The sequence below is a fragment of the Populus trichocarpa genome, chromosome 1 (assembly GCF_000002775.5).
Source record: "Populus trichocarpa isolate Nisqually-1 chromosome 1, P.trichocarpa_v4.1, whole genome shotgun sequence".
Lineage (NCBI taxonomy): Eukaryota > Viridiplantae > Streptophyta > Magnoliopsida > Malpighiales > Salicaceae > Populus > Populus trichocarpa.
Window position 1 is genome coordinate 16,535,271 of NC_037285.2, and position 72,089 is coordinate 16,607,359.

At 31.0% G+C, this 72,089-nt stretch overlaps 1 protein-coding gene across 2 annotated transcripts; it reads right to left on the reverse strand.

Annotated features, from left to right (window-relative positions):
- Positions 1 to 17,594: 17,594 nt before the first annotated feature.
- Positions 17,595 to 23,350, reverse strand: LOC7475082 (peroxisome biogenesis protein 2). 2 transcript variants are annotated; one of them, XM_024600627.2, is made up of 8 exons: positions 22,936 to 23,350; positions 22,449 to 22,562; positions 22,185 to 22,338; positions 20,826 to 20,962; positions 20,628 to 20,740; positions 20,199 to 20,316; positions 18,324 to 18,490; positions 17,595 to 17,941 (listed from the first exon to the last, which is right to left on the reverse strand). In XM_024600627.2, exons 1-8 carry the CDS (start codon positions 23,038 to 23,040, stop codon positions 17,812 to 17,814), a joined length of 1,038 nt encoding a protein of 345 aa, XP_024456395.1. In that variant the 5' UTR covers positions 23,041 to 23,350; the 3' UTR covers positions 17,595 to 17,811. The 2 variants fall into 2 exon arrangements, with proteins under 2 accessions (XP_024456395.1, XP_002299722.1); XM_002299686.4 differs by having other exon boundaries at positions 20,628 to 20,728; positions 22,936 to 23,343.
- Positions 23,351 to 72,089: the final 48,739 nt, after the last annotated feature.

Sequence of the window (72,089 nt, forward strand, 5' to 3'; positions counted from 1 at the left end):
GATGTTTGGGGAAAAAAAAGAAGAGGAAAGCTTGTCTGGCTAGAGGAGAAAAATTGTTGGCAGTGTTCCTGGTGGTGCAGGGAAGACCAGCGTGTGGTTGGTGGTGGCAACGACGGCTGAGGCTGTGGCAAAAGAGGTGGCCTAGTAGGGAGGAAACAAACTGGGGAAAAGAGCTGATTTTTTCCTAACTTGGGCCTCAGATTTCTTAATGCTCAATACCTGGAATCCACCCCTATTTATAGAGGGTGAAAGAGGGGCATGCTATATTTATTGTTGTCAAATCTTAACCCTTGATTCGAACCGGAAGGATCCTAACCGTTGGTTCAAGTTACTATCATGAATTGTTAAATTTGGCAGCTAAAGGTTGCCTGAGATGGCCACTTTGGGGTGGCACCGAGGCCCCTGTGGTGCCAATCGGCCAATAAAAACCATATCGTGGTATGATCAAGAGTTAAGCCATCATGTTGGTGCATGGTTTGTCGAGTTTGGTTGAGAGATTAAGCATTAAATGCTCATGAAAGTAGCCACCCGAACAACTTTTTCAGGTGAAAAGAAAGAAGAAGATGAATAGTAGACCACACAACAAGTCGTCTGGTCTTTTTTTTTTTTACTGTTTGGGTAAAAAACGACGTTATTTTGGTCAAAACACGTCATTTCATTTAAATGAAACAACATCATTTTTTTGGTTTTAAGTTTTTAATTTAGGGATTTGGCCAAATTTTAATTTGGTCATCCGACTTTTAATTTCATTTAATTGCACCCCTAATTTACCCTAAACTTTTAATTTTATCCAATTTTGTCCCTGAAAAACTTCAACATCAACCCTGAATTTTAATGCCTTTTTCAATGTAGTCTTTGGTTCTAGATTTATGCAAGTTGACCCTCAATTAACCATTTAATTTTAAAATTTCTTCAATTTCACCCATGATTTCAATCAATTGGGTCTCTAAAGTTCAACGCCTTTTTTAAAATAGTCATTGGCTACGAATTTCTTTAATTTGACACCTAATTTGCCCTAAAATTTTGATTTCAACCAATTGAGTTGGTAAAAAATAAATTTGGTCTCCTATAATTCTAATTTTCTCAATTAAGCCCAAATTAAGCTCCTAAACTTAATTTTTCGCCAATTAAGTTCCTAATAAAATTAATTTGACCCATTTAAAGTATAATGAAGTCCTTAGACCTAATTAAATCTTTCAATTGAACCCAAATTAATTCTTAAATATAATTAAACTTTAATTGGGCCCATGATTAAATTAAATTGGCCTATTAAAATTCTAATTATATCCTTAGGCTTAATTTTTATGCAGGTTTTTCCAATAATAATTTGATTTGACCTTGAATCTGCTTTGTCTCTTGAGCCTTTGGTGCAACGAGGTATAATTATGCTCCAAATTTGTTCATAATTTCATCCTGATTTTTCTATATGTACCTGGGATCTTCTTCGAACAGTTTTATCACATCGCCAGTCCTTTTACTATTATTATTTATTATTTTTTTATTTTGGAAAGAAAAAAAGAATAGATTTGGGGAATAACCCAGAAATGGGTTATGACATTAATAATACAAGGATATTTAGCAATTTTATTTTTGGAGTTTTCTATATTCTACAATGAAACTAAGGGGTATGAGCTATTATAAATATTTTCATGCTTATTTAGGAGAGTTAAAGTTGGTTTTGGGCGATTTTTTCCTATTGCACAATTTTACGCTAACAAGAATAATTTTCAATCCAACCATTGGATTAGACTAAAATTTTATCAAATGTTTCTAAAGGTCTTTTTTTATATTAGGTTAAAATTAAAAATCAATTAGACATCGAAAAGGCATTTAAATAAGGTCCAGAAGCTACTATGCAAGATTTGTATTAGTTTCCTAGTTGATTTTGGATTTTTTTTCTATTTTATTTAGAACTCTTTTATTATTTTTTCAAATTATTTAGGGTTTTTTTACCTAGTATAAATAAGTTTATTTAGCTTGTACTTAAGTTGTTTTTCAACTACGATGTTTTGAATTAACTTGTATTTTGAATGATACAACATTTTTCTCTTTACTGAGATAAAGAAAAAAATTTGATTTATCAAAGTATAACTAACTTTGTGGTGTCTTTACATACTTCGGGTTCTTGATTCTCTATAATCAATAGGTGCAAGTTTAATTTCCAATACCTTTGGTTCTTAGATACAATGTTATCTCTAGGTCAAGGTTTATCTATCACAAACTTGATTTTTAGCTTTTCAGGGTTGTGTCAATCTTACTTGTGGGTTTCTAGATCTTTTTATTCGCGGGTTTTATATCAATTTTTCAATGGAGAATTAGATGAAGAGATCTATATGGATCAACCAATTTATTTTATAGGAGAAGGACAAGAGCGTAAAGTATTTCGCATTAATCGTTCTATCTATGGCCTGAAATAATCGTCTAGGCAATGGTATCATTTGTCTCACTAAGACATTATTTTGATTAGTTTTGTCATGGTAGAGGAAGATCGTGTATCTAAAAAGGTTGAGAAAAGGTTTTTATCCTTTCTTTAAATGTGGATGATATTTTACTAGTTGGAAATGACTTGAAGTTAATAGTTACCACTCAGAATTGGTTGTCCTCTATATTTAAGATAAATGATATGAGTCAAGCAGATTATGTATTTGGAATTAAGATCCAAAGAGATCGATCTAAGAGGCTTTTAAGTTTTTCTCAAGAGACTTACATTGAAAGAATTTTGGAATGCTTTTGTATGTATAATTCCAAAACCATTGATACTCTAATTAAAAAGGGTCACATTTTCAATACTAAACATTATTCTAAGATAGAGGAAAAGAATAAAAAAATGACAAATGTTCCTTATTCATTTGTAATTGGTAGTTTGATGTAGGCAACAATGTGTACTCGATTATATATATGCTTTGTAATTGGCATGGTTAGTAGATATCAAAGTAACCTTAATATTGCGTATTGTAAAGTAGTTAAAAGGATTATATATATATAAAAAGAACAATAAATCTTTCCTTATACTACCATAGTGGTGATCTCAGATTAATTAGATACAGTGATGTTGATGGATCTACTCATAGAGATGAGAGGAAACTCACCTTAAAATATGCTTTTATTTTAAGAGGTTTGGCCATTTTATGTTGAAGTAAAAGTAGTCTTGTGTCTTTTTTTTCATGATGGATTCAGGATATATGCTTGCAGAGTTGCAGTCCAGGATGTAATCTAGCTAAGGTTATTCTTATAAAGCTTAAATGTTACAGTACATGCATATGAAGCTATCATTATTTATTACGATAACACTTCTGAAATTGCTTATGTAAGGGACTATAAATACCATGGCAGATCAAAGCTTATTAATACCAGATACCATTGTATTCAAGACATCATTGCACATAGTCAGATTATCTTTAATCAGATCTCCAATTATGATATTATTGCTAATCCATTTACTAAACCTCTTTCTAGAGACATGTTTCTTAGACATGTCAAAGATTTAGGTTTATATAGGATTTGATATGCTTACTTTCTTGTATGATTGGACATCTTTGACCTTTTTTTGCATTAATGAATTATTGAGTATTTTCTTTGCATAATTATATTAATTTTAATTAACATATAATATCTTGTTATATGTGAATGTCACAATGCAAAGATTGGCCCTCTCATACTGGCAATCATCTTATCGCTGAGATAGTAAATAAGTGAGACAAATTCCTATCATTAGATGCATCAATTAGAATGCTCATGATATGCTTGAGCTAGGAAGGAATCGTTTATATTATTTATACCGCCTTAGTTAAATCTAAGATGAGACTTATTAGTCAAAAGTGGAGTGATCCACATCTCTATAATATATGTAATATAGTCGAACGTGAGAAATTTAGAAAGATACTAGAAAAGTGATTATCTTAAGATACTCAAGTTAGGAGATTTTTATAGCTTTTAAACCAAGGTTCGTATAGTATATGAGCGTGACATGCCTTATAGTGAGAGCTCCACTTTTACATGCAATCATATTATATATGCTTGAACGTTTGTAAAAAAGAAGTGATGGAATATATCATTTTTTTCATCACTATGTGATTCCTATGGATTTGATGAATCCATCCCTTTGATACATAAAACTATGTCATGATGTGAAAACTTGATTTCATTACTTTAGCATGTTATGCGAAGGTCACGAATCATGCGGTCCAGCATAGCATGTCTAGGAAAGCAACTAAGCTAAAATTAACTGACATGAGGGGCTAAGGGAAAACTATTTTGAGTCACACTAATGATTTGTCACTAATTGTTCAGGCAATAATGTTAAATAAAAGTATTTGACATAATTATAAGTACAAATATACATAGTTAGAGATCATGCATGGCTCTTGATATTATATAGAGGGATAAGATATGCTTAAGCTTGTGGGATTAATTAGTTTGGGGTATAAATAAAATATCGAGTTATAGTAGTTTGATGGTGGCTTAATATAACATTCCTCACCTATACCTTTCTTATTTGGTTGCATGTACCATTTTCCATATGAATAACGGAATAAGAGAGATACCTTATCATAAGGATGAGGTTGTGGCTTTGAATGCCTAATATGTACAAGTGGAAAATGTTGATAAATGTCCAAATAGGCATTAGTTAAAGTGATTGAGCCAAAACTTAATAAGATTAAGTTAGAAGAGCCAATTTAATCTAAGACTTTTATTTGATAGAGTTATAATACACATATGACTCTTTTATACATAAATACCATATAATTGATATGAGAGATTACATTCTACTAATTTTTCTTACGTGAAAAATAAATTGATGTTTACTCTATTTGGCACTATTAAAGCCCTAGGAATTTGTAACATGTGTTAATTGGATAACTTTAGCAGCCATTTAAGGAATGGATTTGGTCTCGTTCTAAGTTCATGCATACACATAGGAGCTTCTACTTGAAATTAATAAGGAGATCCTAATAAAATCATAACTAATATGTGTTCTTAGAAAACCTTTTTATTTTCTTTATATTTTATACCAAAAATATGAAGAAGGAATTACTTGAATGAAATACTTTCCAGGATGAGAACTTAAAAGCTCTTGTATATGCATGGTTTCAGTCTTTCAGATATATCATTCCTTTTTTTCTTCTTTTTATTTCATGAATTCAAATAAATCATTTTAACGTGTTATTTCAAAGAAACATGGCTGCAATTCCAAATGTATTATCCCTTGTAATTAAGTGTGATTTTTACTAAGACTTAATATTTGTTAGTGAGTTAATGTAAAATTATTTTAAGAACTTATTTAATATCTTAAATTATAGATTAAGGTGGTTCTTTGGCATGATATTATAACTTTATTGATCAAAGAATATAAAATAGTGATGAGACATAGAGAGATTTTAATAAAAAGATGTGCTAGTAAGCTAATATAAAATTAGTTTTTGAACATCTATAGCCAATAGTGGTAGTTGAATGGATATAAAATGGTATAGATTTGACCAGATTCTTGATCAGCGCTACGCATCAGATCAAGTTATTATTATTATTATTATATTTTTTTTTCTTTTATGGGGGTAATCCTATTCTCATGAATCTGGTCGCAGGTTTACCCGGTTTTACTTGAGCCATTTTTTTCTTTTTTAAAATTGAATATTTTTTTTTATTTTCATCCTTTATAATTCTTGCTTATTAAGAATTTGGTTTTCTAATTTATTTTGCTTTACTTTTTTATAGGGTTATCATGATCTCATGACCTAAATTACTCATTTTGCAAGTTAGCTAGGGTTAGTCTTTGTTGATCTGACATGTCATCATAATGATGTTGTCTAATATTCACCATCCAAGTATTTTAAAAAAGTATTATCGAATATGCATCAGAGTTTGAGTTAATGGTTGATTTCTTCATGATAAAAAACACTTTAGCAATATATATAACCATTAACTCAAACTCTGATGCATATTGGACAACACTTTTTTAAAATACTTAGGTGTCGTTTGGTAATGCGGCTGCACCCGAGGTTATAGCCAGCAGCAGTTTTTTATGTTTGGTTATATTTCAAACCCACTTTTATTTTGGTGGGACCCATCAATTCTAGTGGCCAAACCTGTGGTTTAACAAAAGTTGGAAAAGACAGCTGCCAAGCAACAATGTTGCTTATTTTCCTCTCTTCTGCCGTGGAGAATCTCCACTGTTCAAGTGAAAAGTGGAGACACTCTCTACTGTTCAAGTGAAAAGTGGAGACACTCTCTACTGTTCACGTGAACAGTAGAGAGTGTCTCCACTGTTCCGGCCAGACTGGGTTGGGTCTGGTCCAAAATTAAATGCATTGAACCGGGTCTGATCTAGTAAAATAAAAAAAAATTATTTTTTATTTTTGTAATTGTGTTTTATTTGAAAAACTAGTGTTTAACATTACGGTCCAGAGCTAAATGTACTGAACCGGGTCTGACCCAGTAAAATAAAAAAATAATTTTTTTTAATTGTGTTTTATTCGAAAAACTAGTGTTTAAAAAAATTAAATTTTATTTTTTATTTTTAATTGTGTTTTCTTCAAAAACTAGAAGGAGATCGTTTGATGACGTAGCATTTGCAGAATTTGATTGCACTCCCAATTTTGTTCTTAATGATATTTTTACCTGATGTTGTTGCGCACTTAAGACCCCATGAAAAATGTAGTCCTTGTTGGATGGATTTCGTACGTGATGAAATTGCACATAGTTTAATGGAATAATAAAACATATTTAATATCAATATTATTTATTTCATGATGTAATAACAATAGTTAAATCTACAATATTTAAATTAAAAACCATCAATATATATATATATATATATATTATTTTATAACCTCAATTTGAAAAGCATTTTTTTAACCAAACATATTAAACTACTTTTTGTTCAACCTCAATTTCAACCACAGTTTTAACCAAACATATATTTTTCCAAACCAACCTCAACTAAAAGTACTTTTTATAAAAACAACTTTTTTCAAATCATAACCACAACAGTTAGATGGTGAATATTAGACAACATCATTATGATGACATGTCAGATCAACAAAGACTAACCCTAGCTAACTTGCAAAATGAGTAATCTAAATTATGAGACCATGATAACCCTATAAAAAAGCAAAGCAAAATAAATTAGAAAACCAAATTCTTAATAAGCAAGAATTATAAAGGATGAAAATTAAAAAAAATATATATATATATATTCAATTTTAAAAAAGAAAAAAAAAATGGCTCGAGTAAAACCGGGTAAACCTATTAAACCTGCGACCAGATTCATGAGAATAGGATTACCCCCATAAAAGAAATATATATATATATATATATCCTATTATAAACCAACTCATTGTTGAAGGACAAATTGAAAATGAAGTAATTTTTTTTATTTTAAAAAAACAATTAGAGTTAACTCGGGTTAACCCAACAAACCTATATTTTAAGTCATGAAACTAGAATAACTTAATAGAAAACGAATACAAAAAAAATCACAAAGCTTAATTTTCAACAAACTAAACTTGCAAGCCAAGTTATGAAAATGAGATTACCCTATAAAAAGTAAATTGAAAAACAAAATTATGCAACCCATTTATTAACCAACTCATCATTGAAGGTTACAATTATAAAATAAATAATTAAAAAAAATTAAGTGAACCTAGCAAACTCGCAACTCAGGTCTTCATACCGATATAACTTAATAGAAAGAAATTGACAAAATCACGAAGCTCAATTCTAAACCAACTAAACTTAGGAGTCAATCATGAGAATAAGATTATCCCATCGAAAGCAAATTGAAAAAGAAATTATGAAGCCCTACTCTCAACCAACTAATTGTTAAAGAAATAAAAACGAAACAATTTAAAAAAAACGAGTCAAACCAAATTAGCCCGGAAAACCCGAGACCCATGTCATGAGATTTGAATAACTTAATAGAAAGCAAGTAAACAAAATCTCAAAACCCAATTTCTAATCAACTAAATATTGGAGGCCAAAATTCAAAATAAAATGAATTTAAAAAAATAGCGAAAGAAATTACCAGAGTCAACTTGAGCTCACTCTTCAAACTCATGACTTAGGTCGTATGACTAGGATAACTCTATAAAAAGAAATTTGAAATTAACTATGAATCTTACATTCCAAACCAACTTAATGTTAAAGGGTGAAACTAAAAAAAGAAATTCAATTTAAGAAAAAGAAGATGAAAAAAACACGAGCAGCTTGCCAAACTTATAGACCAAATCATATAACTAAGATAACCCCATACAAAAAAAATAAAAAAATTATGAATCTCAATCCCCAACCAGCTAAATATTAAAAGATTAAATTGAAAAAAAAATAATATGAAATTGAAAAAAAAACATTTAAAAATGTACATAAAAAAATAAATAATGATCAAATGAATGAGGAACAAATTTGACATAAAATTAAAATGACAATACCCCTTGTTATTTTTTAGAAATAAAAGAGATGGGAGAAGGAAAAAACAAAACAAAATAGATCCTCAACACACCTCTATAAAAAAACAAGTTGCACCACCAAGATGACCTCCTTCAGATTTTTCCATTGCCACCAAAGAAGGTGGTGTTACAACACCGGAGGAAGACATTTGCAACACCAGTTCGCGTTGGCTTCCTTCACATGTTGGTGCATGCAATGCATATACTAGCCTTTTTCCCACTGCCTGTTGACCCCAATCCCTATAGTTGTTTTCAATTTTAGATTTGGTCCCTCAAGTTTTAATTGTTTTAAATCAATAAAATTGAACTTTATTTTTCAAAATCGAATTTTAATCATGTCAATTGACATCGCGGGATCCCTATATTTAGGCAACAAAAAAACAATGTTAAGTTCAATACCAAATAAAGTCAATGTGAAAAGATCAAATTGAAAAAAAAAAATTGAGTGACAAAAAAAAAGAGTGATCTTTACCTTGACAGTGAAAAATCATTCCCTAATTCTTTCAAGAAAAAGCAATTGACTATTTGTCTATTGGTCAAATGCAACTATATTGAATGGACCAATTAAGGAAAACTCATGAGAACCTAAAGAAAAACAAATCATCAACAAAAAGGAGAAAACGATGGAGCTTAGTTAAAACCCAACCCAATAAAGAATATCAAATTGGAAGAAGAAAAAAGAAAAAGACGACCCAAATAAACTTGACCAAGCATGCAAAATCTGCATCCTGTTTCATTAGACTAGAATAAGCCTAGAGAAAGCAAATAAGAAAAATGATGAGGCCCAATTCCTAAAATATTTGATGCAGATGCATGAAATTAAAAGAAATTTGATTTTAAAAAATAACTAAAAAAAGAAGCACAAGCAAACCGAGCAACCCTATCAAACCCTATGACCTGGATTATGCAAATGAGATAACCCAATAGAAGACAAACTAGGAAAAATAACGATTTTCATTTCTAAAACAACTCAATGTTGAAGAACAAAATTGAAAAATTATTAAATTAAAAAAGCAACAACCTAGAAAAAGAACTAAAGTCAATGTGACTAACCTAACAAACTTGTGATCCTAGTGATGAGATCGAGATAGCCGAATAGAAAGGAAATCAAAGAAAATCATGGAACTTGATTTAAAAAAAACTTGGAAGGATGAAAATGAGTTGAAAAATAGTTTTAAAAAATAAACCCTAATAAAAAAAATAATGATTTTAATTCAGGTAAAGTTTTTAAATCTACGATTTGGGTCATGAAATAGAGATCACCTGTAATATCTCACATCGACGGGTGAGGACTTGGGGGAGGGCCTTATATGAGCATGCTCACCTTGACTAGTAAGATGTGTTTTGGGGTCATGCGTGGCTGCCAAGAACAAATCTGTGAGGCCCGTGGGCCAAAGCGGACAATATCTTGCTAGTGGGGTGGGGTGTTACATTTGGTATCAGAGCCGACCTCACTGATTGTCCGATGGTGCCGACGGGGACATCGGGCTCCTTAAGAAGGGTGGATTGTAATATCCCACATCGGCGGATGAAGAGTTGGTTGCTGGACTTATTAGTAGTGCTGGTGCTAACTTGTCGTACGTGTTTTGGGGCGTTAGGCTCATATGTGGGCTCGTGTCACTAGGAACAAAACTGTGATGGCGGTAAAGCCCAAAGCGGACAATATATGGTAGGTTGGGCCGAGCTGTTACATCATCCAATTAAGAAAAAACATAAAGTCCAATTCTCAACCAACCCTATACCGAAAGATGAAATTAAAAAAAAATCAATTTTAAAAGGACCTAAAAATTTATAGTAAAAGGAATGAAAACTGGATTAGAAAGGGATAATTATAACAAAAAAAAGAGCCTTTTATAGTGTAATCATGTGTTCACTTTCCCTCTATACTTTGAGAGATTATACTTTATATCTTGGAGTTTACGTATTAAATAAAAGTTTGCATCTTCAACCTTTTAAACCTAAAAAAAAAAAAAATTAATTATTTACAAGTTTGTTATTATATTTATTTTAATGACTAAAGAGCCTTTAAAATATTAATATTATAACTTTTCATCAAAATAATATTATAACTTTGTTAAAAATTAAAAACAACTAAAACTTTGTATTTCATCAAACACTTCATGTACAATATAAGCATGATGATCCTTTTTTTAAACTCTAATATTTTGTGTATAAAAAAAGAGGGGGTAATACTTGACTTTCCAGAGCCAACCCACGAAAGGATCCTAGGGTTCCTAGGAAACAACAAATTGTGATCTAATTTACTAATAGGGTATTTGCGAGTGTGGTTGTGGTTGCTTTTTCATGTGTTTTTTGTTCGGAAATACATCAAAATAATATTTTTTATTTTTTTAAAATCATTTTTGACATCAGCAAATCAAAATGATCTGGAAACACTAAAAAAATATTAATTTTAAGTAAATAAAAAAATTAATTTTTTTTCAAAAGCACTTTTGAAACGCAAAAACAAACAGGCACTAATAAAGGTATACCTGGAGTAAATATTGCTGCTGGAGATAGGTTTCCTACAAAAGTGTTCTTCAATGGGGAAGAGTGCACAAGCAACAATAATGGAAAGGGATCGACCATGATATTATCAATTCTCCTAGCAATTGTGGTGGTCTTGTTGAATTTGCAATTGTCGTCAGATGTGACATTGCTTGATTTTGTAGAGGCTTTGATAATAAATAATTATAGAAAACACTAAAAAATATGAGAAAACACTAAAACATTTGGTATTTAATTGTGGACTTACTATTGAAAAGTTTTCTAATTTTTTATTTTGGTCCTTAAACTTTTTATTAGGTGATTGCATCCTTTTCTGGCCAAGTTAAAGGACAATTAATTCAAATTTATTGACCAAGGTCAAGATTGAAAGAATGGGGATCAATATGGAAAAGACACCAAAAATGGGTTATGGGTTCAAAGTTCTTGCAAAAAACTCAATTTGGTCATTCATCTTTTCAAATTATACCCTTTTATTTCCTAGGTTTTTGTGCAATTCAATTTTGGTAAAAAAATTATTTTTATAATTTTTTAGTCCTTGATTAAATAAAAGAGAGACAAATATGTTCAGATTCCAGTGTTGAGAGGAAAAGTCATTGTTCATGCAAACTCTAACTACCAAAATGGTTGGTCTTGGTGTCCATAAGTTCCATGAGATGAATGAAGTTTGAAGATCGTTGTTTGGAGCCTTAATGTTGCCTAAAGCAACATATCTAAGTCGAGAAAGACAAATATAACTCAATTTGATTTCAAGTTTTTAGACCATTTTTTGGGTTAATGAAATGTTTTATAGATGTTCTAAAGGTCTTAATAAGGTAGTTTTGGGTTAAAATGGCTTAAAAATTGGTTTTAAAGAAAAAAACTCACTGCCCTAATTTTTCGGTCACCACGGTAATGGTCAGAATTTGAGCTAGCAAGCAACATGTGGTCTGCCTTAGCATGGGTTGTGGTGTTTGCTTCTTATTCTTTTTTTCTCAAAATTTCATTCACCCCTTTAAAATTAAAACCAAGCCCAAGCACGCGAGCTTGGGCTTGGAGGCCCAGACATTTGGGCTTTTCCTTTCAAATATCCAAGCATGTTAGGCTATAGACCCACATGTTTGGGCTTTTTTTTTTTTTTTTGCTTTTTTTGTGCTTTTCTTAAATGTTTTCTATTTTATATTTAGATTAAATATAAATTCAAGAAAAAAATTTATTGAACTTTGTTAAGTTTATAATCTGGATCGTATGTTTGACAGGTTAAGTCACATCATCTGGCTATTTTTTTCTTTTCCGTTGTTCAATGCTTTTTTTTATCTCAATTTAAAAAAATACAATTTCACCATTTGTTATCAATTATCTATTTTTTATTTAACTTAAAACTAAAAAAAATACAATTTCATCATTTTTTTTATCAATAATCTACTTTTGTTTATCTCAGTCTCACGTGTTTGTTCTAGTTTTTATTTCCTTTTAAAAAAATACTTAATACAAAAAAACTCTTATGCGTTTTATTGTCGTATAATTAAATGAGAAATAATTTTTTGGATACAAAATTTTATTAAATCTGATAATTTATATGATTTATGTCATGAGTTTGGTTAGTTGACTTGATTTCACTTGGTTTTCTTTTAATTAAGTGTTGCTTTGTACCAATTTTATCATTCAACTTTGAGTTAATTGAAAATTAAGTTTTTCAATTTGTTTTTTTGCAAGATTATCCCTATGGGTTTCGCATGTTAATCTAGTTAAATTCAACATATTTCCATCTTAATATTAAATAAAAATATCGCCCGGTATGCAATTGATTTTGAATTCATGGCTAAAATCTATTTTTTTTTTAAGAAAACATGTTAAAGATGCCTAGATATTTTTTTGTGTTAAAAAAAATTTGTTTGACATGTGGCGTAGCATGGACCAATTCTATTATTGTTTGATTAAATAAAGAATTTATTCTAAAAAGAAAGTTATTAGACGCTTGGCTCCTGCAAGATCAAATATCTTAATCTACATTTGTCTTTTTATTTTTCTAGTATAGTATTTAGTTATCATTAATGACTTTTTTTTATGTTTTATTGGCACGAATAATTAATGTTTGATTAAATAAAAAATTATTCTAAAAAAAGAAGTTACCAAACACAATTATTTATATAACCTGTGTTATGAAATCAAATATCTTAATCTATATCTATCTCTTGATTTTTCAAGTTTAGTCTTTACTTATCATTAACATCTTTATATATATATATAAAAGCTTTTGATTTTTTATCAGTAGTTTTTTCATAGAACACCTTGGAAATGCATGCATATTTTTTAAGTTGGGACAAAGAGGTAGTTATTCCTACTAGATAGAATATCCCAAGGATATAGGAATTCCTACGTCAGTTTCACTTTCAGGCTCCATACAATGGTTGTTGGGAATGCTTCTGTGGGCAAATGATATTTGATTAAAGTGATTTTCCTTTTGGTTGTCCTTTTCATGTCTATCAAACGACGCATAAACAAACCAGAAAAGAGGTATAGTCAGTTCATTACCTGCCGGCAAAATAAACAGTGTAACAGAAACTATTTGGTGTGAGAAAAGTATTGTACCCTTAGTTTTGTTTTCTATGAATTATAATAGTAAATTAATATTTTTTCTCTTCACTAAAAAAAACCAAAGAGCTACTCTTGAAGGGTAAAAGAATCTTTTCATAGGGTTCATTTTTCTTTCTAGAATTATTTCGGATATTTCAGTCTTTCCATAATTTTTAAACAGTTAGATTAAAAATTTTGACTTAGAGCTTTTTCGATAATTTCTTTTACCATGCATGGAGTGATTACTCTTTACCCTTGAAAGAAGAAATTCTTAGGCTTGACTTTAGGGCATATTAGTTATTTCACATTGGGTTTTTTTTACAATAATTATGTGGTCCTAAGGGTGATTCAATAATTTAATTAAAAAAAAAAGTACAGTTGTTGACGCATTCATGGAACGAATGTGCCAGCAAGGGAGTCACCTTGTCATCTTTGAACAACTCATGTGGTGGATCATGTAGGTGGAAAACAAGTTTTTTTTGTGTTATCTAATTCCACACGATGGTTAAAACCTTTATGAAAGGTACGTGTTACTATATGACATATGATATGACGGCAATTGGCTTTCTCTTTTTTTCTTTCTTTTTCTTTCTCTTCCTTGGATTTCATGCCTAGCCTTGCAACATTTAACATCATCCTTTTAGTTTGTTTGGTCCTTAGGATTTAATCCATGTTCTTTTAATTGTTATTTTTGTTTACTTCAATCAATTTATAGAATTGAATTTGTTTTTCAATTTTTTCCTCCATTATTTTTTTAATTTTAAATTTGGTTTCAATTCTTTTGATCTCTATTTATTTTATTTAAGATGATTTTTAAAATTGATTTTTTTATGATTTCATCCTCATGTATTATATTAACATATCAAATTTTATCCTCATTTTTTTTATTGCTATTTGTTTTGTCTTGCCAGGTTTTTTTTAATTAATTTTTTTTAATTTCATCTTTCAATATTAATTGAGTTTCTTGATTGATCCCGGGTCTAGGATTTAAGAAGTTGTGAATTTGAAAGTTTAACTCATTTATAGGAGATTCACCCTAGTTTATTTATTTATTTATTTTAAAACTCATATTTTTCAGTTTCTTCATTAAGCATTTGATTTGATTGGATATTGGATTCTATAATTTATTTATTTATTTATTTTTCCTTATATAGGATTTCTCATTGATTTTAAAAATTACCTGGGTTATCATAATTCTTTTTATTTGTTGTTATTTGTTAGATTTATCTTCGTTTTAAATATTTTTTCTTGAATTAAATTAAATTGATTGTTCAATATTAAAAAACAATAGTGTCCAATATGTCACCATCTTCATTTTTTCAAGATTAAACAAAAATATCTAGCCCGCGGCATAGCATAAGGCAAAAATTCATTTTTTTTCTTTTTTTTCTTTTTTTAAGCTCATGTTTTTTTTCAATTTCATCCTTCAATATTTGATTTATTTGAAGATTGAGATCCATAAATGTTTTTTGGCTTTCTGTAGGATTTTTTACTAATTTTAAAAATAACTCGGGTTATCTCGAGTCTTTTTATTTCTCATTCTTTGCTATTTTTTTAATTATATTATTGAATTAACTCAACTTAATTGATCTAGTCAGGTCAATGACTCGAGTCTCAAATTTTCTTTTCTTTTTTGAATATACTGACATCACCTGAGCATCCTTTTTTTATGTTAGAACCAATTCAATCCAGGTCACTGTATAGCACGGGCTTCTAATCTAGGTTTGCTTGATTATTTTTTTGGGTTTTTTATTTAATTGAACTTTTTTTTTTATTTTAGGCCTTAAATATTTGGTTAATTAGAATTGAATTTCCTAATTTATTTTGATTTTGATTCTATGGAGTTATCATGAGCTCATATCCTAAATTACAGATTAGATAAGCGTGGGTCAATCCAGGCTGTCGACATCTTAATATTTTTTTAAAAAATATGTTATCTAGTATGCTACCGCCGCAATATTTTAAAAGGTTTCGTCAATTATACATCAAATTATTTTCATTCTAACATTTTTATGTTTTTTTAAGGTTATAAAAAAATAATACAAACGTAGCGCAGGAAAAACAAAAAAACTAGTTAATTCTAAAACTTGCCTATGTCTATGGACAAAAATTATATAATTTGACGAACTTGCTAGTCAGGAATAACAGTTGTGGACCAGGTGTGTGATGCAAAACAGACATTGATTTCTTCTCAAGAACTGTAGCTTCTTGGGAACCTTGTTGACTGGAAAGTAAGGCCATGGGGCGCATGAAAGCTTCGGGTATTGAGATGGTAAATCAAAATACATTCCCAGCTTCAGAAATACATAAGTTCTAAAGCATAGACTTAATATAAACAAAAACTCATACTCTGTAGACTGGTCATTTATCTGTCAGAAATATTCTAGTAATGCTACTAATGTGATGATAGTTTTTTTAAAAGAGTACGAAAAATTTATGGGATTCTGTTACGAAATTCATTCGAATAATTTCAATAAATTTGATTGTTAATTTAATAATATAATTATAAAAAAAAAACAAAAATGACTAATAAAATAAATGAAGATTTATCAATATTATCAAAAGATATGCTTTAAATATTTTTACAAAATCTAATAATTTTATCTGATAATAAAGCAAAAAATAAATAACAATGGGATAACTTCATAAAACGAGGGAAAAATTCCGTAACTTAATCACCAACAAATTAAACACAAGTATGAATTAAAAAAAACAAAAAAAAAACACTTGAATATAATTAGCATGTCAAAGTTGTTGTCGGTTACAAGTTCAGAATAACTCCGTATAGCAAAAATTAAATAAAATAATAGAGCTCAACTCTCAAGCAAATAAAATAATGAAAAGAAAAACTAAAAACAATCAATTAAGAAAAACATTGGAAAAAAACCTCGAGACAACTCGGGTTAACTTAACTTACACATGACTTCAGATATAAGATTGAGATAACCTTATAGAAAGAAAAACAATAAAATTCACAAGGCTGAAGCTGAATCGTCTAATGTTGAAAAATAATTTTTTTAAAAAAATCAATTTGAGAAAGAAAAAAAACCTAAAAAAAGACAAAACCCAAATTAGGCTAATTTTTTAAACTCATAACTCGGGGCATAAGACCAGATAACCTTATAGAAGACAGATCCGAAAAAATCACAAAGTAAAATTCTCAATCATTGTAAACTAAAAAAACAAAAAAAAATAGCAATTAAAATAATAGGGATCAAATCTAATATAAAAAAATAAATGAAATAAAATAATGAGTGATGAAATTAGAAAATAAAATAAATTTTGAAGATAATAATAATAATAATTACCAAAGCACCTCTTACTAAACTTGATAGATAAAAAAAATGTTGAAAAGACAAAAATGTCCATGTATGCTAGCTAAAGGAATTTGTACTTTGAGGGTATTTTAGTAACTTTATTGCGCTGGAAAAAGAAAAAATACAAAAACACTCTTACACCTACAGTGAATTCTAAGAATAATTGAACAATTACATCGTGCTAAAATAATATAAAAATCAAAATACCCCCAATCAAATCTGACCAATAAATTCTTAAAAAAAATAATAAATTATATCCTCAAGAGCCAGTGCAATGGTTTTTTATATAACTCTAGCAATCATAGTGTATGAATGTACCTCTATTTTTTTATTTTTTTTAATTTGAGGCCAGCCCACCCACTATTTTTTGCATCTCCCCAAACTTGTCTTTGCCTTGGATAAGGTACAGATAGCATGACATTGTGCAGACGCTTCCACTCATAAACCATGAATTGGAGACAGACCTATTTATTTTTATATTTTTTTTAAAAATTATTTTTAATTAATATTTTTAAATTATTTTGATATGTTTATGTTAAAAAAAATTAAAAATAAATAAAAAATATTATTTTGATGCATTTCCAAACAAAAAACACTTTAAAAAATAACAACAACCAAACTCCCGATCAACCTAACCCCTTGGACCACAAATTGCTGACATCATATGGTGTTTGCAGCCATTCATATAGACTCATTTGTTTTAAAACGAAAAGAAGCAGCATTACGGAACTCCGAGGACCCAAGAGAACCAAAAAGAGAACACTTGAACCAGTAATCAGGAAAGAAATCGTAATCCTGGTTTTTGAAGAATTGACCTCTCGTTGAAAAGAATATTCGTGGTCACATAAAGATGACAAAGAATGATTCCCCAACTTGATTAGGAGAATAAATACTTCTACAGAGAAATCTCGATTACTTGATTATATTGTATGCCTATTTCTAGGCATATTTTATACAGTAATCTACAATTCCTTCCTACTACCCTACAGTAATCACTGATTGGGATTTGTATTACTGGCTAAACTGCTATGGCGCTGCATAGCAACCACTGCCTCGCCGCATCTGGGACAGCGAAAAGATGTAGCTGCAGCACATCGTGTACTAAGGCAGTAGTAGCAGTACCTATCAGCAAGAAAAATTCAGTCTCTTAAGGCAAAAAAGAATAAAGAAGGTCACCACAGAAATTCAGCCAAACTGGAAATTAGCACGAGTATTCTATCCAAACATCTGATTGAGGTGGCGTGTGTTAGGGAGAGAAATAAGGCAGAAAGTAGACGGCCTGTGGTAGAACAAAATTTGAGCCAGGCATGCCCAAAGGCGGTATAACTGCCAAAGCCAGTACGATTACAAGGATGGAGAAATTGCAATTAAGCCCTAGGCTTTCGTCATGCAGTGTGAAAAAAAAGTTGGTAAAAAAATGTGATCTACATTGTTTAGGCCCTACCCTAAAAGTGGTTGCCTAAAAGTTGATGTAATCAAAGCAAAGGGGAAAAGAGTTGTATACCTGTGCTGACAGGGAAGAGCAAGAAATGGAATAGTGGGAATTGCCTGGCAAATGGGGCAAGTATCATCATCTACTTTGGAGCTTGAAGATTTATCCTTTGAAAATGGGCTAAGAAATTTTTTAATGGACGACGAGTTAAGAAGAGGTAGTAGCAGCAGCAACATCTCCTGCACATAAGCCAAAGAAATACATAACAAATTACCAGGGCAGATGGTGTTATGGCTGGTACATAAACTTTGGCAAATCAAGCAGCAGCCAAACGACAAAACTTCAATCATGTCTAGCAAGAACGTTATGCTTTTTTAATATGGGTGGTTCTGCTTCAGAAACACAAACTTTTTGGGAATGGAACTGCATTATCACTAACTGTTAATTCACATAACCATGTGGAGTTCGCACAAATACCACTGAGAATTGTGAATCTATTGTCCAAAAAGTTCATCGCAAGCTATAGCACTCCAAATAAACAGCATAACATTGTTAATTCAGAGAAACTAAGAAAAGTACACTAGGAGTAAAACGCAGATAATGGATACAGCTTGAAGTTGGTCAATCACACAGAAAGAGGATTCATTGATCAGACACGTCCACTCCAGTTCACTCCAGTTCAGACACGTCCACTCCAGTTCAGCCTCTATAGATCAAAATTTCCCACTGTTTACTCTATAGTTCCCCAAAAGTTCTAATTTGGGCCCTAGCTGTTATATAGCTAGCAGCATCTCATGGAATGCTCACTTTTTTCAGTTTTGTGTAGTCATATTTTCTTATTTCTCTTAAATTTTACTCCCATAACCTCAAACATGAGTTAGTATTCCACAAAACCCTTAAAAGTCCAAAAATACTCAACAAAAGAATTCAAAAGGTGGTCCTGCCATTAATTTCCATTAGTTATTTGATGCCAAAGGGCCACATTGAAACTTTTTTGAAACTCTAAGGTCAACATTGGAAATTTTTTACTATAGGGTTGAAGTAGAGCATTGCAGAATCTACAAGGGTTAGAATATAGTTTACCCAATATACTTTCTACATTGTCTTCAAGAACATACAACAAGAAGTGTTCAGCCAATTTATCATGGGTGGTTCATTGATTCCAAAAGCCATGACCAGACAGCCTTGGCTTCGATTAATTGTGAGCCTACAATTCCAAGGTTAGTGTTTGTTTTCTTTCTATAAGACATAACCCCCAAGAATGGTTATCCTTTTTCTGTTAGGGATATAGAATTATCATGTTTAATTTGGCCGAGCACAATCCAAAAATAATAATGGAGCAAGAGTTTCTATGTAATACACCATCTTTTCAGGAACTCCAAAATAGAGTTTTATAATAAACTTTAGTCATTTATTCTTTTCACCTTTACTTTCTCCTCCTCAACCCATACAAACAAACCTCATTCTGGTCACCATTGTGAGCTCACATAGTTTGACTTCGGTCACAATAATATCCAGTTGAAAAGAAATTTACTAAAACTTGGCTCAAAATATTAATAACTTTGCACACAAAATTCCATCATCACATTGTTCTTAACTTTATATCTAAGGGCTATAATTTCACCATGAACAGCCAGGTGCATATGAGAGGGTTCAACTTCATTGAAAAAAGCCCAAATGTGAGCTACTTGAGGACAAAACTGAAATTGCAGTACAGACTAAACAAGCACTTGAGAAGTGCATGACAAGAAACTTCAGATAACGCTTGAAAAACCCACACTATTTCCTTGCCCTTTGTGTTATTGGATATTAATAATTAAAGAATTCAACCACAAATGGAAAGGGAAACAAGACATATCATAGCAACAACAAGACATCATCAAAAGTGGGAGAAAGATACTGATCCAAAAACCTGAGATGCTAAATTTGACAAGAAAAATAAGTTACCGAAAATTCATTCCACACTAATTGGCGATTCATATACTCAAAGCTAACTGCTCGGTTCATATTAGGGCTTCCATAGACAAGCCTTGCTTGCAAGACTCTTTCAATGAGGTTTCTAAATCTGCATTAAAAAAAGACAAAAAAATTGAAGAATCATTAAATCCAATGGCGTGATTAAGTGAATAATCTTAATGGGTACTCCCATCATGATATCTCATGCAAAAGTAATCAATCCATTTGATCATTAAATTAGGCTGATATAAAAATAGCAGATATTGATATTAAACAATCAAATAATGACTGAATATGCCTTTCCCCAAGTAGTTGTGTGTTTGTTTCCTCTCATACAAAGAGAATTTACATGCACAGCTTCACTTCATACTAACAATTCTTGTGGAAATAACATTCAAGAAACCATCCTATACAACATACCGTCCTGTATAAAGAAATATTAGTAGGTTTCCAAATGAAGCAGCTTTATAAAGTCCTTCAATACGTTGTATCAAAATCCATGCACGCCTTGCCAGTGGCCTCTGAAAAATACACTAAGAAATCAATACTTTTCTCCCCACCAGCTCCAGTGAATTGTTCTTTAGACGATAAAAAAAAGCACACTGATGATAGTACTACCTGTTCAGAATCACCCCATCTACGAAAGGCAGAGAATGACTGTAAACGAGCCCAGGTGTACTGACCACCAACAGTGGCAATGCAATACCAAATTTTCTGTGCAATGGTCAGTCCAGGTCCTTCCAAACCTGTTCTAACTGTAAGCAAAATAATACATCAAGTGGAAATTAAACAAAGATGGCCAAGCAATGCTGATATGAAGAATTATCAGGGAACTTCATATGTGCCTTCTTCAGCTAGAATTTGAAGCATTTCACTCCTTTGCATATCAGTTATGAAAGTTTAGTATAAGAATATATAAAGACCATGATTTGTTTGTGAAAATGTATGGAATATCATTTCAAAGGGGCAAACGGATCACAAACTTTTGCAATTCCAGCATGAGCCCCAGAAAAGGAGACCATGGTTAATACAGAACATGCAAAAGTATGTTAAAATTTATTTAACAGCTATAACAGAGAAAAATAGACATGGCAGTCATTTCCATCCATTCAATTTTCCAGAAGAGCATTTATAAACCCAACAGTACTCAACATGAAAGTTAGCAATCAAAGTAGACACACATTTTAAAATGCATTCTAGTTCAACAAGAAAGGAGAGCCATCAAAACACACACACAGAGACATATATATATAGCTTTTGTTATCACATAAATTAAGTACAAATTATAATGAGTGAGTGGAAATAGTGATATGCAAGCGGCAAGCCGCATCTTTGATTTACTAATCAACTAGAAGTGCATCACAGAGTTTAGAAAATTTATGCCATCATCACTTACAATTTGTTTCAGAGAGAGGTGAATGGAACATTATGGAAGGGACAGGATGAGATATAATGATTAATGATTAACCTTGTTTAAAGAAATTATTTTAGTAAGAGGATAAGGGGAACAAGGGCTAAGAATTTACTACCCATTCTCATTAAACTGTCCCTCCCCAACTTCTTTATTCAATGGAAATGAATAGAATTGCTTTCTTAACTCCCTTCTTTAACCTCATTACTTCATAAAAAACCAATCTCGCCCTTCCACCCTCTAAGAGATACACATAATCTTGTAATTAATGCATTCCCCTTCAATCCAATAAACAAGCAAGAGAGAATAAGCTTCCATACCCTCTTCAGAATCCAGACAAAAGAAGGGTAATTAATTTCCCTTCCCCTCCCTTCCATCCCTCCTAAATTCTTTAAACATGCTATCAAGATATGTAATCAAAATTTGTGAAGTAGGCCTATATTTCATTTCTAAATCTGCACAAGTGACATAACCATAGAGGCCAATCTATCAGTCAAACAATCACCTAACACCGAGCTACTTTCACAAAGCAATGCCATAAGCATGGAATGTGCAGACCTGCCTACCTTTTCCTATCGAATCCATTGCACGTTCATCTCTGTACCTCAGATTCATGAGAGCATTTCCTGGAGTGGGCTTATCTACCCAAATAGAGAACCTCCAAATGAGAAACTCAAGGAAAGCATCAAGTTCTGGCTCATATTGAAATAACATTCCTGGCTAACCCCAAAACATAGTAGAAACAAATTAAAGATTGACACCAGCAGCATCAGATCAATATATTCGCTGGAATCATGTCCCGAAATCAAAAGGTAAACCAAAAAAGATACCTTCATCAGAGAGAAGACCTTAACCAATTGTTCCTTTAACATAGCTGACATTTCAATATCCAATCTTGCAGCATCAAATTGATTAACTCTAGATATTGAAATTGGTATCATCGACTGCCACAGAAATTAAGATAATCAGAAATATATATATATATATATATATATATATATATATATATATATATATATATATATATATATATATAAAGATCCAAACGGCAATCATTCGTGCACTGAAGTGGCACAAAATCTTTACTAATGTAATTTTGAACAAAATTGAGAAATGTAATTTTGATTCAGCTATAGCAAACTAGCATCTTGACAACTTTAGAACCCAAATAGCAAAACAAATAAATTAAATTCTTAATATTCTTGCAACAAAATTAAATTATCAGGTAGATTAATGAAACTAGAATCCAAGATGGAGCTTCAGGTAACACCAAAAATTAATGAATTAAAATGACATGTGTTACTAAAAGGAGGGTACCTGGTGAGAAAGGGCAGGAGGCTGCCATTCAGGAAGCAATTTTAGGTAAGTGCGAATCCATTCATCCTCTGGTGGTGGTTGTTGTGAAAGATTAGAACTACTCATTATATATATGATGATGAGTAGCTATGGTATCTCTTCTTCTTGATTGCTTCAAAAAATGAAGCTTTGAGATTTAAAGAGAGTATTGATGATGAATTGTATCATGCTCAGCACCTTCACAAACAGTCAGGAACTAAGGAGGTGGGCAGGCTGCTCCTGCTACACCAACTACAGTATTATTACCTCTGTTTTTCAGCAGAGGGGCGATGTAGGAGGGCCGTGACGGTTATTAATTACGGATTAGAAGGGTACTTCTGTCTTATTGTTGGTTTGTTAAACTTAAAACAGGTGCATATGTCTTCTTCCTTGATCTTTCGAATCTCAAGTTTTTCTGAGATTCTAAACTTACGTCAGCGGCAGGGAACGGCCTTTCTAGCCATTAGATTTTCTTTTCTTGAATTTAATGGTCCTAAAATCTTTTTTTTCAATTTTCAAAACTTAATTTTTATCATCGTTGGTCTATTTGCGGTTTTTTCTCTTCTTCCTCTCTCAAAATCTAGTTATATTTTGATATTTTTGGTGAAGAGTATATCAAATAAAAACCTATATTTTGACTTCCATCATTTCACTAAGGCTTTGTTTGTTTTTTAAAATTTAGTTTTTGGAAAACTACTTTTCAAATTTTCTTGTATTTATTTGCCATTAAAAAAATTGGTCAACAAAAAATATTTTCCAGTCAAAGGAAAATTTAGCTTAGTTTCCAGGAAAGTGTTTTCCTGAAAAATTTGGACGGAAAACACTTTCTGGAAGTTGTGAAAAATTTAGAAATGTCATATTATTTGCTGATTATATCAAATTTGATCCTCAAACTTTTGATTGCTATATATATTTTTGTTTTGAATATTTATTTTTCAATTTCATCTCTTAAAATTTAATTTTTATACTAACTTTGGTCCTTATTTTTATAATTGTTATTTGCTTTTTCCTTATTATTTTTTTATTGAAATTTTTTATGTATCAAATTTGGTCCTCATTCTTTTGATTTTTACTTATTTTATTTGAAATAATTTATGAAATGTTAATTATTATTATTTTAATTTTTTCATCTTTCATTTTTTTTTTAGATTTGATCTCTATTATTTTGATTATTATTTATTTTATTTGAGATAATTTATGAAATTATATTTTTTTTTCAATTTCATTCTCATTCAACTTTTTAATTTGTAAAATTTATTCCTTATTATTTTAATAAACTTGAGAAAAATAAAACATTAATAAATTATTTTTCAGCTCATTTTCCATGACATAACAAAACACTGGAAAGTGTTTTCCAACTTATTTTTCATTACACTACCAAATATCAGAAAATAATTCACTTTCCCAGAATTCACTTTCCAAAAGGAAACTACTTTCCAGCAAACAAACGGGGCCTAAAACCTTTTTCTATTATAAATTAGTAATTATTAGATTAGAAAGATATTAAAATGCATGGTGGTTTTACAATAACAATTCATAATAATTTTTTATAATTTAGTCCGTAAACTTTTTTTATTCAATTGCATCCTTTTATGCAAGATCCATTACCAATTTCTCGAGAATTGTCAAGGAGGGATAAAATTGCAAAAGAATGGACCAAAGTGTAAAACATGGAGAAAAAGGGTGGCAGATTTAAAAATAGGGGGAAAATTCATTTTGGTCCACTTGCTTTTTAAATTATAACATTTTGATCCTTTAATAATTCAATCGTGGTACAAAACTTTATTTTTCTTATTTTTCAATATATATTTGAGATAAGAGGGAGAATTGGCCCACTTACTTTTTAAATTATAACATTTTGGTCCTTTAATAATTCAATCGTGGTACAAAACTTTTTTTTTATTTTTCAATTCATATTTGAGATAAGAGAGAAAAAGTGATCGGATTTCAATTATAAAGAGAGAAAATCATGGTTGACTTCAATTTTATCCATGAAAAAAGTTAATTTGGTGTCAACAAGTTCCTTTCGATGAGGAGAGTCTCACCTAAGTGTTCTTTAGCGCTACCATCACCTGATACGATAGATCTGAGCTTGGAATATCTTTAGTTTTGATTTAATTTTGGATTTTTAGAGTGTTTTTTTAGTTATTTGAGATTATATACGAGTTCATTAAGGTATATGGAGTATTTTATAGGTGTTTTAAGTCAAAAATAAGTTTTTAGGTAAACAAATCCACCACTCCTGATTTTTCAGCCACCTAAGTGGTCGGGAATTGGGGTGAAGCAGGCATTGCGTCGTCTACTTATCTTTTTAAAAAGATATTAGGAGAAGACTACAAGTCGTACACCTTAAAAAAAAAAAAGTCAACCAAAGTGCATAGGCCTAGGCTTTTTTAAGCCTAGACACGTTAGGCCACCTAGGCTAGACCTACATGCTTGAGTTTTGTTTTTTCTATTTTTTATTTTTTTCTATAAATTTCATCCGTAGATGTTCTGTTTTTATTGACTCTTTTTTTTATTTAATTTTAACACATTTCTAACAAATGTTTATGATGTGTTTTTTAATGTGATACAATTTAATTTTTACATAGTTTACAAATAAGATTTTAGCATTTTTTCAAATGATATTATGAGACATTATTTCTAAGTAGCCCTACTTAAGTTTCTTTCTTTATATTTTTTTCAATCACTTTCTTCGGCGTGTCTTTTTTAATTATTATTTTGTTAAATAAAAATTTATTTCAAGAAATAAATTTATTAAATACAACTAGGTATATGAGCCATATTACAAAATCAAATTTCTTGAACCATATCTATTTCTTGATTTTTCTAGTTTAGTTTTTAATTAGACTTTTTTATGTTTTATATTTATTAATATAAATAATTCTCGATTTATTTAATTAAATTCATTTATAAACATTTTAATTTATAGTTATAATTTTTTTATATAAAAAAAATCTTACATATTTATTTTTATATTAAAAAAAATTATCTAACTAACAGCAAATCACAAGTCACAGGTTCGAAAGCTAGTAAACCACTACACAGTGCGACTATAAAACTTCACGAAGTGTGTTTTATAGATAAAAGTAAAGATTGTCTCCATCATAACCCAAACTCAAAATTACTACTAAATAAAATCCACTAAAGGTGATATTGCAAAATTATTCATTATCAGACAAGAACTACTTTTCCTTTCCAAAAATCGTGTGATACTTAAAATAATGGCCTGTGATTTTTATTTATTTTTATCTAGTGAATATTGGATGTGACTTGTGGTTTGTCTTGTTAATTTGCTACAAATTTAATTGAAAACTTAAGTCTTTATTTTCTTAGAGAGAAATCTTGATTTGGATTTTCATTAAAAAAAAAACATTTTGAATCAGGTAAATAACTTAATTCTAAGTAGGAAAAAAATATAAAGAAAACTAGTATAAATACAAATATAGAATAAATGAAATATCTATATATATATATATATATATATATATAAAAAGAAAATAAAATTAAAAAGTTTTTTATTGTTGCGAACTAAAAAAAGACAAGAAAGAGTGGATGTTGAAAAAACATTTAATGGTTGGAAATTAATGCATGTTCGATATGCAAATGTGTTTTTTCTAGTCACTCTCTTCCAATAAAAAGTTTGGTGATAATTTAACTCGATGGGTATTTACTTGATAGATGGATTTTTTATTTGGATAGTCAATATTTCGGGCTGGGTTTAGAGATTTGAAATTATTACTTGATGAGTAATGAATATATATAAATATTATGAAATCCAAATATTACTATATATATATTATATTAAAATTATATAGATATACAAGAATAATATTTATAATTTCACCACACACACATATATTTTTTTATGTTGAATAATAAAAATAATTAGTACTCAAGTTATCCAAAACTTAATAAATCAGGTATAATTATTTAAATTTTTTATTCGATAAATATTAGATAGGATATGAATATTTGTTTTGAATATGGATTTGAATATACTTAAAACATGATACATGCATATCTATTGTGATGTAGTTAGATTGTAGAAACTGAAGGTTCTAAGTATTCGAATAAGAATCTGACACAACTGGATGGTGATTTGACTAAAAAAAACTATAAGGATGGCTTAGTAAATGCTTTTATGAACCAATAAGACAAATCTAAGCTGAAAAAAAAGGTCAGGTTGCGTCAAACCTGGTTAATAGCTTAAAATTCTGATAACAAAAGATTGATCGTTGGATCGTACTCAAATGTTTTATAGATGGTTCTATAAGAAGTTTTCCAATTGGATTATGTTTTAATTTCCTTTATATTTTGGACTTTAAGTTGTTTTCTATTAGAAATAGAGTTTTCTAGCCTATTTAAAGGTCTTGTATACCTCTTAAAGGGGCAGCCACCATATACTTATTCTTCATAGAATAAAACTGTGAATTTAGGGTTGACATCTGTAACCCTTTTCGCTCATTGAAACTTTTGTGTTTTTGTGTTATTATAGTCTTATTAGCGTCCGTATATATTAAATTGTTATCCCTTATGTTAAACATTAAAGAAAGAAGAAAAAGAAAAATATGAATTAGGAATACATTTGATTAGCTGAATCAACTATTTTTTTATATTAACAACAATTTACCTTTCTTTTAAGAGTAATGATATTTCACAAAATAAACTATGAGAAAAATTGAATGCCCTTCGATTATGTGGTCAATTATTAAAAAGTTATCTTTACTTAAAAAATTAAACTATTAAATGAGATTAATGTAATGATTTTTATATTGATTCTTTAACATAAGAATGTGATAATATAATTTAAACTTGTGACTACTTGGTTATTAAGACTTTAATGTTAAGTTAAAAAATCATCTTAATCCAAAAACTTAAATTTTTTAGAATTTTTATTGTATTCCACATTAAAGGGTATCTTTAGACTACTATTATCATTAAAAACAAACAATAATGTAATTTACTTTAAATAGAATATATAGGGTGATGATCACCTTTCCTATTTTATAACCAACTCTTTATCTAGAACCTCTGAAAAACTAAATAACAACTCCCTTTTTTCTTTACCCTTTTCCTAATAGCATAGTTTTGAAACCCGGCCCGGCCCGACGGGTCGACCCGGGACCCGGGGCTAGAACCGAGTCGGGTTGAAGAAAAAATAGGAAAAGTCATGACCCGGTGTGACCCAACCGACCCGGCGGGTTGACCCGGCAAAACCCGGTCAAAAACCCGATTGCAACCCGTTGAATTTTGTTTTTTTTACTTAAATGATGCCGTTTTGAATTTTTTTTAAAATAGGGATTGACCCGGCCGACCCAGTGACCCAGTCAAAACTCGGTGACCCGGTTAAAACCCGGAACTCGAGCCTTGGACCGGGTCGGGTTCAAAAACTATGCCTAATAGCATAGTTTTGAAACCCGGTCCGACCCGGTGGGTCGGCCCGGGACCCGGCCGACCTGGGCCTAGGACCGGGCCGGGTCTAAGTAAAAAACAGCTAGGGATTTGGTCCGATGAAACCCGGTCGACCCAGCGGGTCAACCCGGAACTCGGTCGACCCAGGTAAACCCGGCTGAGACTCGGCCTTATTTTTTTTTTTTTGCAACTGTCTTGCTCTTCACCTCTCCTTCAAGCAAGCAAGCGGCACTAAAAGCAGGATGAAAGCAAGCAAGGAGTATAAGCCACTTGCCCGATAGGGTAAGGAGAGGGAGCTGGGAATGAGATTGGTTAGATGGGACCAAGAAGGATAGAGTTGAAAGAGAGGATTTGATTAGCGTGCCTTCTGCCTGTCCTTTCCTGACTCTGTCGATGGTATGCTTGATGATTGGATGGCTGAAAGCAGCTTGTCCGTAGTCCAAAGGTGGGCCTCTTCTTCAAACCCTTCTCCTTCCCCTCAATCTTCTTTGCCTTCTTCTTCTGTACAATCTCAGCCATCCACTTTGCCTCAATCAACGGCGGCGGGTAATCTAGAGCTCCTAGGAATGGCATCTGATGGGTCCCAAGGCTTTAAAGAGATAGGTGCTAAGGTTTTTTGAGAGAGTAATTCTCTTCCTCTGATGCTAAAAAAGGTTGAAACTTTTCAAGGTTTTCACATGTACAGCCTGTAAGGGTGCTGTACTTTTTTGTTGTTTATGGTGGTGGGATTCATGAAAAATTTATGGAAATGTGTTTTCGTTGTTTTGCTGGGTTTTTGAAATTGCATTTGGATTTTTTTTATTGAGTTTTTTTGTTGGGTTTTTAATTAGGGTCATTTTTTAGGAATTGGTGAAATGTTTTTGTTTTTTGTTTTTGTTGACAACCCATCTGACCCGTGACCCGATCATTAGACCGGGTCGACCACCGGGTTGGGTTTAAAAACTATGCCTAATAGTTCACATCGATGTTCCTGGCGACAAACTTTATATGATGCGTAAATAATTGTAGTCTTTTACCTCAAATAGTAAGAAAACTAGTTATGGACTCGCATTATGCTATGTGGCTGAATTTCCATTTTTTATTTGGTAAAAAATAATATTCAAGTACAAAAAACACATTTTAAAATAAGAAATAAAAATATGTGACTCGGGTCATAGACCCGACTACATTGAATAAGTTTGTTTTTTTTTAATTAGATGATAATAAAAAATAGACAATGAAACAAATTTTTTTTTAAAAAAAAACAGAGATCATAATAACCTATGAAAAAAATATTTTTCTAAAACAGGACAAATTATGTAGTTCAATTCCAGGCCCATTAAATACGAGAGGTTGAAATTAGGTAAAAACAATGACCTAAAAAATAGCCTGAGTCAATCCTAGTTTTCATGAAAAACTTGTAACCTCAGTAATTAAGGTTGAGTCAACCTGTATTATCTCGTCAAACTCGTGGCTCAGACATGAGATCGGGATAACCCGATAGAAAAGAAAATAATAAAAAATCACCAAGCCTATTTTTTTCAAAAAAAAAATTGAATGATGAAAGCTGGAAAAAACAAGTAAAAAAAAACAATGTCAACCTGTGTTAACTTTTCAAATCTGTGATCAGACTCATTAGACCGAAGCACCCTATCAGAAAAAATCACTAAGTTAAATTCTCAATCAATCAAATGTTAAATGATAAAATTAAAAAAATAATTTTAATTATACAAAAGGACCCAAAACAAAACAAAAATAGCAATTAAAAGAATGAGGATCAAAATGAAAATAAAAATAAATAAATTTTATTTTTGATGAAAGGGTGAAATTAAAAAGAATAATAAATTTAAAAAAAAAGAATGAGGACCATATTGTAAAAATAATATATAACAAATTGAGATTAAAGGATGAAAATGAAAACAAATCAAATTTTACAAAAGGCTCAGGAACAAAAATTAGAAATAAAAAAAGGACCAAAGTTTAAGTCATTTTAAATAAGATGACAACTCTCAATTTTTCATGTCCAACATAAATTTTGAAGGGAAAGAAAGAGAAAAGAGGGAAGAAAAAAAAACATCGTCAACAACAAACCATACCACCATCAACCACACGCATCTCCCTAAGAGGAAGAGGACGTCGTGAAGATTCCAACATGGTGGAAAGACATTTTAGCTACAAATAAGCGATGTGTGTGAGCGTGCTAGCATGTAGTTTGCATGCGCCAACTAATTTTTGTTTTTTTAATTATATTTTATATTTATTAAAATAAAAATTTCCCCTTATCTAATCTGATTATCACATAAAAAAATAAGTATGAAAAGATGAAAGTACCCGTGGATGCCAACTTTAAAATATTTGCTTTCAAGGGTATTTTAGTTGTTTTACTATGCATCATAAATGTGAAAAGACTTATTTACTCCTATACAATCTGATAATGACTAATGGGTCTTGTGCAAAAACTATACTACCCTCAAATAACTAGTTTAAGTATTTCAAATGGAAAGAGCAAAATCATCATTGCATTGTTCTAACGAACAATGCTCTTGAGTCTGGGTGAAAAATGTTTTACGAAGGGATTTTAGCTTCTGTTAATGTGTTGAGCTGATTAGTTATTCTTCAACTTTGAATCAAGGTAGTGGTCTTAATGAAAGCTGTTTTGAATCAAGATGCAATGAAACACTTAAGATAAGAGATGAACTAGTTTAATGACCATAATATCACTGCGGCTTGGATAAAAAAAATTAAATGTAAAAAAATAATATTTAGATTACCAGAAATATTTTTTCATTGTTATTAAACTTGGTATAACAATTCAAACTTGAAAAAGCCTAACCCATTTCTTTGTTTAGCCCATGTTTTAAATTCAATCGTGTGGAAGTTGTTCAGACGTGACTTTGTTAACCATGTAGGTTTAAAAAGCAAAAACAAATAGACTAGGTTCACTCTAGTCAAACCGAAAAACCTATAACTCGGATTATTTTTTTTACTTTATTATATAATAAAAAATACAAAAACCAATTCATAATAAACTCAATACTAAATAATAAAATTTAATAAAAACTCAATATTAAAGGATGAGACTTGAAAACAAATTATGAAAAAAAGCCAAAAAACAAAAACCAAAAGGCCATTTTAAAAAATTCATAGGCATGACATTAAAAGAAAAAATAAAAAATTTCTAAAAACCCAAAGGAAATAAAAAACCATATCAAATGTTAGAATTGAAAGAAGAAGAAAAAAAGATAAAAAATGGAAGGCAACCTTATGGCTTGTTACAACAAAGCACGGGCACATGGGAGGCCTGCGAGTTTGGGCCAATATTTGTTTTTTTTATATATATATAAAAGGTGGAATATTGTTCAAACACGCGACCTTAGCGCCTCACACCGATGTGTTTCAACCAATTCACATAAAGCCATGACCCTTTTCAACAATTATAATTTTATTATTAAACCAAAAATCTCTTATCAACATTCTTATAAAATAGATCTATCGTTAGACATCGTATACGTCACGATAGTGGTTGCGGGGATGATGTTAAAGGGTTATGATAAAATTATGATAAAATGATGGCTACATTGATAATAAGATGATAGATGTCATGACATTGACAATGGTGATTGGCAATGAAATGGCGAGGATAATTGGGGTAGTAGTGGTTGTCGAAGTGATTAAGTTATAATATTAATTGATATTGGACTTGGTAGTAAAAAAACAAAAATAAAATATTTTCCTTCCTTGAGATTAAAATGATGACTTGGTAGTAGAGAAATATTGTCATAATATTGTTCAAGTGATTAAAAATATGTTTCAATTTCTTTTCATTAAAAATATGAAAAAATATTTTCATGAAGAAAGACCCTAACTGATATTAATATGCAACCCTCTCCCACCCTCTCTTTCTTTTCTTTTTCTTTTTACGTAGCATTACACATAAAAAAAACATTAGCTAACAAATTTGCACTATATTTCCCTTAAAAAAACAAAAACAAGCATGCTAAAAAGGGCTTATACAGTAACTAGAGAAGAATATAATGAAAAAAATATTATGAAAGTTAATGAAATGAATATAATTTTTGTTTTTCAATGAGAAAAGAAAAACTAGAGAAGAGAAGAAAACTAAAAATAAAAAGGGGAAATTCTTTTATGTTATTGAAAAACACCTTAGTGTTTGTTTTAGTGTCATGGCCTATTTTTCAAAGCACTTTTTAAATTGCTTTGCACCTAAAAAAAAAATGATGTTTTTTAGATATTTTAAATAATTTTAATATGCTAATATTAAAAATAAAAAAATATATAATTTTTTTATTTTAATTAATAAAAAATTTTAAAAAACACCCTACATTCCAATTCTAAACACACATTTACAAACCCTTCCAAATTCTCTTTCGCAACACCTTGACCACATACTTATCATCCTTCCTCCCAGCCTCTACCAGACTACCACCCTTTTCAAAGTGCTTTTCATCTAAAAATGTATTAAAATAATATATTTTTTTTATTTTTTTAAAAATCATTTTTGACATCAGCACATCAAAACCATATAAAAATATATATAAAAAAGTAAATTTAAACCCAAAAAAATTGAATTTTTGTGGAAAACGGTCTCTTAATCATCCTCAACAACCCCTTTATCACCCCCCCACTTTACCCACCCTTCCCCTTCCTCCAAATCATCAATTAGATGGTTAATATCATCAAACAATTTATTATTGGATGGAGAGAAGATGATGTCAGCATATACATTAAGGTCACCTTGGTAGGGGTATTTTGATTTGAGGGTTGAGAGGACTTGAAGAGCGAGGGAGCATAAGTCTTGAAGTAGAAGCTCGTGTATGATAGAGGGGATATAATGTGAGCTAGAGTTGGGAGATTATTAGTGGGGTTTGGTTTACCATTTCAGGCATATTTAAGGGATTAGATACTTCAGTGCTTAAGAAACGACCTTGACAAGAGGTCCATGATTAGAGCCTAGGCCTCAAAGTATACGAATGAAAATGGAGGGTTTTGAGAGGGTTAGAGTTTTTGGGTTTGAGGGATTGAATTGCTTTAGTGCTTAATTGTGACCTCTGACAAGATGTCCACAGTTGGAGTGTGGGCCGCAAGATTAGAGTTTTAGGTTTTTGAGAGAGTAAAAAGGAGAGAGGTCACCTATTCATTCACTATAATAAAAGCTTAGAATCTTCAAGTCACCTATTCATTCACTGCCACTTCTCTTGGAGTTTATGGATGAAACTGCTTTCTAATCGGGGCTTTTGCAGTGTTTTTTCAAAATTTGTTGATGATATGTTCTACCAATGATCTTCCATGGTTAAAGGCAAGCAACAGAATCTCTCATGACAGCTTCTTTTCTCATGTGTTGTTTGGAATCTTTGACTTTACCGAAATGACATCATTTGTAATAACGTTGCCCCTAACCTTCAAATATGTTTCTCCATGGTGTGCCAAAGTATTGCTTTATGGCTGAGGCTTGATTCCACCTCTTTAGAGCTTCATATAGAGAATGTTCAATATGGAGGAGTTGGTTTCTTATGATTTTTTTGTTCCCCCATTTGTTGCGCTCCCCTATTTCATGCAACAACTTTTGTGCTTTCCTTTCCTCTGCTTGTTCATCTAATGTAAGTTAGGTTATTATCTTTGTAGCCTTTTTTTAATAAAACTTTCGATTATTAAAAAAAAAAAGAGGAGAGAGGTGAAGAAGTTTGAGTGAATCGAGGAGGAAGGGAGACGATGGGGATCAGGTGAGGGAGGGAAGGATACATTTTTAAGGTTTTTTTTATTGTATCAAAAGATAATTCTAGTATTATAAGATGTAGCTAAAAAAAGATGGGGGAAATTAAAGGATAAACAACCTCTAACAAGAGCATTTGAACCTGTACAGACAAATCATAATAGATTTAGAGTTTGTCTCCATAATCACTCGAACATATTGAATTATCTATTCTTTAGAATGACAATTAAATTAAAGATGTGTTTTTGCATGTTTGAATTCTTTTGTTCTTCATTTGTAATTTGCAAAACATTTTAGTAGAAATTTCCTTCTAAGTATGATTTTTTTATTTCTTGTTTTATGTTAAAGGAGGCCAAATGAGATTTTGTTAACACAATTAATACATTTGCCCTAAATAAATCATGGTACTTTACTTTTTCCCTTCTTTTGATTAACCATGTAAGTTGGATTGATATAGAAAAGTTTTAAGTATTTTTTAAAATTTACCTTGGTTAGTAAATGAGTTTACTTATGTTATTAGTTTGTGAATATAACTTAATTGATAATTTACTTATGAAGTACTTAGATCAGTGGCGACCTAGCCTATGCTATGCTACGACTCAAAGCAAAATTTTATGAACGCAAAAATTAAATTATTTAAATATTGTTAACGTATTTTTTTAATAAGCAAAAAACATCTAATCTCAAATTCAAAATCTAATGCTTATGTTTAACATTAAAAAAAAAATTAAGGGTTATATGTGCAAATAAATACTAAAAAAAAGAATCTAATGCTATCCAAATATTAAGTCATGAAGTTAAAATACATGCATAGATAAAGATAATCCAAAGGAGAGATGACCAAGGAGAGATGACTTGGCTTGATTAAAAAAATATTTCAAGATTTTGTTTTTTAATATTAAGATGACATAATCTCGAAGCAAGTCAGGACGTCATTCTTGTTATACTATCAAACTCACAATTTAGGTCATGGGTTCGATTGAGTTTAATAAATTTTTTAAGACAATATTTTATTTAATAATATGATATATAAAATTAAAGCTCACAGGAAAGAAACCATCTAGACAAAAAAAATGATTATGTTGAGGTGTACAAAACAAACATTTTCTAATTAAAAAACAAATCTATGATTTTAAGAACATAAAAATTAGACAATTACAAATAAAAACAATCTAAATATATTTCTAATTACTTTAAGAATTTAATAAAATAATATAGAAAATATTTTTTTAATTAATTAAATAAATAAAACTAAACTATTGACAAAAAAAAAAAAAAACAGCTCAATAGAGTAGGTTGGTCTATGCGTGGACCTACTAGCTTAGGCCTTGAAAAAACATTTTCATACTAGCGTTGACCCACACACCCTTTCTTTTCAATTTGAGGAACAACGAAATTTTTTTAAAAAAAAAAAACAAAAATGATATGTTGCTCGTTGCATCAGGCATCATGTCATCACCCTGTTAAGAATTCGACTAGTATAGAGGTGGGTGGAAAATTGGGGAGAGGGATTTGTGGACCTAATAAACCATATTTCAACCCAATTAACCTAGAAACACACCTTTTCTAGTATGAATGAGGTTAAAAATACTTTAATGAATCTTTTTTCGTCGAATGGAATCTGTTGATACAAAATTCATTCTTTTCTATTGCTGGAATATGAAGAATCAACAATTTTCTCTCATTTGTTATTATCTGGTGACTTTCTCTCTAAATGCAAAGAAAATAAAATCTTGGACGAAAACATTTAAGATCTAAACTAAAAGGAGCGAAAAAAAATTATTTGGCAATAATTAACTAAAAGAAATGAGCCGTCAATATTAATATTATACCCAGGAGGACAAAAAAAAAATTCCACTAGAGACTCATCATCACTCTACTAGAGACATCACCCACCATCAAAAGAGTTCATCATGATAGTTCAAATCTCACTACAAAAGGCTACACAATGACGCCATAAAAAGTTGCATAGGTCATTAGAGCACTTACCTGGAAAAGCGAACTAAACAAAATATAATGAAGTAAGCATCTCGTGACTATATTCAATCAATCAATTCTATTTAATTCAAGAATAAAATTTATTTTTTTAAAAAATAAATTTAACAAAGAACAAAAGGACCCAAGATAATTGAATTAAATTAATATATATATATATATATATATATATAACAAAGGATGTAAAAATCATATAAAAAAGAGAGCTCAATCTCCAATTAAATAAATATTGAATGATGAAATTGAAAAAAATAATAACTTAAAAAAATGATAAAAAAATCCTAAGCAAGCACAACTGAATCTCCTAAAGGTAGGTTAATTTCTAAAATTTATAACTTGTGAAATCCTAGACACGAGCTTAACCAATAATCTCAAATCCAAACCAATTTTATGTTGAATGATGAAATCGAAGAAAAAAATATCAATCTAAAAAAAAAATTAAAGCAAAAAAAATAGCAATAAAAAGAATGAGGATGAAATCTGATAGGGAAAAAAATTAAGTACAAAATCATAAGAAAAAAACCAATTCTAAAAATTATCTCAGATTACATAAATAACAATTAAAATAATGAGTATCAAATTTGACAAATGAAAAAAATGAATATAAATGAAATTGAAATAAAATTTGAATTATATAAATTATTTTAAATAAATAAATAATAATTAAAAGAACATAAACTAAATCAAAAGAAAAAAGAAGTCGAATGGCTGATTTAAAAAACTAAAAGGTAAGGTGCAAAAATCAAGAAGAATAGAGAAAAGAATGGGAAAAAAAAATTTATCACTGGCATGAAACCAGAGGTCCGAAAAAGAAGCAAGTCATTATGTGAATCTACATTGACTTGTGATAGGATGAACAATGAAAGTCGAATTTTTTAAGTTGTTTTTTCAAGTATTTTTGCATAAAATATTTTTTAAAAGATCATACAACTAACTTTCAAACTTCATTTATTTGTTGAAAAGTGTATCTTACACCTTTTAAACTTCAGTCCATCAAAATAGGCCTATATGACCATGTGATTCCTCGATTCCGAAGCACATGAGATGCAACTAAAAGATATATTTTAATATATATGATGTGAAACCGCCCTCATAATTCACTTGTGAATAAACCAAATTTATTTTCATTAGTAGTCTGTTCATACTCTTTTTTATCCCAGCCATCCTTTTTTGAGGAATTAATCAATTTTCAATTAAATTATGAAATTGTTTTCAATGATTTTCTTCTTTCCTAAAAGACGAGAAAATTATGCTATAAATTAATAGGAGAAAATTAAGCTATAAAATACGAGAAAATTAAGCAATGTACCACTTCATGTAGGAGCATATGATATGCTGAAACCAGGTAATATATATGCATTGCTGGATAATATATCAAACTTAAAAATGGCCCAATGGAACTAGACTGGTCTAATGAAGTTATATGCAAATAATTTGAGCTGTGTATGTATATGGGATTTGAGATGAAAATTAATGAAGTTCTTTCTCATATATTAAATTAAACAAACTAAACATGGAATTTTTGTAAAACAATTCAAGCATGCTAGACTGTTAAAGAACCAATTCAACCCAAAAATTTAAATTGTTGTGTGAGGTTTCAAGATATAATTTATAATATTCTCTAACATAGAGAAACCCACTGTCAAGCTGGACAAAGATAAAAATGGTAAAGAGGTTGATATATAAAGATATCAAAGTATGATTCCAAGTTAGTTATTGAAAAACAACTTGGTGTTGTTAAAAGAATTTTTAAATATCTCGCGCGGAGGTACTCTTGAATTGTAAAATACGAGCCTCTTATAAGTTATTCAAAATCTAACTAGAAAAATAATATAAAAATAGCTAAAAAAATAAAGAACATTTCTAAATAGCTTCTTCTTGGCAGAATTTGGGCAGGTTCACGAACTCGAATGATGTTATCTTGATGACGCTATAACAAACAAGGTGGGTAGAACACTCTAAAAAATTCAATAACTAGATAGATAAATTTAAAATAAGAGCTAAATCAAAATAACCAATCAAAATTTAAACTATATGAAATACCAGGAATAATTTAATATTTGAGAAAAAGCAGTCTATTTGGAAAGATATTCTATAACATTTGTTTTTAGAAATCTGAATTCTTCATTTTGATATCCAAGTGCCGATTTGTATAGGAATCACGAATGTATTTCGGCTTGATCCGTTTAAGTTCTGATTTCATTTGGTTTTTTGTGTTGTTGCTCCATTAGTAGGGCTGTTTGTTTTTTTTTTTTCCTTGTAGTTAGACTGAGGTCTAGGGCCCCGTTTGTTTGCTGGAAAGTAGTTTCCTTTTGGAAAGTGAATTTCGGAAAAGTGAATTATTTTCTGATGTTTGGTAGTATAATGAAAAATAAGTTGGAAAACATTTTCCAGTGTTTGGTTATGTCATGGAAATTGAGCTGGAAAATAACTTATTAATGTTTTATTTTTCTCAAGTTTATTAAAATAACGAGGAACAAATCTTACAAATTAAAAAGTTGAATGAGAATGAAATTGAAAAAAAAAATCATAAATTATCTCAAATAAAATAAATAATAATCAAAATAATAGAGATCAAATCTAAAAAATAAAAAAATAAAAAGATGAAGAAATTAAAATAATAATAATTAACATTTCATAAATTATTTCAAATAAAATAAGTATCAATCAAAAGAATAAGGATCAAATTTGATAGATAAAAAATTTCAATAAAAAAATGATAAGAGAAAAGCAAATATCAATTATAAAAATGAGGACCAAAGTTAATATAAAAATTAAATTCTAAGAGATGAAATTGAAAAATAAATATTCATAACAAAATATATATAGCAATCAAAAGTTTGAGGACCAAATTTGATATAATCAGCAAATAATATGACATTTCTAAATTTTTCACAACTTCCGAAAGTGTTTTTCGTCCAAATTTTTCAAGGAAACACTTTCCTGAAAACCAAGTCAAATTTTTCTTTGACTGAAAAATATTTTCCGTTGACCAACTTTTCTAATGGCAAACAAACATAGGAAAGTTTGGAAAGTGATTTCCCGGAAACCACTTTCCGGAAAACAAACATGGTCTATGCTACAATTTATGTAGCTAAAGCTCTGCTCTCTCTGTTCAGGTTTTCTCTTTTTTATATATATATATATTCTCGATTTCATAAAAAAAAAAATCTAAAACCATAACTAAATAACATTTTCAAATAGCATATTTTAGAACATTTCAGTTTGATCTACAGATAAGATCTAAAGTTATTACTATTTATTATGTTAGAAATATCAGCAGGGCCTAAATGTTTTTTAAGCGATTGGTTACTAATTTATCCCTATGATTTGTGATTGACAAATAAATTCCACATGGAAGTGTTGTCGTCTTGATGAACTTTGTATACTATATATAACCTTTAATTTGTCCTTTTATGGAGACACTTTTCAGAAGCTAAAAGATTCCATCACCAAGTTAGTTCATTTGTGATTTAACAGATAAATGATAAAATAGATTAGATTATTTCTCTAGCATTGTTCACTTTACGACAACCTTAATAATGAAGAAAAAAATTGGTTTTTATGTTGTTGATAGACATGGTGGAAACACAATTATTCATTCCTGGACTGATTCAAGGATATCAACAATGGAGAGCGAACTGAAGATATATCCAGCACCAACCTGTCTTTTATGGCTGTGACTATGATTAACTCTGGCTAATCAACCTTTTTATCTCCTCAAACAAAATGTGTCTGCAACTTCCTTATTAGATACCATGGTTGAATTGATTTAGACCGAAATATCTATAATTATAAACAGATAATAAACTATAGGCTGTGATACTATATGATTTATCCTTTAAATTTATCTTTAGTTTCTTTCTTCTTCTTCTTCTTCTTCTTCTATGATGAATTTATCGTAATATACTAAACAGTAAAGACTATCCTCCGGATATGGACGCTATACCATGATTTGACAGTGTAATCTTGATTTGTGGTTTAGTTTTGCCTTCTATATGCATGCCATAACTTTCTTTCTCAGCACGTTATGATTAGGTTTCCATCATTATCAGTGAATCCATCAAGGAATGAAACATAACTTCTCATTAAATTTTGAACCACCTCAAATATTCCTTGATGGGCATTCCTGGGATCATGATTGGTCTAATTTTATTCTGCGGAATGGCTAATTAATATGGATCGTCATAACTTTTAAGCAGGAGCTAGGTTGGAATTTCCGATTCATGTGTTACATTCTCAATCTGCATCATTCCATAACTTTTAAGCAGGAGGTGTCTACACTGAACTCTGCGGTTCTTGGATGTTACGTACCTACCTTCGAAGGTCATCGATCTGAAAAATGCTCGAGCACTATCGAATTGTGTTTTGACCATATATTTTTCAAGCCATTTCTCCTATCATGTTCTCCACTTCCAAGCACTCACTACATCAACATCGGAAAACCAACAAATTCAAAGTGATGTGCAACTCAATTCCAAATTTGCTTGATTGACTTTCTCTCAATAATATCTTGACAAATTATGGTCACGAGTACGTGGGCTTGTAATTTCGATTCACCTTTTCAACCTTTTGGCGCTTAAAAAGATTCTGAAATTAATAACATCTCACCAACATTACTTGCGTCATACGTATTTTCATTTGTAAAGCTAGTTTTTCTTTATAGAGTAACTAATGCTGGCTGTTTTTGACACGGTTGGAAAATGCGCCAAAAGGACTGGATCCTAGTCAAGCATTCTGGTTATTCATGTTTCAACACAGTGAGTGGAGCCAACCAAACAGCTCGGCAGTACAGAAGGCCTGGACCAGATTGTTCCACCAAGAAAAAGAGAGAAGACTACGATATGCGTATAAAATCACAATAGAAGGTGAAATAGTACTGCTTGTGGATTATATGCTGATGGGGAATTGAAGTGGCAAGCATTGATCTAAATTTTCAAAAAACTTGTCTGCTGCTAGAAGATTAATTAGCTGATGCAGTTGCAGAACCACTGACTAAGAAGCATTTTTGGTGCTTTAATCGGCACTTCGACACGTAGTAATTAACAGTGAGTTGCCCTCTATTCGCATTACTTTCCACAAACAAGCAAGGTGGTTCTTTTGAAGTTTGAACTTTCCAAAAATCTTGGACATCGCAGAGAATTTTAGTTTGGTTGTCAATTAATAGCTTTGACACTGCTTGCAATTATAGTTTTGTGGTCTAGCCTTGCTGAACATAAAATGATACTGGATGCCATTATATGGATCAGTAGCCTGTGCAGTATTATTAGGTTTCCATCATTGTCTTTCAAGATTAATGACTAAACATTCTCAATTAAAAGGTAACTTGTGTTTCACGGCATTTTACGTTGTTCCACTTTGAACGTCAGTGACTGGTAAAATATGAACGAACCAATGATCAATTCTCTTAGAGAGTTTCTGTTAACCTCTGTGCCTGTTCCATTACAGGCATTCTAAGAAGGCTAGAGATTCTTGACATGATCTTCCATTGGAAGTCCTCTCTTGTTAGAGACCCCCCTCTGTACATGCAACCTTAATTGAATGAATGGTATGTGTGGAATGTGCAAATGGGCCTCACCAATAATTTCATTTGATCTCTAATTTATGTCCTTGCCAACATAGACCAAAAGCACATGGAGTCAAGATTATTTACGTGGGTTTATGAGAGGCTGAGTGCTCTATCGTTGGAAAAGAGAGTTTAAAAAGAAACATTATATTTCTATTTTATTTTTTTTATTTTTAAGTTTTTGAACTTGTATTGCTGTATTGATCTTATACCACACCTATTTTACTTTCAATAAAGTGCTACATTGTTAGAAAAGAGAGTTCAGATAAAATCTTTTATATTTTCTTTTTATTTTTGAGTTTCTGAACTTGCATTATTGTATTGATATTATACCGCATCTGCTTTACTTTCAACAGGGTGCCCCACTGTTAGAAAACCAAAAGGCTAGCTAGGTCTGAACCAAACAGGCAAAATTGCCAACTTCTCCAATGGGGGCTGGTTAGGGATGTGGTCTTGATGTATTTATTCATCTAGTAACCCTACCAGCTCAATTACAACCATATGTGTGTGAGAGTAACAGTAAGATTCGGAAAGGGTGGCAACCCACAATCCACAATGGTCGCGATCAAATAAGAAGAATTCCAATACCTCTTTGGTTCAGAAATGGAGTTACTATGCATCGATGCTTTTTGTTTCAAATGCGCCGGCTATATATGAAAGCATAGTTGATGAAGCAATGATGAAACTGCCTACTGGGAATTTCAAATAAGTTTCATATGCCTTGAAACAATAATATATACAATTTCGCAAATTAGGATTTTGATGCTTTTGCGATCAACGTCACTGTTTTGATTTTCTAAACATTCCAGGCCTGCTAACATGAAAGAAAGCCTTCCAATTCATGAAAAATATTGTATATCAAGATGTTATTTCCACAATTAACAAAGAAACATTCGTCTTCCAATCCACAAGCTAACATGAAAGAAACATTCCAGGCCTCCTACTTTAGACACAATTTCGTCTTCTCCAAAATGCTACACAATATCTGATTTTTATGCATTAATCTAAGAAGCATGAATTCAATGTATTTTAATTGTGTTGTTGACATTTCAAGTAACAACATAGATCAAACCAAAAAAGTAGGAGGGGTAAGTTCAATTGTGATTAATTTTAAATTAACTTCTTTAAAATCATTTTGGTCGAGTATCATGTCTGCGCATCCTCTATATTTTATTTTATTTTACCTTCTCAAAAATCTTTAAAACTATAGTATGGCTAGCATGACAAGTCTTTTAATATTAAAGAAACAACTCAACTCAATAACTTAAGTTGTTAGGTGAGATCCTAAGATATGATTTATATTATTTTCTAACATACCTCCTCAAGTAAAAGCCTTTTGGGCTTGAAACTTGCACAGGCTCACACTACCTTGTGCTTAGTTTTTTTCAAATAAATAGCGATGGTGCGATTCGAATCCATGACCGCTTGGTCATCAAGGCTCTGATACCATGTCAAAGAACCAACTCAACCCAATAGCTTAAGCTGTTAGGTAAGGTCCCAAGATATGATTTATATTATTCCCTAACACTTAATATGTTCCAGTGTTGCAATTTTTTTCTTTCTTTCCCTCTTTCTATTATATTTTCTCAAATGATCTAACATTTAGTTTTTTCTTGATAAGGTGATACTATACAATGATCAACAAGTGCTCAGGACATTCCACTGCTGGTAGGTGGAGTTGTCGAGGGTAATCTCTTTAAAATAAAAATATTTTGCACATACGAGAGCAAATTCACAAACACAATTATCGCTTATGAGGTTTCATCGACTTAAGAAATTAGACATAAGGGTTTTTAAGTTTGATCCTTCACTTTTGTCAATATTGTGAGTAAAAAAGAGATTTAGCTAGGTTTCTTGTATAGTTTATGATGGAAAAAGTATAACATTTTTTTTATTCGCATTTGCGCAAGATGTCATGGGTAGGTTAAAAGTTATGTAGCTGATCAAACAAGTTCTATCCTCGCACGAGAGCTATAGGCTTTTTATCTAGCTACTAGGAGCTCAACCTTTAGAGCCTCATGGGATTCCCTTATCTTTATCATCCCTTTCTTCAAGGATGCCATTTCATTATGACTTAGATTAAGCTCCTTTTTCAGTGGAGTTTAGCTAAAGGACCTAGCCTCTCATGTCATCCTTCATTGCTGCATTAACTATCTTAAGCTCTCTCAGCTCAGCCTCCACTACAACCTTCTCATCCCTTAGCTTTTAAATAGCAGTTTGTTATGCCCTATGCTTGGCGATGGCCTCTTTCACTTGGCTTCTCTCACCCATCCAATGCCTCTTAGAATGGGCACACATCATGAAAGTCTAATAAAGATAAATGATGATTATTAAAAACAATAATAATAATAATAATAAAAAGATCAGATTAGAGAAAGTTTCTTACGTGGAAGGTAATTTATCCAATAAGGTTTTAATGGTGGTTGTAGCTTTCATCAGACATTACTTAAACATATACAGGAATGGTTAAAAGCCTCTTTAGGCACCTTACCACCTTTAGGCCTTCGTCCCCAAGATTAGACCTCCCACCAAGGATAGCCTTCATGGCCTTCTTTTCCTCCTTGGATAATGCAAGGAAAGTGTAGGGGGCTTGATTGAGGATGAGGTTGGAAAAAGCATCCTCAAGCCTAAGCTATCTAGCTCTTAGTAGACCACCATAGGTAAAAATCTCTGCAGCCACAAAGGTCTATGCAGTTGAAAACAATGGTGAGGGCATTAACCACTACTAAAAAAGGAGCCTATTAGCAACTAACTAGTTTGTTGCAGATAATATTAAAATCTGTTGCTAATAAAACTCAGCAACAGATAATTTCAGATACAAATAATAAATGCTAATTTTTTAGCAACGGATTATCAATTGTTGATTTGTGTAGTAACAAACTATCCGTTGCTGAAATTCGGTTGCTGAATGTGTAAATCAGCAACGGATATTCCATTGCTAATGACCATTGCTAATCAGCAACGGATATTCCGTTGCTCATTAGCAATGGAAACTTTGTTGCTAATCCGTTGCTGATTTATCCAATGACTATTTTTTAAAACATGAATTTTTTAAATTATTTTTCCCATCTATTGAATTGTTTTTAATTATTTGTGGCTATTTCAAAAATTATAGATAAATATATAAAGAACATGTCTTAATACTAGAAATTATTTTATCAAAAATAATAAGTCAAATAAAAATAAATTTCACAATAAATTTCTAAATCTCGTCAAACTTACATCAAAATAGATAAGTCACAATTTAATAAATATGTTCTATCATAAAGATATGGTGTGCATAGAAAAAAAGAATGTAACATCCTCAAATATAATATCATGAAATCTCAAACATTTCATTACTAATGTCAAGTATTGAATAATATATCTAAGATTATGGATTTGTTTTTTGAAAATTTCAGCAGAGTTTCCTCTATTTTTGTTGGTACCAAGTTTTCAACAACACTTCTATTATATGTCATTACAACTTCCATCTTGATCCAATCATCCTGGATTATATCTCATTCATCGAACAATCTCTCAACACTTAATTATATTTATCAATATATTCAAGTCTCATAATATTAATTAATAAGTCAACATAAAAGTATTACTAAAACAATTTGAAAGATAATCAATTTCATCACTACAAGTTCATCAATTTAAAAATATATAATCTCATACCTTAAACTCTTTAAAGAGTTCATCCCTATAAGTTGAATCAACTTTTTCCCAATTATGCCATGTTCCTTTAAAATTTGACCTCAAAATAAATCTGATCTCACACCCACACGATGAGTTATTGAAGCTTTTAAAAAAACAACAAAGATTCATTAAAATAATAAAGCTTAAAAAATAATTATAAAACACAATAACCTTATAAATTTCAACTTACTTTGTTGTTCCATATAAATGAAGCTTTCTTTTTTTTTTGTAATTGGATCCTTATGTGTGTCAAAACCCTGCTTTTGAACCCGTTACTCATGATACAATGGAGAAGATGTTGAACCGTGGATTGATGAGATGTCATCTCTATCCTCTAAATCTCTAACATTACAATCATCTCCCTCATCACCTAATCCTCTTGCATTAACATCATCTACATCATCTTTATCATTATCACTATCCTGTCTCTCATATTGTTCTCCTCTATCTTCCTCAACTCTCTCACTTCTTCTAACATCCTTGCCCCTCCAATCATAATAACCCCTATCAACATTATATCCTCCAAAAGTATATGAGTGATCTTGAGGGAAACCTTCTTGAGTTTGAAGTAAATCTTGAAAGCTTCTGGTTTCTAAAATGTGTAATCCAAAAATCACAAGGAAGCCATTCTTAACCAGGGAATCCCAACACTGCCATATCCTTGCCGACCCAAAAATAAAATCAGAAAATAATCATTTAACAGACTGATAAAATTTACATAAAAATCGACTGAGACCTTATTTTAACAAACAAAACTGTGATCAACAATTACACTATATTTCAATTACTAAATTTACAGATAAAGATAGAAAATGCTATACTGATCCCGATTCAACAGCCATGCTAAACTGTCACGATAAGTAAAAAAAGAATAACTAATGCAAGTCGCAAGATTTGGATCGAGTAAAACCTGCAAGTCATGTTTTCTTTCACTTCTCAAATTGCCTTTATAATTGGTAAAACTGCTCAGATAATGCACCATGAAGAAACAAAATATTAAAATGCATCGTTCTTGTCTCCATTTGTTTCAAATAATGAAAATCAACATAACTAAGTAACGGTTAAAAAAAACCTTCAAAAATTAATTAAACTGAAAAAAAAATCAAATTAACTGATTAAAAAATCCAAAAAAATTCTTATCTAGTTCAATTTAAATTTCAAAAATTTGAAATTGATTCAGCCAAAATTAAATCTAATATAAAAAAAAAGTTAAAATATTAATATTTTTATTAACCCAAAATCAAACCCACATTCCCACAATCTGCCCTAGGAAAACTTTGTCCTTATCTCTCGTTGATTTATATTATAATCCCAAATCAAAGCCAAAAACATCCCCAATCTCTCTCTCTCTCTTCTATCTCTCAACTACTTGTATAGAAGAAGTTTGGCATGCAAAAGTAAACTTTCCAAATTTTGTATGGAAGAAGTTGGGAAGCTTTGCTGGGAAGCCGGCTGTCATAGTTTTTACCATGGATTATGCACAAACTCTGTCATCCTTCCTATGACACATTACCCATATTTCTCCTCTGAAAAACAATACACATACACCCAGCAAAACAAAAAAAACCAAAACCTTGGAAAATGTCTCACTACTTAACCAAGCAACAATGGAATCATCACAGAACCATGAAGATCAAGAACACTACATTAAAAATTAGAAAACTTTGCATGTGATGACAACCATATTTAACAAATAATTTGCAATAGATCTACAAAATTATTCTATAAAATTAGTTAATAAAACAATATATATTCTCTCTAAATTACAAACATAATCTCTCAAATATGGGTTTTTTATTATACCTGATATCTTAATTTTTCACACCATGTTTGTTCCCTGCAAGATGGAATTCTTGGAAGCGTAAATTAATTGGAGAAGAAGTTAAGAAAATGACAAATTATGTTTTTGGAAAATGACGCGTGACAAAGATAGGTTTCTGGAGAAGGAATTGAAAGGGACATATGGGTTTGGTTTCTGGAGAAGGAATAGAAAGGGAGATATGGGTTAATTAGGTTTCTGGAGAATGTATAGAAAGGGACATATGGGTTCTTCCGAAGAATGAAGGATTTTTTCCTGTGTGAGGTTCTCTTTTGTTTTCAAGGTATAGATGGACCAATAAATAATTAACACGTAATTATTATTTATTGTTTTTTTATAAAAGTCAAAATTTAATCCTTTTTTTATCAGCGATCATATTAGCAACGACAAATCCGTTGCTGATTCTTAATATATTAATTTATATTTTAGTATCTGATTTTGCGTTACTAAATCCGTTGCTAATATATATATATATATATATATATATATATATATATATATATATATATAATCCGTTACTAATCTGTTGCTAAAGTTGCATTTAAATTATTCGCTAATAACCCTTTTTTTTTAGTAGTGAACAATGCGGTTATAGAATAGGCTTGAGGCTACAACGCCAGACTCTATAAGGGTAGAGACCCTTCATCTCTTGAAGTAGGCATCAGTACCCACAACCACTTTAGAAGGGCTCAACTCCGGTTGACCCCCAATTAAGGGAGAACGACTTCCTCTACTAGTTCTAGCCTCCAACTCCACGGGAGTAGTGGCTCCCTTCATTATCTCCTCATAAACAAGAAGTTCATCCACATTGATAGGGCCATTTTTCATCTTTGTTTCTATCCCAACTCCAGATAAGTTAAGGGATGAAGACACCCTCTTAGATACAGATCATATTGAAGATTCTCCTTCCTCTTCAACTGTTAACCTTGTACAAAAACAAAGTCAAAGATGAATATTTAGATGCATAAAAATAAAAAAAATAAAAAGTTGTATACTTTGCAAAAGAGCTGATAATGCCATTTGGCCATCTTGTTTATCTCATACTCTATTGAGGTTTGAGCTAACATAGCACATGTTTCTTCCTCGATCGAGCTCAGAAAGGGTTTGTTGCTCTCCTCAGGGGAAGGAAGTTTTCAATAATAGGCACAACCTTAGACTTTTTTCATAACAGCTCTTAGATGTGTTCTACATGTTCTAGTCTTAAAGCCTAGTCTAGTAAACCCTCATCCTTTATTGCTTTCCCTAGTTTTTTATTGGAAGCTAAATTCATCACTCGAAAAAGCAACACTTTACTCCTAGGATCGGACATAACTTTTCTAGAGTCTATTTTTTGTAACTAAATAGCAAGAAGGAAGAAGAAGGTAGTTTATGATTGGGAATACCTAAAATAACAGAGTTTTTCTTGTAAATGAGAACAAATCTCACTCAAAGCTTCTTCAGACATAGGTCTAGTGAGGTGTCAAACCCAACATCCTTGGGTTCAATAACGAGCTGAGCCCAAGCAGACATAGATCTAGTGAGGTGTCATACAAAACGTTCTTGGGTTCAGCTACGTGGTAAACTCAAACAAACATTGGTCTATTTTGCAGGTGTTAGGTATTGTACTACCAATCACCCACTTTGTAAGCTCTAGATAATTGAATATTGACATGAACATATGATTATTCATTGTCCGAATACCAAAAAAAACCTCATTTCTAAGCATACTAGATTTTAAAACATCATCAAGGAAGATTTTGATCCTATAGGTTTTGCCGGTTATACTATATTTTTGCCAACATCCCCCCCGGCTGGTGAACCCTACTACCCCTCCCAACATTGCTAGACCACATACAGTGACTCCTAAATCTCCACTCACAACAACATCTATAGCTTCATCTAGAGAATTAATAGGCCACAAGACTCAAACACTTCAAGGATTGACCTTTGCATATATGTTAATTAAGGAGATGTCCAACTTTTTTTCCTTTCTTTGTATTTTTAATTAATTTCAGGTTCAAACAAGACCCAAAATAGTTTCAAATATAAAAGAAATAATATTAAGCTTCTAAAAAAGAATAAAGCACATTTATTTCATTTTGCTGACTTTGTTCTAAACATTCATGCGCAAGTGATAATATAACCATTTATTTTTTTCCTTGTTTCAAATCTATGCAGTCTTAATCCCTTCCATTGTTGACAAATCCAAGACACCAAGCATAAATAGTCCAGCCAAATAGCATGGTTATGTGTTAATTTTAACTGAGTAGCCCTTATTAGCAAAAAGGCAATGAATAGCAAGGCGATATTATTAAAGAAGCAAAAAGGTAATATTCTTATACTCAGTTTCTTTGTTGACTGAATTATGAGCACATAATGTGAGATTCATTTTTTCTCAATTCTTTTGGTTAGGTTTTACAATTGTCCTTATACATTGCTATTTTTTCTTGCATTAATTGAGCTGTTTCTTTTCATATTGTCGGGTTTCGCTAAAACATGTAATGTGATTTCCAAAGGTTTATTATCCCAAGGCAAAAAGCTTCAACTGCTTTTCTCTTATAAAACACTTTGCTAACACAAATAAAAAATTGCAAGGAGAGTGTGAATGAAGAGAAGATCAGTTCATTCAAAAGGCTCAATGCAAGAAATCTTATGCTTTTTTATCAGTGACTGCTGCGAAAAGACTGCTTTCTTTGTTTGTTGCAGCATTTTTTGGTCTATCTTATCAACTTTGCTCAAAATTATGAGTGGCATCCGTGCAATGCATTTTTTGTTTTTTCAATAATATATATTTTGAATGCGGATATTTACTCTATTAGGATCACTACATAGCAATTTATGTTTAGTTTGAACTTTAAGTAGTTAATTGTAGACTAAAAGCTATCCTAAATAGATTGTTCTATACATCTAGGGGTTGGATTATTATTTTTTTTTGTAAAAAATATATCCAGGTGTCACAAGTGCGTTTTAAAAAAGAAATAAAAATTTGGTATTTGGATTATAGACCTGGCTAGGTTAAATAAATTGGTTTTATTTTAATTAGATGATAAAAAAAGGCAACTATAATAAATTGACCAAATTAAAAAACACACAAAAAAAACAATCACGATAACTTGGGAAAAAACCATTTTTCAAAAGGAAAAAAATAATGTAGCTCAATTCTTAGTTAATTAAACATGGAATGATGAAATTTAGTAAACAATTGACAAAAAAAATTAGTCAGAGTCAACCCGAGTTAGTATAACAAACCTGTAAACTAGGTAATAAGGGCGAGCTAACTCGGGTTAACCAGCCAAACTCGCGGCCCATATCATGAGATCAGGATAACCTAATAGAAAAGAAAACAAAAAAAATCACAAAGTCCATTTAAAAAAACAATTTCCAATGATGAAATCATAAAAAATAAGTAAAAAATAAAAAAAAAATGATGCCAACCCACATTAAATTTTTAAACATTTGACCCAAGTCATTAGATTTCACACATCATATCTAAAAAATCACCAAACTCAATCCCCCAACCAATCAAATGTTTAAAAATAAAATTGGAAAAATGATCCAAAATTTTAAAAAAATATCAATTAAAAGAATGAGGATCAAAGTTAAAATAAAAAAATAAATTAGAGAAAAACTATAAATTTTTTATTGAATGGTGAAATTGAAAAGAAAAATCGATTTAACAAAAAGACCCAAAAAATCAAAATAATAAGAATCAAATTAAAAAACAAATATATATCATAAATTGGGATTGAAAGATAAAATTGAAAACAAATAATTTTTTTAAAAAAAAGACCAATAACAAAAAAATCAAAATCAAAAGAATAAAAATTGAGATTGAAATATCAATAACTAAGAGGACAACTATGAAATTTTGAATGGTCAGCACAAATTTTGAGGGGAAGAGAGAGAAAATAAGGGGGGGAAAACCTGCCAATGACAAACCACAGGGTGGCCCCACTAGGAAAAAGACGTCATGACGAAAAGGAGTTTTTGGTTGCTAGGAGGCACCAAATGTGCCACCAGAAAGTCATGAGAAACTCTCATGTGTTGTCGTATACAATGCACACGGCAACCACTTTTCCATTTAAATAATATTTTATATTTATTAAAAAAATCAACTTGCCCTCATTCAACTTAATAATAACAAAAACAAAAAAAAAAAACTTAATGAAAAAACCCCTAGACGCAAGTTTTAAAATTTTTTCTTTTAAAGGTAATTGGGTCATTTTCCTAAGTTTTAAAAATTAAAATGACTAAAAATCCCATAGATGTTAGTGACGGAAAATTTGCTTTTGATGGTAATTAAGTCATTCCACTATTATTAAAAAATTGAAAAGTTTTACCCCCGATTAATCTGGTGATGACCAATAAGGCCTTGCAAAAAGGTCAAAACACCCCCAACACCAAGGCCATTGATTTTTTAGGAAGGGCAAAATAGAATTTATACTATTCTAATGAATAGTAAAATGTGTGCAGGTGTATAGTAAAAATATCTTCCATTTTAACTTTTTTATACTTAGTGTGATTTCAAGTAAAAGAATAATAGTTTTTTCTCGTTTACTCAAACACAAACCATTAGACTACTAAAATTGAGTAGCATGGGAAACTGATCTAATAATATGACCATGTGATAATCAAGTTAAAACTTGCTGGTAGATTATTTTGTATTATGACTGTTAGAAATCTTGGACTTAAAAAATATAACCTGATTGTGATCCTGAGCCAAGATATATGGACTTGAATATGGGGTTGGTGTTGGGCTTGGCTATCATGAAAAAAATAAACCCCTTGTGAATAATGAACTATTTAATGTTTAAGTCATTAAATATATGAGTGAAATAACATACGAGAAAAATTATAAAAAAAATATAAGTTTAGAATAGTGTTGAATCTAAGAAAACATTTTTGAGTATGAGAACTTGTAACATGTCTTGTTTACCTGGAGATACAAGATATTTATAAACTTTGCTCACAGCAACTTACCTTGAGAGTTGCATAAAAATTGATTGGTGCAAACATTGGTGTTTATTATTGAATGTAGTGTTTTAAACATTATTGGTAAAGTAGTTAGTAAATATTAGTGATATGTTAGCTAGAAATAAGTATTTATTAAGAAAAAATATGCCTAATTATATAGAATATGGAGCATGTTTGCACTATTGACCACTAAAAAAAAAAGATGTGTCTAATTATATAGAATGTGATGAAAATTATCACTATTCATCGTTGGCTAAAAAATATAATACCAATCTTCTTTTTTTTTAGTTTAACGTGGGTGTCTGGGTCAGCTTGCGCGCACCTCGACTAATCTCATGAGCCCTGAAGTTAACGACCATGTAAGCCTCCCATGGCCATCATATGAGCAACCACAGGGCTCGAACCTGAGACCACAGAGGGAACAAACCTCTTGATCCCAAACTCTTACCACTAGGTCACCACCTAAATGGTTAATATAATACCAATCTTGATATAAGGTTTGTTTGCGTAGATGGTACATGGCCCGTATTATGAATCCTTGTGAGGTGGCCACGTCATTTAGGTTAAGCCCAAATGACGTGGGGTGATGGCCACCATGTTGTTTGTGCTGAGTTAATGAGGTTGATATTTTTAAATAAAAATCTATGCCACGTCACCAAGATTCATGGCTTGTTTGCAAACTTACGATCATCTGGATCCAGCCGGCTGCAGCTGCACTGAAAAATGTTAATAGGGAACCAAAATGATGGATAAGCAAGCCTAAAATTGAGTAGGGTTTCTCTTTGTTCATTAACTTCTCCTCCCATTGCAGAATGCTACGTGGACAAACATCATAAAAAAAGACCCCAGAAAACTTGTCCTGCCTCGTAGTCAAAAAGCACGGCGATGACGAGATTTGAAGGGAAGAATAATAATATTCACACTCGGAATTAGCCATGCAAAGCAACCTCTTTCTAGTTGGCTGGACAAAGTCATTGGCATCTATGTAAGAGTTTTTTGGAAATTGACATGATAGACCTATGTTAGAATCATCTGAAGAAGCTTTTGGTCGACCATTTACAGGTCCTAAAACCTTGAATTGTAGCTTAACTAACAATAATATCTGAAAGAATAAAACTGAAGAAAATTTGAAAATTACAATCTTTAATCATTAGTTTTATTGATGCAATCGTGCGCAAGTATATAAAGACTAGAATCAAAACCTAATACAACAATTAATAATATGATTTTGTACTTATTCTAGAAAGAATATATAGTAATTACAAAACTAGGTAATAGGTAAACTATCTTATGTAATCAAAATTTATAACTACATAAATCTTCAATATTTGCACCATTAATCTGCAATATCTTCAGTATCTGTAATATCATCAAGACTCTCTCTTAAGCTGGATCAAGTGGATTAATTGATCCGAACTTGCTTAACAACTAATGAAACTGAGCAGAATACAGGATTTTGGTAAACACATCAGCTAGTTGATCATAAGTGCACACGTACTTAGTCTAAATAAGTTTAGCTTAAACTTGTTGACGAATATAATGACAATCCACTTCAAGGTGCTTTGTTCGTTCATGAAACACCGGATTAGCCGCAATATGCATAGCAGCTTGATTATCACAAAATAGTGTCATTGGTGTATGATTGTGGAAACCGAGATTTGCAAGTAAATTCTTGAGCCAGTTCAATTTGCATGAAGCAGATGTCATTGCGCAGTAATCAACTTCAGCACTTGAGCAAGCGACCACATGTTGTTGTTTTCTTTTCCAGAACACTAAATTACCTCCAATAAGCATGCAATATCCAGTGGTAGATCATCTATCTAGTGCATTGCTTGCCCAATTAAAGTGTGTATATCCCATAATATATGTGTTTCTATTACGTGTCATAACAATACCGCGGCCAACAGTCCCTTTCAAATATCGCAAAATGCATTTCATCATGCCAAAATGATGAACTGTGGGAGCATGCATGTATTGGCTTAATAAACTGATGGCAAAGGTAATATTTGGTCTAGTAATTGTTAAGTAAATTCATTTATCAACAATTCTTTGATAAGTGGTGAATAACGTGAGAGGTTTTCTTGAGGAATCTAATTAGATATTAGTGTCTAGAGGAGTAATGGCTAGCTTAGCATGTAGTATCTCAACATCTTGTAACAAGTCCAGCATATACTTTTGTTCATTTAGAACGAAACATTTGCTGGAAGTTGCCATTTCAATCCTTAAGAAGTTTCCAAGATCTTTAATTGAGAATTGTTGCTGCAAATCCTTTTTTAATTTTGCTATAAAATCTTCATTATTCTCAGTGATTATTAAAGCATCTACATAGATAAATACAATAAGTTTGTCTTTTGAATTCTGCTAGACAAATATAGAAGATTCAACATTGCTTCTTGTCAAACCAAGAGCTTTCAATGCAATGCTTAACTTTGCATGTCATACTTGTGGTCTCTGATTCAATCCATAAATGGATTTATGAAGTTTGCAAACTAAATTAAGATGGTTACTCTGTGGATGTCCAAGAGGTAGTTTCATGAACACTTCTTCTTCAAGTTATCCATGTAAGAATGCATTTCTTACATCTATTTAATATAATGACGAGCCATGATTAATTGCAACGGATAATAAAACTCTGATAGTAGTCATTTTTGCCACATGAGCAAATGTTTCCTTGTAATCGATTCTAAATTTCTAAGAGAAACCTTGAGCTACAGCTGAGCTTTATATCGTTCGATTGTCCCATTTACGTTGAGCTTAGTCTTGAAAATCCAACGATAACCTACTACTTGTTTACCTGTGGGAAAAGGCATGATGTTTCATGTATGATTGTTGTCAAGTGCAATCAGTTCTTCCTTCAAAACCTGCTACCATATAACTTAAGATTGAACTTCTTAAAATGTCTTAGGCTTATGAACATTTGATATGAGAGTAAGGAATGCTTTGTGATCTGGAGATAGTTGATCATATGACAGAGATTTAGAGACTAGATGCTTGACATTATAAGTTACATACTCTTGCAGTTTGGAAAGGGGTTGGTGTTTTTTATAGGATACTAGTTGATCATTTAGAATACTGAGAACTTATTACACACTTAATTATAGCACTTGATCATAGTTGAACCTTTTTCCAGTGGCTTTATTAGAAGGATTTTCATTAGATATTAGATTAACACGTTGAATGTCACCAGAAGAACTTGATTTTGATGTAGGGTTGTCAGAACTGGAATTAGTTTTAGCATTAGTGGATTGACGTTGCAGAGAGCATGGACTCTGATTAATAAAACTTGAACTAAGCAGCGGAATAATTCAAAATAATCCTCCCTCCGACTTGTTGTAAAGAAATAAGGGATGTCTTTAATGAATCTAACATCTCTTGATGTGTACATCTTATTTAATGAGGGATTATAACCCTTGTACTCCTTTTGTGTTTGAGAGTACCCCAAGAAAATGCACTTATTTGATCTTGAATCAAGCTTATCACGTTGTGATGGTGGAAAGTGCATAAAACAGAAGCATCCAAACACTTTAAGAGGTGACAAATCTGGACTTTTAGCTTGCAAAACTTCAAGAGAAGATTTAAAATTCAACACACGGCTGGGTAAGCAATTTATAATATATGCAGTTGTGAGAACACCATATGACTAAAACCATTTTGGAACATTCATTTGTAACATTATGGCACGAGTCTTTTCAAGCAGATCATGATTTTTTTGTTCAGAAACCCCATTTTGTTGGGGTGTACCAACACAGCTAGTCTGATGCAATATGTCATTAGAACATAAATAATGTGACATATCTTTAGACATGTGTTCGGTGCCATTATCTGATCGGATAATTTTAATATTAATTGAGAATTGATTAGTAATCAACATATAAAAATCCTTAAAACAGTCAAATACTTCACTCTTAACTTTTAGCTTGTACTCCAATGTGACTCTAAAGAAATCATCAATAAAGGTTACAAAGTATTTAAAATCATCTAGTGAAGTATAGAATAGTCCTCATACATTTGAGTGTACAAGTTCAAATGCATGAGTTGTATGTGTACAAGGATTTGGAAAAATGATAATTCTCACATTTAAGAGATTTCTTAGTTGGTACTGAATTTATTTTGCCAAGAAAAAATCTAATGGATGTGCTTGAAAACAATGTTATAAGAGTGGCTTATACAATATTTTAAAACTAGCCTGAAATCCCTTGGAAACTCAGGTATCATAAGAGAAATAGTAGAGACCATGCAGGAAAAAACCTTTACCAATCATCTTCTTGGTTAATCAGTCCTAAAATATAACCTTGTGATGAGTCAAAATTACATCACAATTAAATGTAGAGGCTAACTTACTGACTAAAAGTAATTAGAAAGGAAAAGAGAGAACATATAGAACATTAGATATGATTTTTTCAAAGATTAATTTGATTTTTCCCTTACCCTTCAAATGAGAACCATTTCTATTAGCAACCAAATCAAAGTTAGGGAGAAGCAAATTGTTCAAGATCAAAAATATTACTCAATTTGTTAGACATATGATCTGTGGCACCAAAATCAACAATCCAAATATCATACAAATTATCAAGTTTTAATACAGTCATAAAGGCAATCAGAATAAGTTGGTTGGTTTTTTAGTCTGCTTCTGCTAAAAATTCGGTAAGGTGACTGAAAAGTGGTGCTAATTGATTCTACTCTTGTCCAGCAGCTCCATTTTGCACCTTCTCATAATTGTGTTTGTCTTGCAAGTAATTAGCAAATTCCTGTATCAAAACAACAGGATTTGCAGTGAAGTTTTCAGTGGAATGATTTGACTTATAATTAAATGATCATCTCTGGTATCCTCATTGCTCTTTAGTAAATCAGGGTTTAATTTTTGGATAAAGTTGCCAACATCGGTCTATCAGGTGTCCAGTGTTATGATAATAGCTGCACTTTAAGTCTCATTGTTTCCCTTTGAATGTTCTTTCATAAATTGCTTATCGTGGTAGAAAGTGATAATCAAACATACCAGAATTCTCACTGCGAGACATTGCTTTGGCATGATAAACACGAGTGTTAGCAGCTTCATAATTAGTATCGAGGCTCATCACCTTTCTGCGAATCTCTTCACCCTGGATCGTTGCACATACAAATTTCAGTGATGGTAGTTTCATTAAAATATTACTCTGTATGTCTTTAAAATTAGGATTAGGGCTTGCTAGAAGTTGGAAATTTTGGTATTTTCTATTCTTTTTTTGTAGGACATCAACATTAATAGTGTAAGGGCAATACATCTCCAATTCATTCCACAAACTTTTCAAATTTCCCAATAATTGAACAAAGGGTCTATCATCCTGATGAAGATTTGCAATTTCATGATGAATCTGAAATATTCGAGCAACATTGTTTTGGTTACCATACATGTCATGAATAGCATTTCAAAAATCTAGTGAAGATTCTGAATAGCTGAAAACTTTAGTGAGATTAAGTTTCATGCCTTGTATTTCAGGCATCCACATCTAGAGAAGGTGTTGAACCATTAATGAATCCCAACTTTGATTTTTCACCAAGGGTGATAGTAACAGCCCTTGACCAAGGAAGATAGTTGAATTCATTTAGCAATACTAAACTCAACCTTTGAGAGGTATTTGTATCATCAGTACTATTGGTCAGAAGAGGAATTAACTTGGGGTTTTCTTCTATAACTTGCTTAGAATGATCTTCTATAACAGAAAAAGAACAAGAAAAAAAAGAAGAAGAAAATGCTTATTCAGAAAATTATTAGCTATGATACTATAAAGAAATTTAAGAATTACAATCTCTAATCATGAGTCTTATTGAAGGAATTGTGCAAATATATATGGACTAGAATTAAAACCTAATGCAACAATTAATGATATGATTTTGTCCTTGATTCTAGGAAGGATATATAGTAATTACAAGACCATCTAAACTAGGTAATAGGTAAACAATCTTAAGTAATTATATAACTACAAAAATCTTCAATATTTGCACCAATAATCTGCAATATCTTCAGTATTTGTAATATCTTCAAGACAAACTCAAACTGATTTTTTTCAACAAAAACAACACTCCTTATCCAATCAAAGTTGTACCATTTGGTCATCAAATCAAAAGCAAGGAATTCATATATAAGAATTTTATTTTTCACATCTCTCAAACCAACTTATCAGATTGACATCATTATCATATACGAGATTGATTGAATTTTTCATTTTCTAATTTTTATTAAATAGATAGAATGATATCCAAACAAGTTTTAACCTCAACTTTGCAATTTAGAGCATTTGCAACATTATACCATAATACAAACTAAATTATGAAGAAAAGAATCGGTGAAAAGATCGTCAATGTTCTTGATGACAAGGAAACTATAATTTTTTTAGATAAAAAATAAAAAATGATTTTCATTTTCATTTTTCAAACTCGAGAGTTGCATCATATATTTAGTTTTGCATGTGTAAAAATCATGAATTTTGTGAGTGATCATTAGAAAATTGGTCCTCATTGATTATCTAAAATATTTATAGTAAATATTCTGACGAGCACGGAGAGTACTTCATTTCTCAATATAAAAAGAAAATTATAGTCAAAAAATTTATAAAAACAATGAATTAAATAAAAGAATCTAAATACATGTATGCTTCATTTCAAATATGTAAATTTTAATCACCATTTTTTTTATGAAAATGAAATTAAAATTGCATGCTTACAAAATCCAGGGGAAAAAACAAAAAAAAATTATTTTTTAAGATGAAATAGATAATATAGTTAAAGCCTTCACATGCATAACTTTGTTGTAATTAAGCAAAACTAATGGATTTTTGGCACAATCATGAAATTTACAATTATTTTGTATAATATTAAGGAGCCCTTCTAAAAATCTAGATACTTTACTTCCTATTAGATTATGAGAGTTTAAGTGTCTTAATTGGTGATAAGGTTGAGACTGCTTTTGGCATCAAGAGGCAATTTGATTTGTGTTTGGTAATCAAAAGACTACATATTTCTTTACTTCCTTGGCTCTTTTTTTTTTTTCTAATTTTACATGTATTAATATTCTCTTTAAGCTAACAATGATCATTAATCTTTAATTTTTGCTCCTCAATTTCTTTGCCCATCGTTTGCACAACAACGTCGATAATTCTTGTACCGAAGTGTTGTTGGCATCCATAACCAATCTTTGTGATCATCATTAGGGTAATCAATTCTGGAAGGTTCATTAATTTATAAGTTATTGAAGTGCTTAATAGCATTGATCTTATATTTTTTTTATATAGAGGAATCTTTAAATATGGTAGTCTCAAAAGTAGCTCTACATAAATTTATATCAAACGATGCAAATCTATCTCTCAATAAATATTTTATATGGAACTAAGTTTGAATAGACATTTTATCTTCTACTAACAAAGTATCTTAGACATAATTCCATCTCGAAAAAGGCTATTCTCTAAATCCGACCTCAACCAACTACAACATCACATCCTTTAAAAATCTTGCCTCTTTAATCTCTATCATAATTACAAGTCAACCCATAAATTTTTCAATTAAATGTTGTAACATTAACTCTATCATACTTTCTCTTAACATAAGTTTTAGTTGAAATTTCTTTAAAAGCCAAAACAGGACGACAGAGGGGTTGAGTACGAATTCCTTTGCCAATGTGCACATATTATAATCATGATATCTATTAGCATCTAACATTAAGATATCTGGAACTTTTCCAATCCCTATAAAAGTCATACTAAGCTTGTCAAAGTAGCGATCATGTCTCTACTCAAGATGTGTTGAAGTCCTAAAAAATCTAAGTAACCTAGAAATATGGCTCTCGAGTTAGATAATCAGTCAATCAATTGGTCATACCAATCTCATCCATTCTCCCTAACCAAGGTGGTTTATAGCTTATACTTAGTGTTTGGTATGCAAGGTAGTTTGTAACTAGTACCTACAAAAGGTTCTCTTTTTTAGAGGTGGGGACTCTCCGATTCTTAAATAAGCATATTTTTAGAAAGAGAAAATGCAAAAATATTCTAAAGAGAGATGCTCTAAAAATATATATGCAATAAAGAATGAAGATTGTGAACCTACTTTTTTAAGGTCTCTTGGTGTATTTATAGCCCATGAGTCTTGTTTTTTTGTGAAAAATGAGGGTCTAAATGTAATTTTACTCTAATAGCATTTAATGAGGTATAAATATTTCTTAAATCTATATTAATATTTGATAAAAATATAGTGGGTCCATGAAGGATTTTTATACACCTAAAAGGTGTATGGAAATTAGGGTCCAAGACATCAAAAAGTAGATGAACTCATGGAGGCTGGACTCTTTCTTTAGGCCAGACTCAAGGGAGAAGGGTCATCCCCTTGGGCGTGCCCTGGGTAGGATGGTCTTTCCCTTGGGCGTGCTCAATAAAGGATGGCATGTCAAGGGAGTATGTGGTCATTCCCTTAGACGTGTCAGTAGAGGATGTGCATTCCCTTGGGTATGCCCGAGGCTTGGCACACTACCAAGCTCAATCGCATTTGAGTCTAGCTAGCACCAGACCTAATGTTCCCTAGGCTTCGCACACTTCCACGCCCAGTCGTGCGCCTTCACTAGGGCGTGCTTGTGTTCTAGAAAATTTATAACCATAAATATTTCTTAATCCGATATTTTTTGGTAAAGATATATTGATAAAAACTTGGTTCATTAGTAGCCCCTCAGTCTTTACGATATAATAATATGCAAAGGCTTTAATTAATCTCTCAATTCAAGTAAAGTAGTGAGTTTTACTCGTATAAAAAGGGGGTAATCTGGGAAAAATATAGAGAAATATGCATATGGACTAAAAGAATTCTTTCATATACAAAGGAATAGGAATCTATACTTAGAAAATTTTCTAAGAGATTGAAGGTATCATGCCCGTCATCTATATAAATTCGTAAGTGGTTATATGGAACTTAATGAGGGTGAACCTATACTTAGAAACTTCTAAGTGATTACAGGTTCTTGGTGAGTGAGAGCCTGTAGTTTTCTCAACATTGTCATGGGGCTTAAAAGTTATCCACTAAAGAGTGGCCATCATAAAAAAAAAAAAAATTACGGGGCATAAGAGCCTAGGGAGACCAATCACATCTATCCCTTGGAGATTAGTGCATATAACACTGGAAAGATTACATTTATCCTTTAAATATTGGTGCATATAACACTGGGAAGACCAAGTCAATCTCATGAAAAGTGGTGCATATAGCACTAGGAAGACCAAGTTCATCCCTTCCAATGTGTATTATTGAAAGGTCATTAGGCATCACCTAGAGAAAATGAAAACAATCATTTTGAATAAGTCATTTGTATAAAAGAAACTTACATTCTTATTCTCATTAGCTATGGTACATTTATATTTGAGCAAAGTGTCCAGCGTGAAGGAGACTCATCCTTTTTCTTTTGGATAGTTGTAAAAAATACTTCACATGTTTTACAGTTTGAACCAACATTCCACTTGTACTTGTTGAAAGCTTGTTAAAATCTCAAGGCTCCAAAGGTATTTGTGAAGTTGGCAAAGCATAGCCCAAACTTGTTTGTCTCACCTTAAGTAGCTAACACTGCCTCAGTGAAGAGTCAGACTTGATTGAAGAGTTGTTGAAGCTTTGTTTGGGCAGGAGTGTCTGTAGCAACGAGAAGACTTATCTCGCATTCTAAACCAGGTGGGTATTGATTGTGTGCCATGGAATGGTTTGAAAATATCAAAATCAAGCTTTAGAAAGAAACTGATGGTTTTTTTATCAGTTTTACACAGACGACGCCACTAGTGAAGTCCCAAAAATCCAAGTAGCCTAGGAATAAGGCTCCCGGGTTGGATAATCAATTAATCAATTGGTCCTAGCAATCTCATACATTCTCCCTAACCAAGGTGGTTTATAGCTTATATTTGGTGTTTGGTAGGTCAAGGTGACTTGTGACTAATACCTTCAAAAGGTCTTTTTTTTTTTAGGTAAGGACTCTCCTATGTTTAAATAAGTATCTTTTTACAGAGAAAATACAAGAATATTCTAGATAGAGATGCTCTGAAAACATATATGTAGTAGAGAATGAAGATTGTGAACCTATTTTTTTAAGGTCTCTTGGTGTATTTATAGCCCATGAGTCTTGTCATTTTATGAAGAGGAGGGTCTGGAGTGTAATTTTATCCTGATGGTATTTAATGAGGTATAAATATATCTTATATCTATATTAATGTTTGATAGAAATATGGTGGGTCCTTATAGGACTTTTATATACTTAAAAGGTGTAGGAAGATTAGGATCCAAACATCAAAAGTAGCTGAGCCCATGAAGGCTGAGCTCTTCCCCTAGGCTAGACCCAAAGGAAGAGGGTCATCTCTTTAGGCGTGCCCCGAGTAGGATGGTCATTCCATTGAGATTGTCAAGGGAGGTGGGTCATTTTCTTGGGCGTGCCAATAAATGATGCACATTTCCTTGAGCGTGCCCGAGGCGTGGCACACCGTCACACCCACTCATAGACCCAGCGTGTTTTCATTGGGGCGTGCTTGTATTTCAGAAAATTTATACTCGTAAACCATTCTTGATCTGGTGTTTTTTGGTAAAAATATATTGATAAAAATTTGGTTAATGGTGGTTGTTGTCACTTTATTCAATAACAAGGATAATCCCATTCTAATATCAATTGACAAAATGTATAGTAATTATAAAGGGTTATTGAATACTAAAAAAACCCATGAAAAGAAAAACTCACAAAAATCGATTTTTATTCATCAATTTAACTGGTACCAAAAGCCTTTAAAAAATTAGAAATATTTAATAATACTAAATAAGAAAATAAATTAAATTAGAAATAGAATCATAGAGTTATCACTAGTTTTCTAATAAACCAAACATGCTTCCAAGCTAAAGTTATCTTAGCTTATTTTTGTCATGAGTTATTTCTGGAAAACAATTTTTTGAATCATATCTCAAAACCAAGAATGAGTAATTTAGTTTCAATTATTAGTTGTTTTTTACAGGCAAAATGTTGGGGACAGAATTCAAAGTCGGTGTGCTTAAAGTAACATTCATCAATCATGTCCTCGAAGGGCCAACAGAGCTTCTTCACGTATGGGATTTTCACTAATAACAACAGATCTCAGATGGAGATCCTGAAAAGAGTGAAATGAGATTTTATGAACACGAAAAGACTATTTTTACTGCATAATTCAAGATTTGTTAAACCTTATGATGAATCAGCCTTTTAAATCATTCATTTAAATTTGAAAGGGTTTTCTTAGCATGTTCGGATTGTTTAATGTTCATAGTTATTTTATGATGGTTTTAGCTTCCGTTTGTTTTTGTGTTTCAAAAATATTTTAAAAAAAAATTAATTTTTTATTTTAAATTAATTTTTTTATATTTTCAAATCGTTTTGATTTAATGTACTAATATCAAAAATAATTTTAAAAATATAAATAATATATTATTTTAATATATTTCTGAACAGAAACATAATTTAAAAAATAACTACTACTATCCTCTCAAACCCTTTTAAACTCATAATCACACCGCAAACAACCGGGTCAAAAGTTTAATTCAAGCACACTAATTAAATTTTTAGAAATGATGGAAAAAAAAAACCTGAAACATGCTAGTAAGCTTTTGCCAATTGGGAAAGCGACTGTGGTCAAAACCAACAAGGTTCGGATGAGCACTAGCAAGCACCCACGAGTAGTCATCCATGGAGGAGGGGCCTCAATTTTACTAAATTAAAGTGCCAGTCCAGTGTGGACCTTTTATGAGGCGTGGGAAACAAGTGGGTCACCACTCTCATTTAAGAAAGTTGCCTTCATAATTTATTAGCAAAGGCATAAATCCTACATGTTTTTCAAATATTCCCTGCATTATTAAAAGCAATTTTACAAAAGTATATGGATGATTGAATTAGAATTCCTTACAAGTGAACAAATGAAAAATCCCATAAGAAAATATATACCATGTATCCATGTCAATATTTAAAAACAATATTCTCTGTAATTTGTAATAAAAATTTAAATAGAAAGGAAAAAATCAGATTTTTTTATTTTCAGGAAAGTTGAATAAAAAAATTTATCGAGGTTAGATTTAAAAGAGAAATAAAAACCACTAAAGAAGTCTCAATCGAGAAATTCTTGGATTGATATTTATGTGGCCTATTGATTTTGTAGAAAATGATACATTTTTCAGTGATTTTATTTTTAAAAAAAAAAACGTTTGGTGTGGACGGAATATTTTTAATTTCTTTGTCTTCAAGAATAAAAATAAAAATGATATTTTCTGTTTTATTTAAATTTTATTGACTAACAGTTAAAGCTGATAGCATTATGGATGGAAGAACCTCATCCAAGACATCACCCATCCAGTTCTATAAAAAAAAAAAAAGAGAGTCAATCGAGAAAAAACTCAAAGAATACAAGAACGATTGTGGGTAAATCCTGGTTTGTTTTTGGATGAACAGGGATGGCTAGAATTCATCACAGCAACTTGTTCGAGCCATTGACAGATCCGCTTTTATTCCTGATGATCTAGTTCTTTTCAGATTAGATATGAAGCTCAAAGGGATTGCAAGGATAAGGATGTGTTTCAAATATTCCGAAGCTTTTCAGTTGGAGTTGGAAGGGCAAAAACACACCGAAAGAGATCCATTCACGATACCCTCGTTCCTGCTACAATCTAGCCCTAATTCAAAGGTCGATTCAGAGACGGGCCATGCAGCTTGGGGAGCTACTGTCATACAAAAACGCGAGTCCCTAAGAGCTCGCTCTCTAGTACGTATGGATAGTTCCTCCTCAAAGCACATCAATATTGAACATTTTCTGGACTTTCTGTTTGACCTTATATCATTTACCAGATTAATTAAGCACATTAAAGATTGATTCAGTTGCAGCACAATATAATGTTGGTTGAGTCAAACTAAGATCCTCTCAAGTTAGTTAAATTCTAGTTTCAAACCATTCTTAATATGCAAAACTAGCTAGCTCATAAAATATTAGAAAAAGGAGGAGATGAAAACTGATTTCAATGATATCAAAGCGGCCTCATTGTCATCTCGAGGTTGAGCCGTGCTTGCAAGTGCTCAAGACAAAACGTATTGACAGCACAGAAAAGCAGATTTTTGCACTGTTGAGGGAGCACCAAGATCTTAGAATTGACCTGTAATCATACTTACAGTATCTGGTGTCAGTTCTTGGAGGTTACTCAGCAACAAGAGCATGCATGTTACTGCCTGTTGAATGAGCCAAATCTCGATTTTTTATATGCTGTGCTTTCCATTTTGTTTTTTTTTTTTTTTTTTTTTTTGGTAACGAGAGCCAACACCTCCATTGTTCTGTCTGGTGGAAGAATATTACGTACGAGTCTGTAACATTTTTGCTATAATCGAAAGCGAAACCTCCACATCTTGGCGTCTTGGAACCACCAAAGAATGCACCTTATTAATTAGGTAATCAACAGTTTAAATAATGTGTAGGGTAGTCCAAGTAGCATAATATTTGAAGGGATTTTTTAGCCATATAAAAGATTGTGGATATATAGTTTTGCTACAAAACACATGCATTGATCTTGAATATTGATTTGGTGATAGTTTTAAAATCGAGGAAGGTTAGCAATGTGATTTATGTAGGAAGCAGCCACTTGCAATCAAGAAAGAAGAAATGATGATTTGTGCCCACCACTCGAGCAGTCATTAAAGTGACATGGGGCTGCCGCCTTCTCAAATGATACAATGCACTGAACTTCCGATGCATGTATAAATGGAAACGAGGAGGAAAACATCTCATCATTGCAATTTGAGAGCAGGGTATTCTTATTATTATTATTATTTAAGAGGAAAAAGAATTGAATGAGTAAATGCTAGCTACTATAAGCACTTTTTCTTCTTTTTTTGCCCCAAGTGGAGAGGGTAAGTACTTCACTCCCATATACAAGTGTAGAACTCCCACTACCCAGGTGATTGGTGTTTTCGATTCATCACAAGGTTTGACAAATCTTGAATGATGCAGCTCTTCGTCTTCATAAGATCTCATTTCACTCTTTCCAAGATCTCCATCTGAGATCCACTGCTATTGGCGAATATCCCGAACGTGAAGCTGGGTTGGCCCTTCGGGGACATGAACTTTGAATTATATCCCAGACATTTTGTAGCAGTAGATCTGCCGGTGGAAAAGATGGTATATTTTAAAAGGCTTGTGGTTCTAATGGACTTGATTTTTTCCATGGATAGAAGCTTGTGGTCTAGATAGTCAGTGGGTTGGTATAAGTGGTTTGTGGGTAGATGAGACAGAGGATTTTTGAAGTTTCCACCATGTCCAAGGAGGGAGAGAGACAGAGAGAATTCTCTTACGACCATGCATTTTAAAGTACATGTTTCTTGTGTGCTATGTTTTCTTTCTACATTTATTATATTTACCTGATGAATAAATGGCTGGATTCTTTAGTCTTTTCGCTTTGGGTTTAAAAAAAAAAAAAAGACAGAGTAAAAATTGATATTCAATTGCAAAAGGCTGTCCGAAAGAAAAGTGGAAAAATCTTCTCTCCCTTTAGGGCGACCAACGGTCAAGTTACCGCCTTACTTGACCGTTTACTAACAGGTGGTCTGGTCAATGACCCAATCATGACGAGTCAACAGCTCTAGTAGGGTTAAACCCCTTAACCCCTCCATGTTCGTGACGTGGGCTAATCTTAAGCTATCTAATCTGGATGTAGCTCGTCACCCACCGTCCGATTCTATGGCGCGTGACTCCTACGTACATTACACAATTATTACAATGATGCATTCGTAGGTGACAGAAAGATGCACCAGCTCCCCCAACCACGCACAGAATTAACCCATAAAAAATTACCACCGCATTCTTCCCTGCCCCTCACAGCTAAAAGTAACCCAATCGCTTTCTTGACTTGTGTTTTCTTTTTCTTTTCTTTTTTTTTCATATAATTAATGTTAATTTCTGCAATTCACCGTTCTATTAATTAACAATATCTAAATAATATGAGGAAATTACTCTTCTTCGTACTAAAATTATTATGGATTACAACTATAATTTATAGTGTATTTATTTTTATTTTTTTTGTATTTTTTCATTTGTTTTCCAATTTTTCTCCTTTTTTTTCTTTTTTTTTCAACTTTTCTATGTTTTTTTTTTTCAAAATTATTTTTTTTATTTTAATTTTTAAATATTGAGCTGGTTAAAAATTTCGCTTTATAATTTTTTTCCTTAAAATACTGTGGATTGCTACGGTGTTTTTCCATATAGTTTTTTTATTTTATTTTTTTATTTTTCAAAATTATATTTATCAATTTTTTTAATATTGAGCTGGTTAAAAATTTCACTTTGTAATTTTTTTCTTTAAAATACTGTGGATTGCTGCGGTGTTTTCCCACAAGGTTTTTTTTCTGTTTTGTTATGTTTTTCCCTAAAATTTTCTTTGTCAATTTTATTTTTTAAATATTAAGCTGGTTAAAAAAATGCAATTACAAGTAAATACAAGTTTTTCCTCACAAAACACTATGGATTGATACAGTTTTTCCTCACATGGTGTTTTTCCAATTTCTTTTGTGTTTTTTTTTTAAAAAAAATTTCTAAATTATCTTCGTCGATTTTTTTTTTCATATTGAGTTGGTTATAATTTAACTTTGTAATAAAACTTAATCACATGGGGAAAGTATTGTAGCTTTCCTCACAAAACATTGTAGATTGCTACGGTGTCTCTCTACATGGTTTTTTTTTCTTATAATTTTTTCCAAATTATATTTGTCAATTTTATTTTTTTAATATTGAGTTGTTTGAGAATTACAATTACAAGTCATTACAAATAAGGCTAAATCATATGGGAAAGCACTGTAGTTTTCATCATAAAACACTGTGAATTGCTATAGTGTTTCTAACATGATTTTTTTTCTCTTTTTTTGGTGTTTTTTTACTTTTTTTCCTAAAATTATCTCTGTTGATTGTTTTTTTAATATTGAGCTAGTTAAAAATTTACCTTTGTAATTTTTTTCTTTAAAACACTGTGAATTGTTGCAGTGTTTTTCCATATGATTTTTTTATGATTTTTTTCAAAATTATCTTTGTTGATTTTTTTTTTAATATTGAGTTGGTTGAGAATTATAATTACAATAAAACTAAATCATATGAGGAAAGCGCTGTAGTTTTTCTCACAAAACATTGTGGATTGCTACAATATTTCTCTAAATAGTTTTTTATTTTATTTTATTGGGGAAAACACTGTAGTTTTCCTCACAAAACATTGTCAATTGCTACAACATTTTTCCTCATGGGTTTTTTTCCTTCCAAAATTATCTTTATTAGTTTTTTTTTAATATTAAGTTGGTAGAGAATTTAGCTTTGTAATTTTTTTTGCTTTTTATTAACAAAAAAGCTAAATCATATGACGAAAGCACTGTATCTTTCCTCACAAAACATTATAGATTGCTACAAATCATTTGGTTCAGTCTCTAAGTTTTTTATCACCAACACAACTTTTTTTTCCCGTCATGAAATATTTGTTCCATCATACCTTTAGTTTCTATTACTTATCTAGCGTTGGTTCACAATTATAACACTATCAAGTGCATTATTTTAAAAGTCTGCGGCAGCACACAGGCATGTCATCTCGTAAGTATTAAACTATGTCCTTCGTCGTGGGTAAAAAAAACATGATAAGAAAATGAATGTATGGATATTTTTAACATTTTTTATATCAAAAAACATTCACTGCACATGAATTTAATTAAATAAATCTATAATTACATGTATAAAATAAATAAATAAAAATATTTTTAAAGCCAATTAAATTGAAAAATTAAAAGATAGATATAGATTAAGATATTTGATCTCATAATACGACCATGAACTAAGTTGTGTTTAATAACCTTTTTTTTAGAACCAAATTTATATTTTATAAAATAATAATAAAAATAGATGTCCTAGAAAAGTGATTGAGTAGAATTAAACCAAAAAAAATAGGTAGGGTTGCAAAAGGAAAAAAAACACATACTAATATTAGAAAAGAAATGTTACAACTCTATTTGAAAACCAAGTAAAATCCAAACAATATTTTATTAAAAATATCACAAAATATTTTTAAATTTATTTATTTTAATTAATATCAATTAAAATTGAACATTCACATCTAACATGTATTTAATTAGTCTACTTTAGTTATTTTCAATTTAAACCAAAAAAATAGATTAAAGTTATTAAAAAAAAAGGGTCATGTGCTTGGGGTGGGTAGCCTAGCACCCAGCACATGTGAACCATAAAAAAGAAAAGGCCATGAACGCGGGCCTAGCCTTTTTTTTTCTTGAGTTAAAGAGTGCACGACATATTTTCTAGTACTATTTTTTTGAAAAAAAAAATAAAAGCAAATGACATGTCGTTTACTATGATAAACGACGTGTTGTTTATTTTTTCTAGTTTAACCACTAAAGAGATGACTAAAAAAACCAAAAAGTGGTTTTATTAACCCAAAATTTTATTTTTACCCTGTTTTAGTCTAAAAACCCTTAGAATCTAAAAAAATGAAAAAAATACTTCAACTTAAGAAAACCCTAATTCGATTCAAAAACACAAAATCAACCCGAAAAAAATCTTTTTCCTCAAATTTGATCTACTTTTTTCGGCAAGATAAATGGTCAAAAATACTTCTAATGAACTCTTGTCAAATGGAAGTCATCGACACCAAGAATAATTTTTTGGTTGATAGAATATGGACAATAAATGACTTTCTCTTTCCCCTTTCATTTTCTAACGACTCTCTCCTTTATAAACCAAGGCACTAAGATGTAAAAAAACAAATATTTGTATCAAAATATATAATTTTTAAACTCAAAGGACTAAAAAAAGAGAATTTTTCCAAAAACCTAAAGCATGAAATCTTAAAAGGCGCTGACACAAATAGTGCTACAAAAGAAAGAACTCTTAATTTCATCCTCAATATCAATTTTAGTCCCTTTCATTTTATTTTTTTATAACAAAAAAATTGAACTATTTTTCACAAAATGACAATGTCGGAATGTATTTTTGATGCCTCAAGAACCCCTTGAAAAAAATACATGATTTAAAAAAAATAAAAGAATAAAATTGATATTTTGTGAATATATAATGCAATTGGTTTAGATCCATAATAGAAGAAACAATAGATTCCATTACCCCTTTGGTTTTTTTTTATGCTAGTACTATATTTTGTGTCATATTATAGATAGAATTTCAAGTTAATTTATAACACAAAAGAAGAAGTCATCGATGTTGTGAATGCATTTTCAGGTATCATTTATTTTCTTAATTTAAAAATAAAAAGAAAGTGTTTATGCTTAATAAATATATATATATATATATATATATATATATGAACTTATAAATCAAAAAAGAGTTGTTAATACCAATTAAATATTAAAACATAAGTTAAGTTTCCTATTACGAGTAAAATATGGATAAACATGCAAATGTTTTGCCTCGACTATTCTTTTTATTTTATATGTTTTTATTTATTTTATCTTAGAGATTAATTTTAATTGCTAAGAACACGTATTTTTTTGTTTTTATAAATGCATCATGAAAATATAACTTATTTATGTAAAGTACAAGGAAAGGATTTAAAGACAAATTATAATCATCTCTTTGCAAAATTATGAAATTAAAAAATAATTAAGAAAATTAATTACAATTTAAAAAAGTTATAAATAAATAATTTTAAAAAATAAGTGAGGGTATTAATTAAAACTTAAATAAAAAATTAATGGAATAAAAAAAAAGGCAGGGCATTAATGGATAGGGCAAGCTAGGCCCGTATGCTTAGGCTTTGAAGGCTAGTGCCACTCGCCTGGCCTTAAAAGGATGGGCCTGCGTGCTCAGGCCTTGAAGGCCAAGCCCCCGTGTTTAGTTGATTATTTCTTTTGAGCCAACTCCAAGTTTTTAAAATGAACAACATGTAATCTACTCTAGCAAAGGACCCATCATCTGCTGGACAAGTTTTTGGTCACCTCTAGTGACCAGAACATTAGGGACTGATTGTTTTCACTTGAAAACACCTAAAAAAACACAATATCTTCACTCTAAAAAGTGAAGATATGCATTAAGAACCTCAAAAAATGCATTTTCAATCCTAAAATATCATTTAATCACTCTAAAAAGTGAATATTAAACTAATAAAAAAGTTTATAGACTTTAATATATTTTTTCTAGTATAGTTAAAAGAAAACGCCACTTTCATATATCTTCTCTAAAAAAGACAAACCTATTGACACTAAAATCAGTTTTTCTAGTGGTTGAAATATGATCATCCAACCACTTTCTTCAAGATTGGTTTTTTAGGAGGTCAAAATATTATCATACAAGCACTTTCTCTCTCCTTAATATTTTTCAATGATTTTCTCTTTTCTCTCTCTTAATATACAAGATAAAAAACTGTGTGAATTTCAAACCAAAACATGAAATGCTAAATAATAGGAACCAAATAATACATAAACTAAAACTTTAGGGATCAAATTAAGGTTTTCCATGCTAAAATGAAAATGGGGTATGTTTTGATTTTTTTGTTAAATTTGGTCCTTGATCTTTTAATTTTTTTTAACTATAACCTAAAAATCTATTTTGCAAAATTAATCTTTTAATTCATTATGAAAATATTTCTCGACGGTTCACATGTGTGAGAGCATGCAAAAGGAAAGAAATTTCAACACATAAAACTATACTAATATAACTTAGAAGGTTGAGATTGTAAAAAAAAAAAAAGTTGAATGACTGAATCAAGAAAAATAAACATTATATGAACATTACGGTAAAGTGATTGACACTGCTTCCTTCCCTTCAATCTTTTAATTAATTGTATAATATAATTTTGGGTAAGGACTAAATAGGTGAACAACGCCACGTCTCAACCTGGATCAAGTGTTTCCTAATGTAAAAAAAAATGTTTAGACGTTGTTAATATTTTTTTTAAAAAAATAATCTTAGACTCGAATTAATTGACTTGAGTGAGTTCAATAAGCACTATCAATTTAATAA

Bases quoted from the DNA above. Each gene is read 5' to 3' on its own strand.
- LOC7475082 (XM_024600627.2), bottom strand. From the start codon at position 23,040: ATGAGTAGTTCTAATCTTTCACAACAACCACCACCAGAGGATGAATGG. The intron at 22,563-22,935 runs GTACCCTCCTTT...TTTCTGTGGCAG, and splicing joins CTCCTGCCCTTTCTCACCAG to TCGATGATACCAATTTCAAT. The intron at 20,963-22,184 runs GTAGGCAGGTCT...TTTTGCTTACAG, and splicing joins AATGGATTCGATAGGAAAAG to TTAGAACAGGTTTGGAAGGA.